Source organism: Hyla sarda, chromosome 5 (assembly GCF_029499605.1).
Source record: "Hyla sarda isolate aHylSar1 chromosome 5, aHylSar1.hap1, whole genome shotgun sequence".
Taxonomy (NCBI): Eukaryota; Metazoa; Chordata; class Amphibia; order Anura; family Hylidae; genus Hyla; species Hyla sarda.
Genome location: NC_079193.1, coordinates 148,970,013 through 149,042,101, shown reverse-complemented (window position 1 = coordinate 149,042,101; position 72,089 = coordinate 148,970,013). Strand labels below are relative to the sequence as shown.

The 72,089-nt window shown below is 45.2% G+C and overlaps 1 protein-coding gene across 5 annotated transcripts; it reads right to left on the bottom strand.

The window, feature by feature from the left end:
• Nucleotides 1-15,134: 15,134 nt before the first annotated feature.
• On the bottom strand, nt 15,135-67,772 carry HERPUD2 (HERPUD family member 2). 5 transcript variants are annotated; one of them, XM_056520490.1, is made up of 10 exons: nt 67,579-67,769; nt 57,513-57,599; nt 56,826-57,199; nt 55,810-55,887; nt 38,065-38,178; nt 29,903-30,063; nt 29,687-29,806; nt 28,008-28,319; nt 27,138-27,249; nt 15,149-17,021 (listed from the first exon to the last, which is right to left on the bottom strand). In XM_056520490.1, exons 3-10 carry the CDS (start codon nt 56,970-56,972, stop codon nt 16,860-16,862), a joined length of 1,206 nt encoding a protein of 401 aa, XP_056376465.1. In that variant the 5' UTR covers nt 56,973-57,199; nt 57,513-57,599; nt 67,579-67,769; the 3' UTR covers nt 15,149-16,859. The 5 variants fall into 5 exon arrangements, with proteins under 5 accessions (XP_056376468.1, XP_056376467.1, XP_056376466.1 ...); XM_056520489.1 differs by lacking the exon at nt 57,513-57,599; XM_056520492.1 differs by lacking the exons at nt 38,065-38,178; nt 57,513-57,599 and having other exon boundaries at nt 15,147-17,021; nt 67,579-67,772.
• Nucleotides 67,773-72,089: the final 4,317 nt, after the last annotated feature.

Sequence of the window (72,089 nt, the reverse complement as noted above, 5' to 3'; positions counted from 1 at the left end):
GTTGGTGCAAGCTGGGAGTTGTAGTTACACAACAGCTGAAGGTACACTTTTCCATAGAAAAAATGTGCCTCCAGCTGTTGCAAAACTACAAGTCCCAGCATGCCCATAAGGGCATGCTGGGAGTTGTGGTGGTCTGCCTCCTGCTGTTGCATAACTACAGCTCCCAGCATGCCCTTTTTGCATGCTGGGAGCTGTTGCTAAGCAACAGCAGGAGGCTGTCACTCACCTCCAACGATCCTCGCCGCACAGGTCAGTCCCTCATCGTCTGCGCCGCGGCCGTCGCTCCTGGGGCCCCGATCCCAACATTGACGCCGGGGATCGGGGTCCCCAGCACCCGGGGTGCACGTCCCGCACCCGCTCACGTCCTCCGGAAGAGGGGCGGAGCGGGTTGCGGGAGTGACACCCGCAGCAGGCGCCCTGATTGGTCGGCCGGTAATCCGGCCGACGAATCAGGGCGATCGTGAGGTGGCACCAGTGCCACCTCACCCCTGCAGGCTCTGGCTGTTCGGGGCCGTCTCCGACGGCCCCGAACAGCCTGTAATTCCAGGTCACCGGGTCACTGGAGACCCGATTGACCCGGAATCTGCCGCAGATCGCTGGACTGAATTGTCCAGCGATCTGCGGCCATCGCCGACATGGGGGGGCATAATGACCCCCCTGGGCGATATGCCCCGATGCCTGCTGAACGATTTCAGCAGGCATCGGGCACCGGCTCCCCTCCGGCTAGCGGCGGGGGGCCGGGATTTGACAGGACGTACTCAAAAGTCCTGAGTCCTTAAGGACTCGGAAAAGGGGACGTTTGAGTACGTCCTGCGTCCTTAAGGGGTTAAAGATCATTTAACCCCTTCCCTAAAAAAAAAGTAAGAATCACCCCCCTTTTCCCATTTAAAAAAAAAAAACTATGTAAATAAAAATAAACATATGTGGTATCGCCATGTGCGGAAATGTCCGAACTATAAAAATATATCATTAATTAAACCGACGGTCAATGGCGTATGCGCAAAAAAAATTCCAAAGTCCAAAATAGCGTATTTTTGGTAACTTTTTCTATCATGAAAAAATGAATAAAAAGCAATCAAAAAGTCCGATCAATATGAAAATGGTACCAATAAAAACTTCAGATCACGGTGCAAAAAATTAGCCCTCATACTGGCCTGTACACGGAAAGAGAAAAAAAAGTTATAGGGGTCAGAAGATGGCAATTTTAAACGTATACATTTTCCTGCATGTAGTTATGATTTTTTTTAGAAGTAATACAAAATCAAACCTACGGTATATAAGTAGGATATCAGTTTAACTGTATGGACCTACAGAATAAAGATAAGATGTTATTTTTACCAAAAAAATGCACTGCGTAGAAACGGAAGCCCCCAAAAGTAACAAAATGGCATTTTTTCTTAAATTTTGTCGCACAATGAATTTTTTTCCGCTTCTCCGTGGATATTTTGGTAAAATGACTAATGTCACTGCAAAGTAAAATTGGTGGCGCAAAAAAAAATAAGCCATAATATGGAATTTTAGGTGCAAAATTGAAAGCGTTATGATTTTTAGAAGGTGATGAGGAAAAAATGAAAACGGAAAAACCCGGCGTGCTTAAGGGGTTAATGTTGTCTTTAGTCAAGATTTTAAGTTTGTCCTGGGATTCAGAACATGTATGGTTTTACTAGTGATCTGATCCTATGCTGTCAACATGACTATGTTTCTTCCTTTTATTGGCCTTACTCTTATTTTAATACAAATTCAACTTCTATGAAGGAACAAAACCACTTCTGCTTTGTGTGAAAAGCTGTTCCTGAATGTACTGCCCACTGAGGCAATCACTGACAAATGCTGGTCACTGCTGTGGCCATTGACTGGCAGAATGGACAGAAATTGCAGGACACAGGAAATAGATACCATCAAAACAGCAGCTAAAGGTGATTAAGGCAGGTAAAATTTCTGGGGCTTGAATACCCCCTTTAACCCCTTAAGGACCAGGCCAACTCTTATATTTCCATCTACAGACCCATATAAGGGCTTGTTTTTGGCATGACCGATTGAACTTTGTAATGAAACCTCTCATTTTACCATAAAATGTACGGCGAACACCAAAAATTATTTTTTTAGGGAGGAAATTTAAATGAAAACCACAATTTTGCACATTTGGAGGGTTTTATTTTCACACTGTACACTTTATGGTAAAAATGACATGTGTTCTTTATTCTGTGGGTCAATACGATTAAAATGATACCCATGGCTAGATACTTTTATATTTTTGTACCGCTTGAAAAAAAAAATCTAAAACTTTTTGTACAAAATCAGTAATCTAAAATCGCCCGATTTTGACCACCTACAACTTTTTCATTTTTCCGTATATGAGGGCTCATCTTTTGCGCCGTCATCTGTACTTTTTATTGATACCACATTTGCATATATAAAACTTTTATATAATTTTTTAAAAATAAAATGTGACTAGAAAGCAGCATTTTTGGACTTTTTTTTTTTACGTTTACGTCGTTCACCGTATGGCATCATTAACATTATATTTTGATAGTTCGGACATTTACGCACGCGGTGATACCAAATATGTTTATTAAAAAAAATTACGCTTTTTGGGAGTAAAATGGAAAAAACTGACAATTTTCATTTTTATTGGGGGAGGGGATTTTTCACTTTTTTTTTACTTTTACATTTTTCACAAAAATATATATATATTTTTTTTACACTTTTTATGTCCCCATAGGGGACTATGTCTAGCAATCATATAATTTGCTAATACTGTTCAGTGCTATGCATAGCGCATAGCACTGATCAGTGTTATCGGCTATCTTCTGCTATGGTCTGCTCGATCTCAGACCAGAGCAGGAGATGCCGGGAGACGGAGGGAGGCAGGTGAGGGGACCTCCGTCTGCCATTACAGACGATCGGATCTCCGCGGCAGCGCTCTATTTTAACATGCGCACTGCCGCAGATGCAGTGATCTGTACAGATCATGGCATCTGAGGGGTTAATGGCGGACATCCGCGTGATCGCGGATATTGGTCATTGCCAGCGGGTTCCCGGCTGCTGCTACCAGCAGGAACCTGCCGTGTATGATGCTCGCACCACTCCGATGCTCGCGGCATACACAGGACGTAAATGTATGTGTCAGTAACCGGACTAGTATGCGGGTAGTGGATCCTCTGAGTCAGTTAGGCGATGACGTGGGCCGTACCAGGGGAACGGTTCTAAGAAGTTACTGGTTTTCACCAGAGCCCACAGCAAGATGGGATGGACTTGCTGAAGTGGTAACTCCCAGGTCGTATCCCCTGATAGCGACTCAACCTCACTGACAGCTGAGATAGGCGTGGCACACAAGGACAAGGCGAAGGCAAGGTCGGACGTAGCAAGAGGTCAAGGCAGGCGGCAAGGTTCGTAGTCAGGGGCAACGGCAAAGTAGATGTATTGTACGGCTCACCTCCAAATCTTCCGTGCACGGGTCCGCACTTGGCTCAGTGCTGTAATTGTCAACGAAGTGTTTGCAACGGCAAAGTGTCTGGATACACAGGCTAGGGATACACACAAAACGCTTTCTCTGGGCACTAGGGCAACAAGATCTGGCAAGGACAGGAAGGGGAAGTGGGTTTTTATACGTTTTGGACTGATTGGATTGGATTGCACTGGCCCTTTAAATCTCAGCAAGTTGGCGCGCGCCCTAAGGAGCGGGGCTGCGCGCGCCAGGAGGAAGCAGCAGCGGCAGGACAGTGAGTGACATGGGATGCGATCAGTGAGCGGGGAATCCTGTCACGTGGATCGCATCCCTGCCACTGACATCACTCTCGGACAGGAGCAGTGACCGGAGGGCTGTTAGAGGGAGAACGCCGCGAGCGCTCCGGGGAAGCAGCGGGACCCGGAGCACTCGGCGTTACAGTACCCCCCCCCCCTTGGGTCTCCCCCTCTTTTTGGAACCCAGAAATTTATGAATTAGCTCCTTGTCAAGAATATTGGCCTCGGGTTCCCAAGACCTCTCTTCGGGGCCACAATTCTCCCAATCAATAAGATACATTTTTTTTTACCTCGGACGACCTTGGAGGCGAGAATCTCTTTCACGGAGAAGACCTCAGAGGAGCCAGTGACAGGAGCAGGAACGGTGACCTTGGGGGAATAGCGGTTAAGTTTGAGAGGTTTGAGAAGGGAGACATGAAAATAGTTAGGAATACGAAGAGAAGGAGGAAGATGGAGCTTGTAGGAGAAAGAATTGATTTGGTTTTTGATTTAAAATGGCCCGAGGTAAAGAGGACCCAGCTTGTAGCTAGGGACACGAAACCGTATGTATTTGGAAGAGAGCCACACTTTGTCACCAGGGGGCAAAGACAGGAGGAGTTCTTCTCTTTTTATCCGCATGTCACTTCATGCGAGAAGAGGCCCGTAAGAGCGACTTCTGAGTCTCCTTCCAGATAGAGGAGAAGTCCCGAGTTAATTCATCCAAGGCAGGAACTCCAGATGAAGTGGGAATGGGGAGGGGGGCAGCGGGTGACGGCCGTACACCACAAAAAAATGGAGATTTGGAGGAAGACTCAGAATTTTTGAAATTGTACGAGAATTCAGCCCAGGGCAGAAGGTCGACCCAATCATCTTGCCGGGAGGAGACAAAATGTCGCAAGTAGTCACCAAGAATCTGGTTCACTCTTTCCACTTGTCCATTGGATTGAGGGTGATAGGAGGAAGATAAATAAAATTTGATCTTTAATTGATTGCAGAGTGCTCTCCAATATTTTGAAACAAATTGAACACCTCTATCAGAGACGATATGCGTGGGAAGCCCGTGGAGACGAAAAATCTGCAGAAAAAATTGCTTCGCCAACTGTGGCGCAGAAGGAAGGCCAGGAAGCGGGACAAAATGAGCCATTTTGGAAAAACGATCAACGACCACCCAAATGACAGTGTTGCCATGAGATAAAGGAAGGTCAGTGATGAAGTTCATGGCTATGTGGGACCAAGGCTGTTCAGGCACCGGCAGAGGAAGGAGAAGACCTGCAGGCTTCAGGCGTGGAGTCTTGTCACGTGCACACACTGTACAGGCCTGTACGAAATCGGTCACATCTTTTTCCAAGGAAGACCACCAATAGTGTCTGGCAATCAACTGTATAGATTTTTTGATTCCAGCGTGACCAGCCAGATGGGAGGAATGACCCCATTTGAGAGTCCGGAGGCGAAGACGTGGTGGAACATAAGTTTTTCCTTGAGGAATTGGCACCAGAGAAGCAGGAGCAGAAGAGATCAGACACTCAGGAGGTATGATGTGCTGAGGAAGAGTCTCGGCTTCAGAGGCATCGGTGGAACGAGATAGAGCATCAGCCCTGACATTCTTGTCTGCAGGACGAAAATGGATTTGAAAATTGAAGCGGGCAAAAAACAACGACCATCTGACCTGGCGAGGATTTAACCGCTGGGCGGATTGAAGATAGGACAGGTTTTTATGGTCAGTGTAAATGGTGATGGGATCCCTCCAGGAGATGTCTCCATTCCTCAAGTGCCAACTTGATGGCCAACAGTTCACGGTCTCCTATAGAATAGTTTTTTCCAGGAGGAGAAAAAGTTTTGGAGAAAAACCGCAAGTGACGTTTTTTCCCTTAGCGTTTTTTTGTTGAAGGACAGCTCCAGCTCCCACTGAGGAGGCGTCAACCTCAAGGAAGAAATGCTTCAGAGGATCTGGCCTGGACAAGACTGGTGCAGAGGCGAAGGCGACCTTAAGGCAAGTAAAAGTTTCATCCGCTTGAGGAGACCAGGACCTCGGATTCACGTTTTTCTTTGTCAGTGCCACAATAGGAGCAACGATGGTGGAGAAGTGGGGAATAAACTGACAATAGTAGTTGGCAAATCCGAGGAAGTGCTGGATAGCATGGAGTCCAGAGGGGCGAGGCCAATCCAAGACCGCGGAGAGCCTGTCAGGATCCATTTGAAGACCTTGTCCAGAGACCAGGTATCCCAGGAAAGGAAGACAGCTGCGTTCAAAAAGGCATTTTTCAAATTTGACGTAAAGATGATTTACACAAAGGCGCTGGAGCACTTGACGGACATGGAGCCGGTGTTCCTCTAGGTTGGAGGAAAAAATTTGGATGTTCTCTAAATAGACAACAACGCAGGTATACAGTAAGTCCCGAAAAATTTCATTGACAAAATCTTGAAATACTGCAGGGGCATTGCAAAGTCCAAATGGCATGACGAGATACTCGAAGTGGCCATCTCTGGTGTTACAAGCGGTTTTCCACTCATCTACTTCTCGAATTCTGATGAGGTTATAAGCGCCCCTGAGGTCGAGTTTAGTGAAAATTTTTGCTCCACACAGACGGTCAAAGAGTTCCGAGATGAGAGGCAGAGGGTAGCGTTTTCTTACTGTGATTTTATTGAGGCCACGATAGTCTATGCAGGGGCGTAGCGAACCGTCCTTCTTGGCAACGAAGAAGAACCCCGCTTCGGCTGGAGAAGAAGACTTCCTGATGAAACCTCTCTTTAGATTCTCCTGTATGTATTCAGTCATGGCCCTAGTTTCTGGAGCGGAGAGAGGAGAAATTCTGCCACTGGGCGGTGTGGTACCAGGAAGCAAGTCAATAAGACAGTCGTAGGGTCTATGTGGTGGTAAGACCTCCGCCTGCTTTTTAGAGAAGACGTCAGAAAAGTCCTGATAGACCTTTGGAAGGCCAGCCAATGGAGTAGCGATGGAGACTTGGCTGGTTGGTACAGACTTGAGGCAACGTTTGTGGCAGGAAGAGCCCCAGGATTTAATGTCCCCAGTGTTCCAGTCGAGGGTAGGAGTGTGACACTGGAGCCAGGGCAGGCCAAGAAGGATGTCAAAAATTACATTTTTTCTTGATGGAGAACACCAACGGTCATGAGCAAGGGTTCAGTGCGGTAATGCACGGTGCAGTCCAGATTTTCTCCATTTACAGAAGAAATGAAGAAGGGTTTGATGAGACGGGTAACAGGAATGTTGAACATGTTGATAAATGAGACTTCAATAAAGTTTCCTGCAGAACCTGAGTCCAGGAAGGCCACCGCAGAGAAGGAGGAATTAGCGGATGGAGAAATCCGCATCGGAATAGTCAGGCGTGGAGAGGATGAATTGACACCTAGTAACTCCCACGTTAACTAGGGGAGTGCGTTTCCCTGACGCGGAGGGCGAATAGGGCAGTCCTTAAGGAAATGTTCAGTACTAGCACAATACAGGCACAGATTTCCATTTCTGCGGCGAGTCCTCTCTTCTTGGGTCAGACGAGACCGATCCATTTGCATAGCCTACTAGGCGGGAGGCACAGGAGTAGGTTGCAGTGGACTCTGGAGGAGAGGTGCCAAGCGAGGAAACCACCTGGTGCGAACAAGATCCTTTTCTTGGCGGAGCTCCTGGCGTCTTTCCGAGAAACGCATATCTATGCGGGTGGCCAACTGGATGAGTTCAGGCAAGGTAGCAGGAATTTCTTGTGCGGCCAGAACATCTTTGATGTGGCTGGATAAACCTTTCTTGAAGGTCGCGCAGAGGGCCTCATTATTCCAAGCTAGCTCAGAGGCGAGGGTGCGGAACTGGATGGCGTATTCGCCCACTAAAGAGCTCCCTTGGACGAGATTCAGAAGAGCCTTCTCGGCAGAGGAGGCCTGGGCTGGCTCCTGGAAGACACTGCATACTTTGGAGAAGAAGGACTGGATGGAAGCAGTGGCAGGATTGTTGCGGTCCCAAAGCGGTGTGGCCCAGGACAAGGCCTTTCCAGATAGTAAACTGACCACGAAAGCCACCTTAGACCGTTCTGTGGGGAACTGGTCCGACATCATCTCAAGGTGCAGGGAACATTGGGACAGGAATCCCAGGCACATCTTAGAGTCCCCATCCAATTCCTCGGGAAGAGAGAAACGGACTCTAGAGGAAGTAGCGGCAGCTCGGAGTGGAGGAGATGCTGGAGCTGGCGGAGGAGAAGGTAGACGCTGTGGAGGCAGACGCTGCTGGAGCATGGCGGTCAACTGCGACAGCTGTTGTCCTTGTTGGGTGATCTGTTGAGACTGCTGGGCAACCACGGAAGTGAGGTCAGCGAGACTTGGCAGCGGCACCTCAGCGGGATCCATGGAAGGATCTACTGTCAGTAACCGGACTAGTATGTGGGTAGTGGATCCTCTGAGTCAGTGAGGCGATGACGTGGGCCGTACCAGGGGACCGGTTCTAAGAAATTACTGGTTTTCACCAGAGCCCGCCGCAAGGCGGGATGGACTTGCTGCGGCGGTAACTCCCAGGTCGTATCCCCTGATAGCGACTCGACCTCACTGACAGCTGAGATAGACGTGGTACACAAGGACAAGGCGAAGGCAAGGTCGGACGTAGCAAGAGGTCAAGGCAGGCGGCAAGGTTCGCAGTCAGGGGCAACGGCAAAGGGTCTGGATACACAGGCTAGGGATACATACAAAACGCTTTCTCTGGGCACTAGGGCAACAAGATCCGGCAAGGACAGGAAGGGGAAGTGGGTTTTTATAAGTTTCGAACTGATTGTGCCAGGCACCAATTAATGGTGCACTGGCCCTTTAAATCTCAGCAAGTTGGCGCGGGGAGGAAGCAGCAGCGGGAGGACGGTGAGTGACATGGGATGCGATCCATGAGCGGGGACGTCCCGTCAAGCGGATCGCATCCCCGCCGCTGACAGGGGGACAGCGCTCTCGGACAGGAGCAGTGACCGGAGCGCTGTTAGAGGGAGAACGCCGCGAGCGCTCCGGGGAAGCAGCGGGACCCGGAGCGCTCGGCGTTACAGTATGTCCTGGTGCACTAAGTACCGCTGCACCACGACATACATTTACGTCCATGGTCGTTATGGGGTTAAGTACACCATCTCCTGAGAAATTTACTAAGACCAGTCTTTTAATAAAGGAAACCCGTTTCAAAATATTTTTAACCCCTTAAGGACCGGAGGTTTTTCCGTTTTTGCATTTTCGTTTTTTGCTCCTTGCCTTTAAAAAATCATAACTCTTTCAAATTTACACCTAAAAATCCATATGATGGCTTATTTTTTGCGCCACCAATTCTACTTTGTAATGACGTCAGTCATTTTGCCCAAAAATCTATGGTGAAGCGGGAAAAAAAATCATTGTGCGACAAAATTTAAAAAAAAACGCTGTTTTGTAACTTTTGGGGGCTTCCGTTTCTACGTAGTACATTTTTCGGTAAAAATGACACCTGATATGTATTCTGTAGGTCCATACGATTAAAATGATACCCTACTTATATAGGTTTGATTTTGTCGGACTTCTGGAAAAAATCATAACTACATGCAGGAAAATTAATACGTTTAAAATTGTCATCTTCTGACCCCTATAACTTTTTTATTTTTCCGTGTATGGGGCGGTATGAGGGCTCATTTTTTGCGCCGTGATCTGAAGTTTTTAACGGTACCATTTTTGCATTGATAGGACTTATTGATTCATTTTTTCATGATATAAAAAGTGACCAAAAATGCACTATTTTGGACTTTGGAATTTTTTTGCGCGCACGCCATTGACCGTGCGGTTTAATTAACGATATATTTTTATAATTCGGACATTTCCGCACGCGGTGATACCATTTATGTTTATTTTTATTTTTATTTACACTGTGTTTTTTCTTTTATGGGAAAAGGGGGGTGATTCAAACTTTTAATAGGGAAGGGGTTAAATGATGTTTATTCACTTTTTTTTTGCACTTTTTTTTTGCAGTGTTATAGGTCCCATAGGGACCTATAACACTGCACACACTGATCTTTTACATTGATCACTGGTTTCTCATAAGAAACCAGTGATCGATGATTCTGCCGCATGACTGCTCATGCCTGGATCTCAGGCACTGAGCAGTCATTCGGCGATCGGACAGCGAGGAGGCAGGTAGGGGCCCTCCCGCTGTCCTGTCAGCTGTTCGGGATGCCGCGATTTCACCGCGGCTATCCCGAACAGCCCACTGAGCTAGCCGGCATGCTTTCGGTTTCACTTTGAACGCCGCGTCTAAAGGGTTAATAGCGCGCGGCACAGCGATCAATGCCGCGCGCTATTAGCCACGGGTCCCGGCCGTTGTTAGAGGCCGGGCCCGAACCGCTATGACGCGGGGCCACGCCGTGGCCCCGCGTTATAGATCGGGAGTGGACACATGACGTTCCAGTATGTCATGTGTCCTTAAGGGGTTAAATACCTGAATGGTTTTAGGAGATGATTTTTTTTTTTGCAAAAACTCAAAGAAAAAAGCCAAATCTGCCGCTTGGCGTTTTTTCAGTCAAAAAAAGCTGCGGCCAGATGTTAGCTGTAAATCAATGAGAAACTACAAAATTATTTTTCCACTTGGCGTTTTTCAGCTCCTTGGCAATTTTGCCAAATCACAGCATGTTGATCCTATGTCATTTTTTGGGGTCAAAATCTTGGTGTTTTTCTCCCATAGAAGTCTATGGGAGTGAAAAAACGCATTAAAAACACCATGTAGGTTTTGCATTTGGCATTTTTTCACCTGTGAAAAAAAGGGTCTGTTCCCAGGAAAGGCTGGAAAAACTGCCAAGGTGCCAAAAAATGCAATTTCCACACAAATGAAAAAATGCCAGACAAAAACGCCAAACGCAGGAAATTGCACGGGCGCTTTTTCTGCCGGTATTTTTTCACACAAAAAACAAGTGGAAACTGAAGCCTGAGAGTACCCTCCATGGTGCTCAGCTATTTCTCATCTGCTCCACTTTAGTGGATTATGTGTAGGAGAAGTGGAAGTGAGACACTTAGTGGCAAATAATTTTGAGATTTTTATTCCAGGGGTAAGGAATCATTTTTGGTAAATGAAAATATGTAAGAAATTGTATGGGCTATCAAAAGGAAGTTATTTAAAAAAGATAAGTGTAGCTCCAATAATGCAGGATCAACCACTCTGAGTTTAACCCCTTCCCGACCCTTGACATATTGATACATCATGGGTCGGTAGAGGGGAGTATGGCATGGGCCTGCAAGTCGGGACCATGTTATAACTAGCAGAGGCTTGCTGCTACAAGCAGATGACATTTGTCAGCAATGACAAACATCAGAGATTGCACTGATGCGTCATTTAAATGGTTATAGCATTACCGTCATTAGAAACAACTTTTTTTTCCATGTAATACTTCCTTAAAAACTAAAAAAGAGGAAAGGCGCTCCCTGTGTAATAAAGTCAGCACGAGGGTAGAGAGGAGAGTTAATGCAATATCCGTGCTCACCCTACTAAGTTGTGTGAGGACATACACAACTATGCTGAATGCATGTAATTTTTAAGGATCACAATCCTGTGGTCTGCAGCCTTCCTGGAGGATATATGGAATGAAACAAGACTTCAGGGAGAAACCAGGATTTTCGGCGCTGACCAAAGAGAAGGTATCGGAGCCCAGGTAAAGGAAGGAGGTTTATTAGCAATGCGTTTCACCGCGCTTGCGCGGCTTCATCAGGCTTCATAGTTCCTTAAAAACTAAGCATTTTCCTACTATACATCATTTAAAAATTGTATTGCTAAAGATGTGAAATAAATGTTTAAAAACATGGTCACTATGGGTCTCTGTCTTTTGAAATTTTGATAACAAACCCTGGTATATAGGGCTCTTTGGTCCTGACAACGAAGAAAGGGACCGAAATTCTGAAGGGTGTAGGGGTGAGGTTTTCTCTCTCCTCTGCTCACTCAGTACAGTATCAGTGCAGCTTTCAACTATGTGAGGAGAACACCTGTGAGATCTAGACAAGCTACAAGCAGCTTGCAGCCTCTTCAGGAGGAGCATTCCCATGTACAGTGACAACCAATACAAGGTGCTAAACTATTATATAGACCATGCATTTAGACAGAAACCTAAACCTATAAGTGTAAAAATGTTTGTGCAGACCTCATGACAGGGGAGAGGGGAGGAGAGGAGCTGATCATACTGCAGGGGGAAACTCCCCCAGCTTCTGAGAGGAAATCAGAAAGACTCATTACATGAATATATATATTAAAAGGTATTTTACATATTAACACATGCATGTTATGATGCATACAGGTCTTAGGGCACATTACTACAATGATTTTAGCTTTTTTTCTCCTTACTAATGACAGTAACGCTTTGAATGCCACAATTTACCGTATTTATCGGCGTATAACACACACTTTTTAGGCTAAAATTTTTAGCCTAAAGTCTACCTGTGTGTTATACGCCGATAAGCCGCTGCAGTTCAATGATTTAAAGCGGGCGCTTTAAATCAATGAACTGCAGCGGCTTTGCAGGTATAGAGACCTGCCGTCGCTGCCGCCTTCTCTGCCCCTGCCTGTCCTGGGGTCTAGAGCCTATCGATGCCACTGCCCCATTGCCGGCGCCGACAGCCAGGGGGAGAGAAGCGGCGCCAGCAATGGGGCCGCGGCGCCGACAGACAGGGGGAGAGAAGGGGCAGCGGCACCCATTGCCGGCGCCGCTGCCTCCCCCATCCCCGGTTGTATAATTACCTGTTGCCGGGGTCGGGTCTGCGCTGCTTCAGGCCATCGGTGTGCGTCCCATGCGTCGTTGCTATGCACTGCACGGCGCGGCGCAATGACGTCACTCGTCATAGCAACGACGCAGGGGATGCACACCGGAGGCCTGAAGAAGCGCGGACCCGACCCCGGCAACAGGTAATTATACAACCGGGGATGGGGGAGGCAACGGGGCAGCGGCGCCTCCAATGGGTGCCGCTGCCCCTTCTCTCCTACTGGCTATCGGCGCCGCTGCCCCATTGCTGGCGCCGCTTCTCTCCCCCTGGCTATCTGCGCCGGCAATGGGGCGCCGGCACAGATAGTCAGGGGGAGAGAACGGGCAGCGGCGCAGATAGCCAGCAGGAGAGAAGCGGCGGCAGCAGGGCTCTAGACCCCAGGAAAGGCAGGGGGAGAAAAGTGGGCAGCAACGGCCTCTCTCCCCCTGCCTTTCCTGGAGGTGTATCGGGGTATACGCATGCACACACACGCACCCTCATTTTACCAAGGATATTTGGGTAAAAAACTTTTTTTACCCAAATATCCTTGGTAAAATGAGGGTGCGTGTTATAGGCTGGTGCGTGGTATACCCTGATAAATACGGTACTTTAAACATTAATGGACCCATCGGCAACCCGGGTGCCAAAGTGTTGCTGTGGAAGCCCAAAGCCTTACCTCTGCTTCTGGGTCTTCCCTGGCTCTGTGATTGTTAGAGTCTTAGGTAGGCTTCAGCAATCAAGCCCAGATAAGATCTACTGGTCTATAACAGTTTATTATAGGCCCCTAGGGAGGGCAAAATAATATGAGAAAACAAACTAAAAAGCTTTTAAAAATATAACCCCCTCAAAATTTTAACCTTTTCTTATTTTTAAAATATAGCACCGTTCAAAAAAAACAAAGCATCGTGGCATGTGTAATTGTCCAAAGTAATAAATACATTCTTGATCCAGAATGGTCATTTGCATAAACATTAATAAAATTCCAAAACATCAAAATTGTAAATTTTTGGTCACATCATGTCCCAAAACATTTTGAATAAAAAGTGATTAAAAAAGTTATAACCACACAAAAGTGGTACAGTTAAAAACTACAGCTCATGGAGCAAAAAGTAAACTCTAAGGCCGACATTAATCATTGTCATTAGACAGTTTTTTGTGTCTAAAAAAGGCAAAAAAAAAAGCGCAAACAGGGTTTATTTGCGCCTTTTTTGCACCTTTCAGTTTACAAATTTCTGCTGATTTTGAGTTGCAATCCACTGATTTTGGCAATACACATGATATAGAAGGGTTTTATGAACTGCGCCTTTTTGTGAAAAGGCGCAAAGCCACTGAAAAGTCTCTAAAACTACACTAGCCCAGACTTCGATTAGCTTTTTGGTGTATGTGAAGAGAGAAATTTCAGAAAATATGACCTGCATTAAATTTAACAAATGCTCTGTGACCATTTAATAAATTTGGTGTTCCTACACATTACCAGCACACAAAAAAAAAGGTGTAAAAAATGCTTCACTTAGGCCCCTTTCACACTACAGGTATCATCCTGCTTTTTTTACTGCCGGTATTTTACAATAACGGATGAAAAAAAACGGATGCAATAACTGATAATAACGGATAATAACTGATGACCATCATCCGTTATTTTTAATGGGTTTTTTTCTTATCAGGTTTTTAACCATTTTTTTGTTAAGCTGTACTGAGCATACTCAGTACAAAAAGGATGTCAAAAAAATGGACAATAACGGATGATAATGGATGTTTTTTTTTTTAACATCCGTTTCCCATAGACTTCAATGTAAAATTTTAACGGACGTTTTTTCACCATTATTTTTTCCGGACCAAAAATTAGTGCATGCACAGTCTTATGTGCCGTACAAAAATAACGGACATTAGTAAAAACGGACATACCTGATGCAAAAGGATGGTCAAAAAATCCCATTGACATGAATGGGATTTTTTGACATCCGTTTTCAGGACTTTTAGCAGGGAGTAGTAACGGAGGTTTTTACAGGATGATACCTGTAGTGTGAAAGGGGCCTTACACCTACAATGATAAATGCCAGCCTAAGGGTATGTTCACACAGTGGAATTTCCATGCAGAATTCCACAGCAGCAGATTCCCACTGATATCTATGGTATTCTGCTGCACTGTCACACTGTAGAATTTTCGCAGCAGATGTTTCTGCTGCAGAAATCCTGATTCGGGAGTCCACTCGGAAATGCGTTGCCGTGTAAGAGACGCTGCATTTCCAAGCAGTCCTAGCGCCGGTATGTTCTGCGGGTGCTCTGCTGTCGGGGGAATGTCCACACAGAAATTTTTTTTAAATATTGTTCTACATATATATTTCTTTCTGGCTTCGTCATACATTTTATAATATGAAAGTACAACTCACCCTGCAAAAAAATAAGCCCTAATACAACTTTGTCAGTGGAAAAATGAAAGGATTATAGGTCTTAGAAAATGAAGAAGAAGAAAACGTAAACCAGAAATCAAAATTCAAGAAGACATGAAAGGGTTAAATCCCCTGTGGAGGAGATAAGAAGTAGCATTGATACAATGAATGAGAGTGTTCCTATTTCTTAAGACACAGAAGCCTGTGCAACAAAGTTACTATTGAGTATTTTGAAATATACTTCAAGGCAAACAATGAAATAAAAACATGCAGAATGCCTCATTTTGTATCTATATGCACAAAATACAAAACACTTTGTTCATACAATTAGAGTTTATGAAACTGATAATTGTAGAAAAAAAACACAATACTGAATTTTAAGATGCTATTACATATTCTTTGTTAACTATAAAACAGTCAAAATATTGCATTATACTCTGATGTATATTGTTCTTGAGCATATACCAAATAAAAAGGAGTGACAGACTATTTTACATGTCTGGTAAATCCTCATGATCATGAAATATAACATTTAATGTACATACAGTATCTGCTTAAATAATAGACACAGTTCAAGAATTCTTGTGAACCTGCAGTAATGATTAAATTTTAAACAAAACTCCTGCCAAATTATTAATATACAATAGTATTATATATTAATACATATAAATATATATATATATATATATATATATATATATTATATAATATATTAATATAATAATACAATATTATACAATAATATACTTATAAGGCATTGATAATAAGTGGCAAATACGCTGTCTGCATTCAACCCCAGCTGTTATGGAAACATGACTAGATAAATATTGGTGGAAAATTATTAAAAGAAAAAATTGACATTAACCAACCATGTAAACTGTATTGGGCTGAAGGTTCCAGTAACTATAAATTAACACTTTTTTTTAGTAGTAATGGCAGTATTTAGTCCACATAATGCTTTTAATTACTTAGTTTATGAGCTACTGACTCTTTAAAGGGGATGTCCAACTAAACAACTGCTCCTCAAAATGCAAACCACCTAACACTCAGAACACCATAAAAACAGGTCCTGTAATTGTATCTGAACATGCAACAAATGGGCTACTGTGTTATACATGGTCATGTGAATCCTTAAGAGTGGCTACATCACGGCGCTCTCCAACCTGGGTGATAAAGGGGGATACTAAGGAGTGGACTGTCTCTATGAAGTCCATATGCTGCAATAGAAAAATCTGAGGGGTTATCTGATTAAGATAACCTCTTTAATTTTAATACTTTTAATAATACAACACAAGTATGCAGAATTACTAGTTTGAGCAGACTAAAGCTTGTACTGGAAATGATGCAGAGATATTAAAGGGGAACTCCATTATACAAGTACTTTTCCCTATCAACCGAATCCTGTGGATACTGGATAAGTGTCTGATCACGGGAAGATACACAAACGCTGTATTTCTGTCTCTACCACAGAGATACATGGAGGGACATGTCGCCCACTGCTTCATGAGTGGAGGTCACTCTGTGCATGGAGAGAGCTAGGGGGCAGGTCAGGATTCACAGGATTCTGTGGATAGGGAATAAGTATTCGTGTACTAGAGTTCCCCTTTAAAGGCTTAAGAAGCCTCAGCTGCCATAAAAAAAAAAAGGAAATTTTATACATATTGCTGCACCATGATTGCTTTAGGTAAGTATGTCATTTCATATTAGCTGTGTCACAGATGTGTGAACAAGAACAACTAAAAAGCAATACCAGCCTCAAGTGAAAATCAACCCGACTTTAGAAAAAAATTTTGGGATTTAATAAAAATGGAAAAAAAAGGAAGACGTGGTTATTTTCTCTTCATGAAAATGATTATTTATATATAAAAAAAAAAGTGATTGTGCTTAAAATACCACAAATAGCTATTCATAATGGTTCAGAGAAACAGACATCTTTGAGATAAAAAAAAAAAACTGAAATACAGTTTTTGAGACGGCAAAATTGTTTAAAACAGTTTCCCCTTTCCTGCATATATGTCTGGATGGCATTTAGTACAAGATCTAGTTAACAACTTGAGGGGGTCCCTCAGGTATGAGGGAGGTGAAGAATGTGGTTATGAATGACCAAGCTGATGCCACAAGTCCAAGGGGTGCAACTGCTGGGACATCATCCCCCCTCTCTTCTGCTCCATCATCTTGAATGCCTTCGTCCATGCGACGTTCCTTTAGTAGAAAATAAACATATGTTACAATACATTTAGATTAACGTAGTAGTTCTGTACAAGCAAAATACTGCTTTCCAAACAGTTAAACTCCTCGCAATAAAGAATGATGTTCATCCTACAATTTATTATTAATAGCTTAAACAAACAGTCTTCATGGGCCATCAGCAGCTGTTAAAATAAACTGTCAATATGGTCAATATCCCCATGGAACATTGGCATCATCATCACAATATAAAGAGACATACAGTGGGGGGGAAAGTATTTAGTCAGCCACCAATTGTGCAAGTTTTCCCACTTGAAAAAAATGAGAGGCCTGTAATTTTCATCATAGGTATACCTCAACTATGAGAGAAGGTATAGGGGGAAAGAATACATTAAATCACATTGTAGGATTTCTAATGAATTAATTAGAAAATTCCTCGGTAAAATAAGTATTTGGTCACCTACAAACAAGCAATATTTCTGGCTCTCACAGACCTGTAAATTCTTCTTTAAGAGTCTCTTCTGTCCTCCACTCATTACCTGTATTAATGGCACCTGTTTGAACTTGTTACCAAACTCCACTATGGCCAAGACCAAAGTGCTGTCAGATGCAATAGGCAAGAAGCTTGGTGTGAAGAAATCAACTGTGGGAGCAATTATTAGAAAATGGAAGACACACAAGGCCACTGAATCTCCCTCGATCTGAGGCTCCACGCAAGATCTCACCCTGTGGTATCAAAATGATCACAAGAATGGTGAGCAAAAATCCCTGAACCACACGGGGGGACCTAGAGAATGACCTGCAGAGGAGGGGGCATGGCGAGGCGCCGTGGAAGATGGCTGCTTAGTGCTAGAGCTCCGGCGCAACAAGGCCCTCTGCCAGCCTAAATAAGCCTTGACCGCTTGCTGCCCTATGGAGAAAACCTATTGCAAGTCCTCCAGGAGACGCCCCGCTGCCCAGAACCCCTCTCCGATACCATGCGACATCCAGCTCCCAGAGCCGCCGGCCTGCCCGCGATCACTGGCCACGCTTCCGGGCTGCGCTCCCGTACGGGGACTCCCACGGCTCACCGGGTGCTCCCTGCAACTGTGATACCGCTGGCACACCCTCCATTAACCCCCGGAGCTACTCACATCCTCACTCCGAGTGTACCGGCGGCTTCCTGTGAGACCTGCGTACCGGAGTCGCGGCTGCCTGCGCAGTCAGTGGGCCTGGCGGAAGTGTAGAGGATCCCGAAGCCAGCGCGGATACCTTCACAGCTCCAGAACGGAGACCTCCCGTCCACATAGCCCCCAGACCCTGCGACAGCTGATTCTGCAGGTGCAGCTCTTTTGTCTCCACATCTGCCTCCTTCTCCACTGTGCCCTCCCTATAAAGGGCCCGCAGAAGCCCTGCAGGCCTCCTGGGCTTCTATAGTGAGGGGAACCCCCTCTTTGCCCCCCCCCCCCACACACACACACACACACACATCGGGACTGCCTGCTGCAATGGACTGGGCCTCTCCCCTACCTCTTCTCCCCCCCCCCCCCTGCCCCTGGGGATACCCCGGACTCTCCACCTGTCCATTTCTCCCCTGCTCCTGCTCCCAAATCTCCCAGGAGCATGTCTGCTACCACACCACCTGCGGGGGCTCTTGGCTTGATGCCCTTGAGGGCCTCTGTGATGTCAGCAATGGTCTCTGGGACCCCCCCTCCGGAAGGTAGGGGGTCATCATCCTGGGACAGTCTCCCTGACATGGAGCTGGAGTGCTCGGGAATCCCAGCTACCACACCAATGCCCTTTGACCTGTGTCAGCTCTCCTTCTAAGGAGGACTTTCGCTCTTTAATTTCTGAAGTCAAAGATGCCTGCCATGCTGAAATCTCCTCACTTCCCCAAGACTTGCAGCATGTTGCAGACAGAGTTGAGAGTCTGGAAGAGGCCCATGATTCCACCAGGGCATATATCGCTCAGCTTCAGTCCACCGTTGCCTCACAATCGGAGTTCCTCTGCTATCTGCATAACCATAAGGAGGATCTGGATAATAGGGGGTGCCGGAACAATATCCGAGTGCGGGGTCTCCCCGAAGCCACCCTGGATGAAGACCTGCATGCAACCCTGGAAGCTATTTTTAACCTTCTCCTGGGTGAACCCCCATCCCATAGGATCAAGTTGGATAGGGCGCACCGAGCCCTTTGATCTAAATCCTCTTGTGGCCCCCTAGAGACATCATCTGTTGTGTGAATGACTTTCAACTCAAGGAGGCTATCAAGACTAAGGCCCGATCCCAGCGGAAGTTCGACTTTGATGGTGCTCCTATTCAGCTATATCAAGACCTCTTGTGGATCACCCTCAGGAAGAGGCACCTGCTCTAACCTCTTTCGGCTGTCCTCCGGAATCACCATGTCCCTTACCGCTGGAACTTTCTCTTTGCCCTACAAGCCCGTAAAGATGGACTCTCCACTGTTTTGCGTTCACACTCAGATCTCCTGTCTTTTTGCTCCACCCTGGACATTCCTACTCCTCAACTGATGGACTGGGGCCTCTACCCTCCACCCCTCCCTCCCGTGTGGCAACCGGTCCATAATGGGTGGTCTGGAGGGAACAGGAAAGCAGTCCCCCCTGGCTGACCCCCCCCCCCCCACTTGAGATGGGGCCTAGTGTTCCTCTGGTGCCTGTGGGACTTCGCTTCTCCTTGATTCTTTGTTATTATTGTTTTGCACTTATTGAGCCGTTGTTGTTGTTAATACATCCTATGTCCTTATTGGCGGTCATCTATACCTGCTGCTTTTGGCATGGCCTCGTGGGGTAAGCCTTTCTGGGCTGGTTCCGTCTTTTCACAACGATGTTCTGTCATCTCCCCACAGAAGCCTTCCCAAACGAAAAGATATTTTGGAGGTGCCTATTAGGGATCGACCGATATCGTTTTTTTAGGGCCGATACCGATAATCGGTGCAGGTTAGGGCCGATAGCCGATAACTTATACCGATATTCCGGTATAAGTTATCGGCTATTTAACCCCCTGCGACACTGTTGCAGATCATTGATTTAAAGCGGGCGCTTTAAATCAATGATCTGCAGTGGCTTTTGCGGGGCCATAGGCCGCCGCCACCACCCGCTTCTCTCCCCTTACCTGTCAGGGTGGTCCAGGCCATCCATCCATCGTTCCTGTAGTGTCCGGGGGCGTTCCGGGTGGAGGGTGGTCCGGTCCGGGCTTTCCTTCTTCTCCGGCGGTCATCTTCTCCACTCCGGGCAGGCTCCGGCCTAGTACGCTGCATAGACGCCGCTGCGCAGTGACGCCCATGCGCAGCGATGCACCTGACGTCACGGCGTAGTGGCGTCTATGCAGCGTACTAGGCTGGAGCCTGCCCGGAGTGGAGAAGATGACCGCCGGAGAAGAAGGACAGCCCGGACCGGACCACCCTCCACCCGGAACGCCCCCGGACGCTACAGGAACGATGGATGGATGGCCCGGACCACCCCCATTACGGGTAAGTTTAATTTTTTTATTGACTGGGAGGGTGGGGGAGGGGCCCGACCGGTATAGCGGTATGGGAAAAAATCCATACCGGTATACCGCCTAGAATCACGGTGGGGGGTGCGACGCGGTGCGGTGGGTTGGCGGTGCGGTGCGGCGGGTCGAGGTTGTGGCGGTCGCGGTGCGGTGGGGGCGGTGCGGGGCATTATCGGCTTATCGGCAAGATAATTGCCGATACCGATAATGCCCAAAATCGTGATTATCGGACGATAATATCGGCCATACCGATAATCGGTCGATCCCTAGTGCCTATGCACCTCAATTTTGCTGCTGTTTTGTGCCTAATCTTTGACCCAGTGGTCAATTGTTTATTCCTTGATTCGTTGTTTTCTATGTTCTTCTTCTTATGTCTCTGTTTTTATTGTCTTGTCCTTTGTGGTATGTCTTGTCTCTCCCTTTCCCTATGTTTCCTTCCCCTCCTCCCTCTTTTCTTCTAGGCTTCCAGAGGCGGTCAGGTCTCCCCTTGACTCCTACATCCCTCGATAGTGCTCATGGCTGTGGGAATCCTTTTCTCGTACCTGGGTGAGTGCATTCTCAGCTTCCTCCTCCCCCCTTTTTCTCGACCATGGCTAAGTGCGTTTCCTTGAATGTTAAGGGCCTCAACTTCCCCCCCTAAGCAGCGCCTCTTGCAATGGGAGTTGGTCTCGCAGAGGGCCAATTTTTCTTGTTCTAGTTTTTCTTCAGGGAAACACACTTCAACTGCTCTGGTTCTTTCCAATTTCTACACCATCTTTACCCGCTTGCTTTTTTGGCCACTCTGGATCCACACTCTGGCCACACCTGATCTCTCGGTCCTGCCTCATCCAGGTTTCTTCCTCATATACTGACCCCCAGGGACGGTGCGTGATAGTGGAGGGCTCCCTTGGAGGTAAACCTATGCTTCTATGCAATATCTATGCAAATAATACCTATCAGATCCTTTTTTTGTATCGGGTCCTCACTCGGTTAAGTAAATATCCCCCATCGGCTTGGCTTTTTGACGAAAATATTTACCTTCCCACCCCCCCCCCCCCACTATGGACAGTCACTCAGCCCTTGGTAGCCCTACCCCTTCTGCCGCCCAACTGCGTTTAGCTTCTTTGCTCCGTCGACTGCTACGCTCCTCCTGCTTATATGACCTATGGAGGATTAATCCTCTGCTTCCCTCAACCCTATTTCTTGGTCAGACCATGGGCCAGTTCTCCTGTCTTTCTCTTCTGTCGCCTCCTTTCCCAGAAGCTGCCACTGGCGTCTTAACGACTCTTTACTCAAATTCTTGCCCTCCCAGGAATCGATCCAGGCCTCTATAGTTGAAAATTTTACTCTCTACCAGGGATCAGTCTCTTCTCCAGCTGTTCTCTGGGAGACCCATAAATTGGTAGTTAGGGGGCATTGTATTGCTCTGGGCTCCCGTCTGAAGCGTGATGCCCTGGCTCGTACCCTGGAGTTGCAAACGCAAGTTCGTAACCTTGAGGCTGCCTTGCTTTCCGATCCTTCCCTTCCGGTGCTGAGGCGTCCGGTCGCGGCCCGTGCCCAACTGGGTGAGCTTGCACTCCGTAAAGTGGAGCGACAGCTTCTCTATGCTAAACAACGGTTTTCCGAGAAGGGTAACAAGGCCCACTCGATGCTGGCTAGAGGTTTGAGAGACCATGCTGTGGCCCAGATGCCCTATGCTCTGAAAGACCCCTCTGGCCTCTTCACTATCACCTTGACGCTATCTCTCGTCTCTTTAGGGACTACTACTCTAAGCTTTACTCTCTTCCCTCCCAATTGCCTTCTGACCCTGGGGACTGTGACGCATTGTTGGATTCCTTTCTTTCGGAGTGCCACTTGCCATCTCTCTCGCCACCTGATCAAGCTACTTTAAATGCTTTGATCACGCTTGAGGAAGTAACAGAATTTCTTGCCTTCAGGACGCTCCCCTGGCCCAGACGGTTTCTCCTATTTATATTACAAGACCTTTTCTGCTCTTTTTCTCCCTCACCTTGTTCCTCTGTTTAACTAATTCATGGGGGGAGAGGGGATCCCGCAGTCCTTTTTTTGACTCTTTAGTTATCCTTATCCCCAAACCGGGTAAGGACCCACATGACTGCTCCAGCTATAGGCCCATAGCCTTGCTCAATAACAATCTGAAGCTGTTCTCTAAGATTCTAGCAGCCCGTCTCGGTTGTCTCCTCCCCTCCCTCATCCATAAAGATCAGGTGGGCTTCATACCTTGCCGTCAGGGAGGTGATTACACAAGGCGGGTGATTAAACTAATAGATCAGGTTAACCGACGGTCTGAGCAGTCTGTTGTCCTTAGTCTAGATGCTGAAAAGGCCTTTGATAAGCTGTGTTGGCCTTTCCTTTTTGCCACCCTTCGGAAATTTGTGATTACGGATAATTTCCTTACTGCACTGCGGGGTCTCTAATCTTCTCCTACGGCCTCTCTTAAGCTTCCTCATGCCTCTTTCTCACTTTTTCCTCTATCCAATGGAAGCAGACAGGGGTGTCCGTTGCCTCCCCTGATTTTTGCTTTATGTACTGAACCCCTAGCTGCCATGATCCGGTGGGATGCGGACATCTCTGGAATGTTTAAAATCTGCCACTTTACTGATGATGTTCTTCTCACCCTCACGAGACCTTTGACTTCTCTCCCTTACCTCTATAGTGTTCTACGTTCTTACGGTGTGGTTTCTGGCTACAAAATTTCTCTCTCTAAAACTGAGGTCCTGCCCTTGAACCTTCTGCCTTCTCTTTCCGTTTAACTGCGAGCTACCTATTCTTTCCGGTGGTCCCCTTCTGCCATTACCAATCTTGGTGTCCACCTCACTTCAAGCTACTCCTCTCTTTACACTGCTAACTACTGTCCTCTGTTCTGACATCTTCGATCTCTAATGGATAAGTTGCGGTCACAATATATCTCCTTTTTCGGGTGCATAGTGGCGGTTAAAATGACCATACTTCCAAAATTTCTTTATCTTTTCAAAACCATGCCTGTCCGAGTACCGTTGTCTGCCCTGTGAACATTCCAATCAGCCATTTTTCATTTTATTTGGGACGGTAAGAGGCATCGCCTCCCGATGTCATTTATGTTGGCGGGTAGGCCTATGGGGGGCCTGTTGGTAGCAGATGTCACTAAGTATTATTGGGCCGCTCATCTAAACCCTCTAGCTGCCTGGACCGCATATCACGCTTATAGCTGCTGGATGGAACTTGAGAAATTGTGGTTGGCACCGATCCACCTAAATACATTCCTCTGGAATCCCTCCCCCACTACAGTTCTCCTAGGCCCCTTACTAGGACCCATGTCCTTCTCCAGATATGTAGGGGGGTATTGCTCCGGGAAATTCTGTCATTTTTCCCATGTCTCCCCCTGCAATCTTTCCTTTACCATCCCGCTTTCCCCCAAGCCTCACTTCCAGTATAGTTAATGAATGGGGCTGTAAGGGGCTCTTCTGTTGGGCTGATATAGTGGACCCCCTATCCTGCACACTGCCATCCTTTGAGAACTTAGTCTCTCGACATGGTCTTCCCTTCTACAAACGACTTCATTATCTCCAGCTCAGGCACTTTATGTCGTCCGTGCTGGGAACTCTTGTGGTTACCCTACCTACGGCATTCGAGCGGTTGTGTTTCTCTGGGCCACAGACGAAGGGTCTTCTCTCAGACATTTACTCCATTATTAATGCTCCTCCTGATGGGAGTGCTCCATCTCATCGTTACATGAGTCGTTGGGAAGAGGTGTTGAACACCACTATCACACTGCCCCAATGGCGAATTATTTGGCAGCGGGCCTCCAAGGCCTCCATTTGTACAGCCTATAAAGAAATGCAATTTAAGATGTTAATGGGCTGGTATCATACCCCTGCACTGCTTAATAAATTGAACCCAAATATCCCTCCTCAATGTTGGTGCTGTGGTGTGGGGCTAGGCACAGTCTTTCACATATTCTATTCCTGCCCTATGATTGTTACTTATTGTGAAATGGTGAAAAGACTGGTGGCAGAAATACTTGGGGCTCAGATCCCCTTGGACCCCCTGGTCTACCTGTTGTACCTCTCCACTAAGACTTTAAGTTGTTCATGCACATGGTCTTAGCAACTAAAACTCTAATCGCAAAATGCTGGAAGCAACCCCTCCCCCCAACTGAGATGGATGTAGTAGCGAGAATCAGGGAAATACATTCTCTCGAATCCCTTACTGCCTCCCTTAATAATTCCTTACCTCTCTTCCTGTCTGTTTGGGAGCCCTGGGATAGGTTCTCAGATAGGCAACCTCCTTAATTCTCTTATTTTTTTCGTGTGCTGTCCTCCTCTACCCCTCACTCCCCCCCCCCTTCCTAGTCCTTTCCCTCCCTTTCTCCCTGCCTTCCTTGTCTTACTTGTGATGTCCTGTTTTCGTCTCTGTTTGTCTTGTCTTGTAAAGAATTGTTCTCTTCTATTTTGGAAGGGCTTGACAACGGGCCTTCCTGGGGCCTACCCAGGAGATTTTATTAAATTATAAGCACTGTTTGACAACTGAGCATTGTATGAGAGGATCCTGCGAAATTACTTGCTCAGTCGTCCTGTTTACTGCCTGGTATTCTCCTGGTGCCTATTTCTAACTCGTGCTTTGTATTATAATATATTCTTCGCTGATTTATTTCTGTACTGGAAAACCTTAATAAAAACTTACAGATGAAAAAAAAAATGACCCGCAGAGAGCTGGGGCCAAAGTAACAAAGGCTACCATCAGTAACACACTACGCTGCCAGGGACTCAAATCATGCAGTGCCAGATGTGTGTCCCTGCTTAAGCCAGTACATGTCTGGGCCAGTCTGAAGATTGCTAGTTTGAGAGCATTTGGATGATCCAGAAGAGGACTGGGAGAATGTCATATGGTCAGATGAAACCAAAGTAGAACTTTTTGGTAAAAACTCAACTCGTAGTGTTTGGAGGAGAAAGAATGCAGAGTTGAATCCAGAAAAACACCATACCTACTGTGAAAACCTTGTGAAGGCTTACAACAAAGGGTATATAACAAAGTATTGAGCTGAACTTTTGTTAGGCTGGATTCACATCACGTTTTCTCCCATATGGGAGTGCATACGGCAGGGGGGAGCTAAAACCTCGTGCTCCTGTATGCTTTCGTATGCGCTCCCATGTGTAATTAATTTCAATGAGCCGGCCTGAGTGAAACGTTTGGTCAGGTCGGCTCATTTTTGGGCTGTATGCGCTTTTTCACCGGACCTAAAACTGTGGTCAACCAAGGTTTTAGGTCTGGTTGTAAAAGTGCATAAGGCGCAAAAATGAGCCGACCGGACCGAACGTTTCACTCCGGCCGGCTCATTGAAATGCATTACATACGGGAGCGCATACGAAAGCATACAGGAGCGCGAGGTTTTAGCTACTCCCAGCCATAGGTGCTGCCGTATGGGAGAAAACCTCATGTGAACCAGCCCTTATTGACCTAATACTTATTTTCCACCATTATTTGGAAATAAATTCTTTAAAAATCAGACAATGTGATTTTATGGATTTTTTTTTCTCATTATGTCTCTCATAGTTGAGGTATACCTATGATGAAAATTACAGGCCCCTCTCGTCTTTGTAAGTGGGAGAACTTGCACAATTGGTGGCTGACTAAATCCTTTTTTTTCCCCACTGTAGATGCTAGTTATTTGTTTATGCATTACCTAAACATAGCAAATCAAAAACAACTATGTAGTTATGTAGAAACAACAACTTATATTAACAGAAGTTACTTGTGTAACACTTACAGGATTTAAATGTCTTTCCTACCCTCTACTTCCTTGGCTTTTTCTAATGACAATGCTAAGGCTAGTGCCAACATTGAAGAGGACCCATGGCCTCTCCTGGCCTGCCAATTTTTTGTATATACATGTATTCCCCATGAAATAATCTTGGAGCATATTTTCTTATAGCTCTGTGTTGCCATGCCCTTCCCATAGACATGAATAGAGGGGCGTGGCATCGCTAAGGGGCATGGCCTTGACATCACGTCCCCGTCTCGGAGGCAGCGCCTGGCACAGAATGCCGGGGGCTGCACCAAGATCGCAGGGGTCACCAGCTGCGGGACCCCTGCGATCATACATCGTATCCCCTTTGGATAGGGGATAGGATGTATAAAACTGGAATACCCCTTTAAAGAGCACCTGTGGTCTCTCTTGACATGCCTGTTTTAGTAAATACTTGTATTTCCCAGAAATTGAATTCTAAATAGTCAACTGGCTGTTACCAACTGGTAACACCCAGAAATTTAGTCATACATTTCTAATCAGAAAGACAGAGAAATGGCATAACACAGAGCAATAAGAAAATATGCTCCAGAATAGTTTTTCATTGGTTCATAGTGAATACAAGTATATACTAAAATAAACTGGTTAGGAAGTTCTCTTTAAGGGCAGTAGTCTTAGTCTGCATCATGCAACTGTTTTAAATATATTGCACACACACCCTATATACGAGTCATTTGGGGGAATCCCTAATAGTTTTCCCCGCCGGCCTTAACTGATAGATCTCTCGCTATACCCAAACAGGAAGACATCTATGATATGTGGTTCAGGTACCATGAAAGTGATAAAAGCTTCCCTTTAACTATACAGACATCATCTTTTGCAGTAAGGATAAAACAAATAAGCAGAGTAGCTACATACCATCTCTAGAAGATCATTGTTATTTACTTGATCATTATTGACATCTCCTAAATCTTCTCTAGCTTGCAGCTGACCATCCTCTTGCCTGAAGGGAAACCAGCCAGCCTGGTGCCTGTGCATTAAAAAAGGAGGGTGTAAATATCATACTTCGCACAGAAAATACCTATCTAAAACATGGTAAAATGATACTACATCACTCCATGCATTACTTTCCGAATGAAAAAAAATTAAATAAAAAAAATCAGCCCTACTTCTGTTGTCTCTTCCTGTCTCTAGGGGTCAGTGTTTGTCATCAATATTTAGATGGGATATATCTACACAGTCTCACACATGCATGCTGCATGCATGATTTACAAAAAAGGGTTACACTGTGAGTTCACTGTGGCATGTAATGGGTTAAACTGCAAGTAACTGAGGTTTCTTGGTCCTGGCATTTATTGCAAGGTCTCAACTGTAAGAATTCATGCACGCTACGCTCCAGCCCTAAAAAGGTGGTGGCCTTTGTAAAAACATGTATTGGAGGTCACTAAGGAGTAAAAGGGGAACTCTGATACATACCACTGGGAGCCCCCGCGCAATCTCTTGCTCGGCGCCCCAGCTCTCCTCATCATGGAGCGCTCTCCCATTGAGATGCTTGGAGGGGGTGTGTTGACCACGGCCACTCCCAGCAAGAGAAGAGTCAGTGTGCTGAACACAAATGTGCAGAACACTGGGGACACAATGCAGAAGATTGCGGGGGTCCCAGCGGTCGGACACTTATCCCCTATCCTGAGGAAAAGGAATAAGATGTTAGGTACCAGAGTTCACTGAAGTACAGAAATATTATTAGGATAATAAACATCTACCTATATAGAGTGGGTTAATACTTACATGTACACAAGTATCATTGCCCCCATAACCATGACAAAGCGGCTAAAGGATGAATAGAAGTACACTATACTTAGAAGTATAGCTGCTCGGGATACTGTGTACATCCAGTCAAGCCAATCACGGTTAATATCTTCTTCATTCATTACAGGGCCTCCTTGAGCATTCATTTGGACATTCTGATTCACCTCAGGTGCAATGTTTGGAGCTGCTCTTGGAGGGTTGGGTGGAGGTCGATCAGAATTTATGGTCGGAGTGGCTGGTGGTTGTGCTACTGCATTACCAAAAGTCCCTTGGCTGGAAGCAGCTGCTTGACTGTACAATCAATAAAGAAAAAACATGTTATCCCAATGAAATTAGAGAAAAACAATGTTCTAGTAAATACAAAATACTAAAACACATGTAGCTTTCTATTTGAGGATACAATAATAATCCAGCACACTGAAGTACAGCAACCTCAAATTGCCAGTGCTAGGGCTCCTCTTATACAGCAGTTCCCTGACATACGACTGATTAAACTTATGGGGGGAGATTTATCAAAACCTGTGCAGAGGTAAACTTGCCCAGTTTCCCATAGCAACCAACCAGCTTGCTGCTTTCATTTTTATGAAGGCCTGTGAAAAAGGAAAGAAGCAATCTGATTGGTTGCTATGGGCAACTGGGCAAGTTTTCCTCTGCACAGGTTTTGATAAATCTCCCCCATGGTCTCTCACAGCCCGTTTTAAGTTGAATACAGAGTGTAGGGGAGCACTGTTGATTGAAAGTGGGGAGAGGGAAGATCAATTAACCCTTTAATGACAAAGTGCATAAATGTACTCCCTCTGACCGTGGCCATTGTAGGACCATAAATGGTGGGTCCCAGTTGCTATTAACAGCCAGGATCCACAGCTAATACCAGACATCACTGATCGGGCTGATGTTCAGCATTAACCCTTTAGAGGCTGTGATAAAAGTTTACTGTGGCATCTGGAAACTGGAAAAATTTATTGTTGTTAGCTCATTTTTATTGAAAAGTTCACGGTGTAGAAACGGAAGCCCGCAAAAGTGGAAAAAATTAGTGGTGTTTTTGCAATTTTGCCCCACAATTTTTTTTTTCACTGTAGATTTATAATAAAATGAGCTATGTCCTCATACTGGTCTGTACATGAAAAGCATTTTGGCTATTAGAAGGTGAGGAGGAAAAACTAAAATGCAAAAATAAAAAATCCCTGTGTCCTTAAGGGGTTAAGCAATCAGAATGGAGCAATGTAGCAGCAGTCATGTGTGCACACTGCTACTCCATTCAATTTCTTTGGCAGCTGCCAGAAAAAGATGAGTACAGCACTCAGCTATAGCAGCTATCATACAGAATGAATGAAGCATCAGTACCACATGCAAAGAGCCACACAGCAGGTCCACGTTCTTGAGATCATAGGAGTTCCCTTCAGTGGGACCCTTACCGATCAATTTTACCTAGGGGATATGTTCAAATGGTGGGACCACCCCTTTAAAATTTCTTTCCCTAATAACTATATATTCTTAAAAAGAAAAACAAAAAAAAACAGCAACAACAGTGTCAAGTGAATAGAAATAAATTCAGTGGCCGGGCAAACTATCAAACTCAAACTCTTCATAATACCTCTTCATAAACAAACATATTGTTATTATGCACGCCAATATAAAAATATTAAGAATAAACTTACTACTGCATGTAGTACTGCCGTGCATATATTTGTTGCCACCACATCATCTGCAATGGGGTGAAGACTGAATAAACAGGAAATCCAGCTGGTACTGCTTGTGCAGGAAGATTCCCTACAGATCTAAGGAGAAAAGAACTCTTAGTTTGACATTTAAGTAAAAAAAAAACTTCACACAAGTATGCAAACAAAAAAGCATACATCTTATATCTGACTTACGGTTGTCTGTTGTATGGAAATGAATGACTGTGCATGGCATCTGAATATGTATGAGGATTGTGGCGATGTCTCAAGTTTTCCTCTGTTCTAGGGTTTGATGATGTGGATGGCATATCCTGGGTTGTAGATACTGGGAGAGATGATCCTGAGTGTTCTGAACTCTGAAAAAAAGAAACCGTGCATTTCTAAACTACTAGGTTGTTAGGTATTTGTTAAAAAATAGTCTAAATCTTACATAAACAAAATACAATATATACAGTGAGGCAAAAAAGTATTTAGTCAGTTACCAATTCTGCAAGTTATCCCACTTAAAAAAAGATGAGAGGCCTGTAATTTTGATCATAGGCATACCTAAACTATAAGAGACATAATGAGAAAAAGAAATCCATGAAATCACATGATTTTTAAACAATTTATTTGTAAATTATGGTGGAAAATAAGTATTTGGTCACCTACAAACAAGCAAGATTTCAGGCTCTCACAGAGCTGTAACTTCTTCTTTAAGAGTCTCCTCTGTCCTCCACTCGTTACCTGTATTAATGGCACCTGTTTGAACTCGTCATCAGTATAAATGACACCTGTCCACAACCTCATTCACACTCCATACTCCACTATGGCCAAGACCAAAGAGCTTTTGAAGGACACCAGAAACAAAATTATAGATCTGCACCAGGCTGGGAAGATGGATCTGCAATAGGCAAGCAGCCTGGTGTAAACTGTGTGAGCAATTATTAGAAAATGGAAGAAATACAAGACCACTGATAATCTCCCTCGATCTGGGGCTCCACCCAAGATCTCACACCGTGGTGTCAAAATGATCACAAGAACGGTGAGCAAAAATCCCAGAACCACAAGGGAGGACCTAGTGAATGACCTGCAGAGAGCTGGGACCAAAGTAACAAAGGCTACCATCAGTAACACACTATGCCGCCAGGGACTCAAATCATACAGTGCCAGACGTGTCTCCCTGCTTAAGCCATTACATGTCCGGGCCAGTCTGAAGTTTGCTAGAGAGCATTTGGATCCAGAAGAAAATTGGGAGAATGTCATATGGTCAGAAACCAAAGTAGAACTTTTTGGTAAAAAGAAAAGAATGGAGCCATGTCTAGTGAGATTTTGAGTGAAAACCTCATTCTATCAGCAAGGGCATTGAAGATGAAACGTGGCTGGGTCTTTCAGCATGATAATGATACCAAACACACTGCCAGGCAATGGAGTGGCTTTGTAAGAAGCATTTCAAGGTCCTGGAGTGGCCTAGCCAGTCTCCAGATCTCAACCCATAGAAAACCTTTGGAGGGAGTTGAAAGTCCGTGTTGCCCAGTGCCAGCCCCAAAACATCACTGCTCTAGAGGACATCTGCATGAAAGAATGGGCCAAACTACAAGCAACAGTGTGTGAAAACATTCTGAAGACTTACAGAAAACGTTTGACCTCTGTCATTGCCAACAAAGGGTATATAACAAAGTATCAAAGCGCAACTGTCATGAAATCTGGGTGCAATAACCTGTATGTCAGCACTGGGACCGCTGTTTGATTGACACACGGGTCCCAGCGCATGCGCCCTTCAGCTAATCTAACGTGCACACTGCTGAGTGTCATCCAGCTAGCACTGTGGAGGAAGACGGCAGTGGAAGCGAGCAAAAGCATTTTTTGTGGTCATGAAAGTCTGCAAATATTAGGTAAAAACATTGCTATACCCACCATCTGCACATAGTACAAAGACTGTGTGCAGGTTATTGCACCCAGATTTCATGACAGTTGCTCGTGAAGATGAACTTTTGTTATTGACCAAATACTTATTTTCCACCATAATGTGCAAATAAATTCTTTAAAAATCAGACAGAGATTTTATGGATTTTTTTTTCTCATTTTGTCTCTCATAGTTGAGGTATACCTACGATGAAAATTACAGGCCTCTCATCTTTTTAAGTGGAAGAACTTGCACAATTGGTAGTTGACTAAATGCTTTTTTGCTCCACTATATATATATATATATATATATATATATATATATATATGTATATATATATATATATATATATATATATATATATATATATATATAGTGATCCCCTGACCTACGATGGCCCCGACATATGATCAAATCGACATACGATGGCCTCTCAGAGGCCATTGCATGTCGATGTCAGCATCGACATACGATGCTTTTTTATGTCGGGCCATCGCATTAAGTGCTATCTGGCAGCGCAAAATGCTTAAGCTGCTGGCGGATAGCAGCTTAATGTTCCCCGTGTGGTGCGGTAAGTATTACTTACCCCTCCACGATGCTCCGGGGTGCCCTCTGGGTCCAGCGCTGGTCTTCCGGTGTTTTCTCGGCCCTCTCCGATGACGTCAATACGCTGCTGCGCACGTCATCCAATAGGAATGGCGTACGCAGCGGTGTAATGACGTCGATACGCAGGCCCAGTAAGGCCTTGCGGAAGACAGCAGAGGACCGGAGAAGACAGCGGAGGACCGGAGAAGACCAGGAGAGCCCAGCGGAGGCCCGGGGTCACCATCGGGAGCAGCGGGGACACCATCGCGAGCGGTGGGGACAGGTGAGTACAGCTTCCTATACTTTACATTGCATGAATCCCTCAATATACGATGGATTCGACAAACGATGGCTCGTTTGGAACGAATTACCATTGTATGTTGAGGGACCATTGTGTATATATATATATATATATATATATATATATAAATATTCAAAAAAAATTCAAAAAAATGCAGCACTACTATACCACAGTAGACGGGTGCCAGCTCCTCAGGCTCGATCACAGCCAATTGATAACTTCAAAAAAATGGTGCGGCACTCCAAATATCCAAAAAAATAACTTATTTATTCCACATGTCAAACAGTGCGACGTTTCAGCCCCTCAATGGAGCTTTTTTCAAGCATAGTGATACCACACACAGGCTGGGGTTATATACCCAGCTCAGTAATAAACAATGATTACATAATTAATCAATACAGTGATAAAAATACATAAAATGACCGTGCAATTTACAAAAAATAAAGTGCTTAAGAGTACCATAGGTACATATATAATGTGTACAGTGTCACAGTGAGAGTTTTAAAAGCAATATAGCTTGAATATACAAAACTCCATCATAATAATAGTTAATAATACACCACTGATGCATATAAACATTAATTAGATATACATATACAGAAAACGCCTACCCGCTCTGTTGCCATGCCGTTCGCCACGTTTGGCTTGTATACAAACAGTATGCGCCTGCGTCAGAAGATCTCCTAATCTATTAACTTCCTGTTTCCGGGATGCCTGGCCAGTCACGTGGGGCGCCATGCGATCACATGACCACAGGAGCTAGCACGTGACCATCAACCGAAAGTCTCCATGGCAACGGCGGCGCTGACAGCACCGCCGTCTCCATGGAGACCATCCACTGAGAATGCTTCTAACATGGATGCCCAGTACCCGTGTCCAGCCCACTGGCAAACAAACGCAGCAGCCGTGGACAAGGAAAACTAAATAAGTTAAAAAAATCCATTGTGCAATGAATGAATACATGTAGTGTGTCTGTGTCTGTATGGCTAAATATAACTAGCAATGTGTGGGAAAGTGAAAAATGAAATTAATAAAATAGAAAAGAATTAATTAAGATAAAAAATTTTTTTAAAAAAAAACATTTTTTATATATAAAGAAATAATAAAATAGTAATAATAATGAAAATAAAACATAAAATGAAAATAATAAAAAAACACAAAATAAACATAAAATTACATTATATTATATTATTTTGTTTATTTTGTGTTTTTTTATTACCGTATATACTCGAGTATAAGCCGAGTTTTTCAGCACGATTTTTCGTGCTGAAAACACCCCCCTCGGCTTATACTCGAGTGAACTCCCCCACCCGCAGTGGTCTTCAACCTGCGGACTTCCAGAGGTTTCAAAACTACATCTCCCAGCAAGCCCGGGCAGCCATCGGCTGTCCGGGCTTGCTGGGAGTTGTAGTTTTGAAACCTCCGGAGGTCCGCAGGTTGAAGACCACTGCGGCCTTCAACATCATCCAGCCCCCTCTCACCCCCTTTAGTTCTGTACAGTACTCACCTCCGCTCGGCGCTGGTCCGGTCCTGCAGGGCTGTCCGGAGAGGAGGTGGTCCGGTGGCATAGTGGTTCCGGGCTGCTATCTTCACCGGGGAGGCCTCTTCTAAGCGCTTCGGGCCCGGCCTCAGAATAGTCACGTTGCCGTGACAACGACGCAGAGGTGCGTTCATTGCCAACGTACTTCTGCGTCATTGTCAAGGCAACGCCTCTATTCCGGGCCGGAAGCGCGGAGAAGAGGCGCCCCCGGTGAAGATAGCAGCCCGGACCACCTCCTCACCGGACCACCTCCTCTCCGGACAGCCCTGCAGGACCGGACCAGCGCCGAGCGGAGGTGAGTAGTCAGAACTAAAGGGGGTGAGAGGGGGCTGGATGATGTTGAAGGCCGCAGTGGTCTTCAACCTGCGGACCTCCGGAGGTTTCAAAACTACAACTCCCAGCAAGCCCGGACAGCCGATGGCTGCCCGGGCTTGCTGGGAGTTGTAGTTTTGAAACCTCTGGAGGTCCGCAGGTTGAAGACCACTGAGGGCGAATGATGAGAAGAGGATGATGAAGGGGGGGGGTGTGGGGATGATGAAGGGGGGTGGGGATGATGAAGGGGGGGGGTGTGGGATGATTACAAGGGGATGATGAAGGGGGGATGTGTGGGATGATAAGGGGATGATGAAGGGGGGATGTGTGGGATGATTACAAGGGGATGATGAAGGGGGGATGTGCGGGATGATAAGGGGATGATGAAGGGGGGATGTGTGGGATGATGACAAGGGGATGATGAAGGGGGGATGTGTGGGATGATAAGGGGATGATGAAGGGGGGATGTGTGGGATGATAAGGGGATGATGAAGGGGGGATGTGTGGGATGATTACAAGGGGATGATGAAGGGGGGATGTGCGGGATGATAAGGGGATGATGAAGGGGGGATGTGTGGGATGATGACAAGGGGATGATGAAGGGGGGATGTGTGGGATGATAAGGGGATGATGAAGGGGGGATGTGTGGGATGATGACAAGGGGATGATGATGAGGATGTTAATGACGGGTCTGGATGATGACAGGGGGGGATGAGGTATTTCCCACCCTAGGCTTATACTCGAGTCAATAACTTTTCCTGGGATTTTGGGTTGAAATTAGGGGTCTCGGCTTATACTCGGGTCGGCTTATACTCGAGTATATACGGTATTTTCATTTTATGTTTTATTTTCATTATTATTACTATTTTATTATTTCTTTATATATAAAAAATGTTTTTTTTTTAAAAATTTTTTTATCTTAATTAATTCTTTTCTATTTTATTAATTTCATTTTTCACTTTCCCACACATTGCTAGTTATATTTAGCCATACAGACACAGACACACTACATGTATTCATTCATTGCACAATGGATTTTTTTAACTTATTTAGTTTTCCTTGTCCACGGCTGCTGCGTTTGTTTGCCAGTGGGCTGGACACGGGTACTGGGCATCCATGTTAGAAGCGTTCTCAGTGGATGGTCTCCATGGAGACGGCGGTGCTGTCAGCGCCGCCGTTGCCATGGAGACTTTCGGTTGATGGTCACGTGCTAGCTCCTGTGGTCATGTGATCGCATGGCGCCCCACGTGACTGGCCAGGCATCCCGGAAACAGGAAGTTAATAGATTAGGAGATCTTCTGACGCAGGCGCATACTGTTTGTATACAAGCCAAACGTGGCGAACGGCATGGCAACAGAGCGGGTAGGCGTTTTCTGTATATGTATATCTAATTAATGTTTATATGCATCAGTGGTGTATTATTAACTATTATTATGATGGAGTTTTGTATATTCAAGCTATATTGCTTTTAAAACTCTCACTGTGACACTGTACACATTATATATGTACCTATGGTACTCTTAAGCACTTTATTTTTTGTAAATTGCACGGTCATTTTATGTATTTTTATCACTGTATTGATTAATTATGTAATCATTGTTTATTACTGAGCTGGGTATATAACCCCAGCCTGTGTGTGGTATCACTATGCTTGAAAAAAGCTCCATTGAGGGGCTGAAACGTCGCACTGTTTGACATGTGGAATAAATAAGTTATTTTTTTGGATATTTGGAGTGCCGCACCATTTTTTTGAAGTTATATATATATATATATATATATACACATATATATATATATATATATATATATATATATATATAGAGGACAATCGCTTTGTTCAAGTTATTACCCTACATTGATCCAAAGTGGGGAAAAAAATTGAAAGATGAATAACCAGTAGTCAATATGTTAAAGGGGTACACCGGTGGGAAACTATTTTTTTAAATTTTATTCTATTTAAAAATCTTAATCCTTCCAGTACTTATCAGCTGCTGTATGCTCCAGAGGAAGTTCTTTTATTTTTGAATTTCTTTCTGTCTGACCACAGTGCTCTCTGCTGACAGCCCCATAGCAAACCTATCCTGCTCTGGACAGTTCCTGACACGGACAGAGGTGTCAGCAGAGAACACTGTGGTCAGACTGAAAATAACTATACAACAGCTGATAAGTACTGGAAGGATTAAGATTTTTTTTAAAGATTTTTAGTAGAAGTAATTTACAAATCTGTAACTTTCTGGCACCAGCTGATTAAAAAAAAAAAAAAGTTTTCCACCAGAGTACCCCTTTAAGGGGTTTTTCAAGGACTATCTTAAAGATAAGCCATATAAGCCATCAGTACCTGACCTATGGGTGTCCAACATCTGGCACCATCACAGACTAGCTGCACTGGAGCTGCAGAACCAGCACACACACAGAACATAACCACACAGCACCAAACAATCATGATGTGGTTGTGCTGGTTTACTGCAGCTCAGCTCCTAATTATGGATCGCGCAAACAGATGTTCAGTTAATAGGCCATCAATAAGTTACTGGATCAATGGCTCATGTCCAGATATGTATTAAACTATACATTGAAATAATATTAGACATTCAAACCCCTGGTTCTTAAATAACCTTATCCTTTATCAGATTAGCTGCACGTCTACACTTGGGAGTCTTCATACACATTAACTCCTTCGCTCATAGAATATTGCTGGCTCTGTTACATCATAACATACAATAGGTATTTGTCATCAAACACATATATAAATAGCAAAGCAGTACTGTAAAGATGATGGATGATGTCAGCTAAAATTACGTAGGGATATACCTATGTAATTCACTGTAAGCTGCTTATCTCCCTTCACTAATCTTCTGAATATTTCTTATTAACTGAGCAATATCTTGGTAACATCTTATTTCTTATGTAGCAGCACTTTATGTATCAATCACAGCAGATGTATATATATATATATATAAAAAAAAAGCTTCAACAGAACATAAGAACATACATAATACAACTGTAGGCCATTATCAGGACTGCTCCTTAGGGTACATTCAAACGTGCGTATTTTTGCTGCGTATTTTTGCTGCGTATTTGCTTCTGCATATTTTGCTGTTCATTGACTTCAATGGGTAGCAAAATCTGCTACAGAAAATATGACGCAGATCCTGTACAGGTGAATGTACCCTTATAGAGCAGGACCAGAGGGAATATCAGGCTTTTATAGGGGTACTCCAGTGAAAAACTTTTTTATTTATTTTTTAAATCAACTGGTGCCAGAAAGTTAAACAGATTTGTAAATTACTTCTATTAAAAAATCTTAATCCTTTCAGTACTTATTAGCTGCTGAATACTACAGTGGAAATTATTTTCCATTTGAAACACAGAGCTGGCTGCTGACAACATGAGCACAGTGCTCTCTGCTGACATCTCTGTCCATTTTAGGAACTGTCTAGAGTAGGAGAAAATCCCCATAGCAAACACATGCTGCTCTGGACAGTTCCTAAAATGGAAAGAGATGTCAGCAGAGAGCACTGTGCTCATGATGTCAGCAGACAGCTCTGTGTTTCAAAAAGAAAAGAATTTCTGCTGTAGTATTCGGCAGCTAATAAGTACTGGAAGGATTAAGATTTTTTTTAATAGAAGTAATTTACAAATCTGTTTAACTTTCTGGCACCAGTTCATTAATAAAAAAAAAAAAAAAAAAGGTTTCCACCGGAGTACCCCATTAAGCCTATCCATTAACTTACTGATCTACTGCTGGTATTTTCGGTTGCAGTGCTCCCTCTGCTAGTGCTTGGTTTTGGGGAATTTGGTGTGCTCCTGGAGGCACATACTAAATGAACCATGTGACATTCATCTTGCTGAAAAAATAAGAACAGACAAGAAAAGACAACTGTGCATCTGAAGTAATAACAAACAAGCATTTCACACTGGTCACTGATGTATCTCTAACATAGGTTGAATAGCTCTGTTCTTAGGTCCTGCTGTAACAGCCTCTTGTTAGAAGACCTCTGCACACAACATTCAGCGCTGTCTGCAGGACAATACAATAACTGTACAATAATTAATAGATTACTATAGCTGCAGGTTGCTAAAGAAAACAAGTGAATTTCACAAACTTATGATATCAAGTCATACTTACTGAGGACATTAATCTTGGGGTAGGTTCACACGTACACAAACTGCTGCAGATTCTGTTGCTACTCATTGACTTCAATGGGTCTGCATTAAAGGCTTGTCAATCAGCCTTCTCTGTCTTTATATAGTGAAATGCTGTCCTGATATTAAACAGTCTATATAGTAGAATGGTATTGGTTATGTGTCCATAAAGGTTATTGCAATGATATTTGGATATTACCCGTTCCTGGTTTTGATCTCGTGCTGTGATGATAGTGTCCGTATAATACTCTCCGGAACGATAAGCGCTGGCAGGCGCTGAGTGTGGCTGGTCCGGACTGCGCTGGATCACAGTAGCAATCCTCGTGGCGGCGTCTGACGTCAGCCAGGGAGGTCATCGTAGTTGGTGAATCACAGGAGATGGATCGCAGGATCACTGTTGGAAGCGGAGAGACCGGACAGCACACAAGATCTCACGGCAAGTGGATCTCCAAGTGGATGGATCACAGGAACGGTAGATGTTGCTGATATTAGATAGATATACAGATTCCGGGCTCACAGTAGCTGGCACACACTATAAGCTTGCAGTACGTTCTGAATGGTAGTGGGCTAAATGCGTTTCAGGGTGCTCAGGCACATCATTCTCCACTCTTTCCTCAGTAGCTGTATCAATAAATGAAGATTCCATCTTATATATAGCTGCACGGTCTTGATTCACAGGTGGTATTTGTGTCGTAATTAGGAGATATCCAAGGGTGTTGTGGATGAATAGAGACAGGCTAGTCTCATATCGGTCTCTGTACACATTAGGCAACAGAAACCGCAAGCGAGAAATAAATACATTGTATATGGTCAAATATATTTCTAATTCAGAAAGCAACGTACAAAGACATAATTATCTGTCTATGTATTTAAAACAGATAAATTACACAACAGATAGGCAAGTTCATATATTTAGAAAGATACTCACAAAGTATGAAAAATGGAGGCATATTTGCCTAAATTTTTCGTACTTTGTTTATATCTTTCTAAATATATGAACCTGCCTATCTGTTGTGTACAGAGACTGATATGAGACTAACCTGTCTCTATTCATCCACAACACCCTTGGATATCTCCTAATTACGACACAAATACCACCTGTGAATCAAGACCGTGCAGCTATATATAAGATGGAATCTTCATTTATTGATACAGCTACTGAGGAAAGAGTGGAGAATGATTTGCCTGAGCACCCTGAAACGCATTTAGCCCACTACCATTCAGAACGCACTGTAAGCCTACAGTGTGTGCCAGCTACTGTGAGCCCGGAATCTGTATATCTATCTAATATCAGCAACATCTACCATTCCTTTGATCCATCCACTTGCCGTGAGATCTTCCGTGCTGTCCGGTCTCTCTGCTTCCAACAGTGATCCTGCGATCCATCTCCTGTGATTCACCAACTACGATTACCTCCCTGGCTGACGTCGGACGCCGCCGCCACGAGGATTGCTACTGTTACTTTTTTTTTTAGTCCCCACAGGGGGCAATATCATGCAATATTTTGATTGCATACACTGATCAATGCTATGCCATATCACTGCATTGATCAGTTTTATCAGCGCTCTGCTTTTCCAGCCAGCCGGGAGAGTTTCACTTTCACTTTAGACGTCGCAATCAACTTTAATCGCGGCGACTAAAGGCTTAATGCCGGGCATCGGCGCGATCAACAGTGCTGGCATTAACCCTGGGTCCTGGCTGCTGATAGCAGTCTGGACCCATCGTGTTTAAAGCATTCTCCGCTCGGGAGAGTGCTTTAAAGCCCGGTAACGGGACTCAGGATTTACTGGTAGTCCCTGAGTCCTTAAAAAGGGGTACTACAGTGCTGACAACTTATCCCCTATCTAAAGGATAGGAAATAAGTTGCCTGATCGCGCGGGGTCCCGCCGCTGGGGACCCACGCGATCATCAGGCCCCGGAGCGAACATCGCTCCAGGTCTGATGACTGCCGATCACGGGGCCAGAGTATTGTGATTTCACAGATCCACCCCATGTGACATCACGCTCCACCCCACAAAGCAAGTCTATGGCAGGGGGCGAGCCAGCTGTCTCGTCCCATGCCATAGACTTGCATTGAGGGGCAGAGCGTGAGGTCACACGGGGGCGGAGTTGTGACATCACCAGCCCCGTCATTAGACCCGGAGCGGATGTTCGCTCCGGGGCCTGATGAGAGCGGGGTGCTGCGTGCGAGATCGCGAGGGTCCCCAGAGGCGGGAACCCGCGCGATCAGGCAACTTATCCCCTATCCTTTAGATAGGGGATAAGTTGTCAGCACGGTAGTACCCCTTTAAAAGGGCACTCCGGTCGAAAAACATTTTTTTTTAAACCAACTGTTGCCAGAAAGTTAAACAGATTTGTAAATAGCTTATATTACAAAATCTTTACCCTTCCAGTACTTTTTAGGAATTATGGACAGAGTTGTCAGCAGAGAGCACTGTGGTCAGACAGAAAGGAAATTCAAAAAGAAAAGAACTTCCTGTGGATCATACAGCAGCTGATAAATACTGGAAGGATTAAGATTTTTTAATAGAAGTAATTTACAAATGTTTTTAACTTTCTGGCACCAGTTGATGTTTTCCTGTGGAGTACCTCTTTAGGGTGTTAAAGACTTTAAATTGCAGTGCATTGTCTACAATCATTAGATTTTTCTTTCCACATCCCAAAAAGTGTATGTTTATTTAGCAACCTGTGCTTCTAAATCAGGAGATGACCAAAAAGTAGTCACTAGGGAGGAGATTTTCCTCTGCACAGGTTTTGATAAAATTCCCCCATGATGGCCCAAATTACTACATTTGGGCCATTATACTAAATGGACCAGCTGACCTGCAGTATGTCACAGTATATACTTTGGCATCCCATTTGTGACAGGATGCCACTGTATGGCTACAATGCACTCTTTAACACAGTGTGAAATGAGCCAAACAGAAAACAGGATATGCAATGTATAGAAAGCTAGTAATAGTTATACCAGCGCTTCATACGGGGGGGGGGGGGGGGGAATAGCTGCCAGGTAGTTTATTATGGAACCCTGTAAACCATAAAGTAGAGTGTAACTTTAATAAATAAAATACAAGCACTATATGGTTAATCAATATGTTTTATTTAAGAAAACAGGAGTAGCAACAAGAAGGGTTGATGTAGGGTTCACTTGGCCAGTGATACTCCAGATGGTTGCAAAGATGTAGTTATAAGAAATAAAAATAATAGGGAATGTTGATAGCCCATGCGTTGTCATGACAGACTTATTGACGTGTTCCCCATACACTTTGCATATACTATCCCTTTTTACATGTCCTTCCCATCGATCACTGAACTGCCTACACAGTTGCCGTGGGGGAGAGAAGCTGCCCTGCTCAGCGAGGTAAGTCCTGTCATTGTCTCACTGATCCTACCTGTATCCCTGTATCCCACTCTCTCTTACTCACTTCTCCCCATCCCTGTCCTTTGTCCTTTTCTTCCTTTGATGGGGATCCCCCTGTTCGTGTCTATCCCTTCCCTTCCTACCCTACTACTGTTCCGATTTCTTCTTTCCTGATAGAGTTAAGCGGATGTCCTTTCACCACATCACCTGGATATGCTTAGGTTAATTACTTATGACCTTGTGCCACTACCTGTGCACCCTCCAATATTTACTATATCCCGTTGATTGGACGGTAACGGACGCTAGGTCATGATACATACCCGAAACACCGTCCCTCCTGTTAACCATTAGGGTGTACCATGTTCCCGCAATAATATCATAAGTGCCTTACTCTGTGGTGCAATTTTCTTATGTTAATATATTCTATTGATAAAATCAATAAAGACTGAACTTGTAAAAAAAAAAAATAATAGGGAATATATAAGTATGCAGTATTTTAAGAGGTCTGTATAGCGCTGTATAACAATAAGGGTATGTTTACATACCTAGTGGGATGATGAGCTTGTGTGACTGCTGGTGTCCCTATCAAGGAAGCTGCTTACAGGAGGAAGGTGCAAAAAAGTGCAAACCTGAATAAAAAATAAATAGATATAAATATGCACTGTTCTCCTGATTATATAACAAAAAGGCTGAAAAATTGTAAAATGCAAATCCCAATCTTACAATCCGTACCTATTGCTGTCACAGGGAGATAGGACAACAACAGACACGGTATTTATCCAGTATTGGCAGTTGCGATGTTCTGCAGTGGATTTTAGTTTTATAAATATACATTGTGAAAAAAAAGGGGAGAGTGTTCTAATCAAGACCACGTACTATAAGTGCAATAATTGTCCTACTCATCCGATGTTTCTTAGCAGTAAGTGGATAGCTTTCCGGGTTATGTTCCGTTCAATAAGGTGCAGTATGCTGTTGATTGTGCCTTTAAAAAATACAAGGTAAAAAAATGGCAAATAGAGTTTACAGTTATTTGGTGATGTCTTTGCTTAATACAAGCAGTTTTACACTGTGAGTGCAATAGTCTGCCGTGATGGTATTTTTCGCAGTGAGCACGCCGCTCCGCTGGTTGCTATGGATGCGTGTGGCTCACTGCTATGGCTCCCAGTTAATCGATATATATGCGTGCGGCTCACTCTTAATCTTCATATTAGCACAAAGGTACCTGATGTTTGTTATGTCCCAGAATATCCCCTGCGCAGATTATATTCCGGTTGTCACGATGCCGGCTGGCAGGTAGTGGATCCTCTGTGCCAGAGAGGGATTGGCGTGGACCGTGCTAGTGGACCGGTTCTAAGCCACTACTGGTTTTCACCAGAGCCCGCCGCAAAGCGGGATGGTCTTGCTGCGGCGGTAGTGACCAGGTCGTATCCACTAGCAACGGCTCACCTCTCTGGCTGCTGAAGATAGGCGCGGTACAAGGGAGTAGGCAAAAGCAAGGTCGGACGTAGCAGAAGGTCGGGGCAGGCAGCAAGGATCGTAGTCAGGGGCAACGGCAGAAGGTCTGGAAACACAGGCAAGGAACACACAAGGAACGCTTTCACTGGCACTAAGGCAACAAGATCCGGCAAGGGAGTGCAGGGGAAGTGAGGTGATATAGGGAAGTGCACAGGTGAACACACTAATTGGAACCACTGCGCCAATCAGCGGCGCAGTGGCCCTTTAAATCGCAGAGACCCGGCGCGCGCGCGCCCTAGGGAGCGGGGCCGCGCGCGCCGGGACAGAACAGACGGGGAGCGAGTCAGGTAGGGGAGCCGGGGTGCGCATCGCGAGCGGGCGCTACCCGCATCGCGAATCGCATCCCGGCTGGCAGCGGAATCGCAGCGCCCCGGGTCAGAGGACGTGACCGGAGCGCTGCCGCGGGGAGAGAGAAGCGAGCGCTCCGGGGAGGAGCGGGGACCCGGAGCGCTCGGCGTAACAGTACCCCCCCCCTTGGGTCTCCCCCTCTTCTTAGAGCCTGAGAACCTGAGGAGCAGACTTTTGTCTAGGATGTTGTCCTCAGGTTCCCAGGATCTCTCTTCAGGACCACAACCCTCCCAGTCCACTAAAAAAAAATTTTTCCCTCTGACCTTTTTGGCAGCTAAAATTTCTTTGACCGAGAAGATGTCCGAGGAGCCGGAAACAGGAGTGGGAGGAACAGATTTGGGAGAAAAACGGTTGAGGATGAGTGGTTTGAGAAGAGAGACGTGAAAGGCATTAGGGATACGAAGAGAGGGAGGAAGAAGAAGTTTATAAGAGACAGGATGAATTTGACACAAAATTTTGAAAGGACCAAGATAGCGTGGTCCCAACTTGTAGCTAGGGACACGGAAGCGGACATATTTAGCGGAGAGCCATACCTTGTCTCCAGGGGAAAAAACGGGGGGAGCTCTTCTTTTCTTATCCGCGAACTTCTTCATGCGTGATGAAGCCTGTAAGAGAGAATTTTGGGTCTCTCTCCATATGATGGAAAGGTCACGAGAAATTTCATCCACAGCGGGCAGACCAGAGGGCAAGGGAGTAGGGAGGGGGGGAAGAGGGTGACGGCCGTACACCACGAAAAATGGGGATTTGGAGGAAGACTCAGAGACCCTGAAGTTATACGAGAATTCGGCCCATGGGAGGAGATCTGCCCAGTCATCCTGGCGGGAGGAAACAAAATGTCGCAAATAATCACCCAAGATCTGGTTAATCCTTTCACTTGTCCATTGGACTGGGGATGATATGCAGAAGAAAAATTTAATTTAATCTTGAGTTGTTTACAGAGAGCCCTCCAGAATTTAGACACGAATTGGACGCCTCTATCCGAGACAATCTGCGTAGGCAACCCGTGAAGACGAAAAATGTGTACAAAAAATTGTTTAGCCAACTGAGGCGCTGAAGGAAGACCAGGAAGAGGGATGAAATGTGCCATTTTGGAGAATCGATCAACGACCACCCAAATAACAGTGTTGCCACGGGAAGGGGGTAAATCAGTAATAAAATCCATACCAATCAGAGACCAAGGCTGTTCGGGGACAGGCAGAGGATGAAGAAAACCAGCGGGCTTCTGGCGAGGAGTCTTATCCCGGGCACAGATAGTGCAGGCTCGCACAAAGTCCACAACATCCGTCTCCAGAGTCGGCCACCAATAGAAGCGGGAGATGAGTTGCACAGATTTCTTGATACCCGCATGACCTGCGAGATGGGAGGAGTGACCCCATTTGAGGATTCCGAGGCGTTGGCGAGGAGACACAAAGGTCTTTCCTGGAGGAGTCTGCCTGATGGAGGCAGGAGAAGTGGAGATCAGGCAGTCAGGTGGAATGATGTGTTGCGGAGAGAGTTCAACTTCTGAGGCATCCGAGGAACGAGAGAGAGCATCGGCCCTAATGTTCTTATCGGCAGGACGAAAGTGAATCTCAAAATTAAATCGGGCAAAGAACAGAGACCACCGGGCCTGGCGAGGATTCAGCCGTTGGGCAGACTGGAGGTAGGAGAGGTTCTTGTGGTCGGTGTAGATAATAACAGGAGAACTTGATCCCTCCAGCAGATGCCTCCATTCCTCAAGTGCTAATTTAATGGCTAGAAGCTCTCGATCCCCGATGGAGTAGTTCCTCTCCGCTGGAGAGAAGGTCCTAGAGAAAAAACCACAAGTGACAGCATGCCCGGAAGAGTTTTTTTGTAGAAGAACAGCTCCAGCTCCCACTGAGGAGGCATCAACCTCCAATAGGAAGGGTTTGGAAGGGTCAGGTCTGGAGAGGACGGGAGCCGAAGAAAAGGCAGACTTGAGTCGTTTAAAGGCGTCTTCTGCTTGAGGAGGCCAGGACTTGGGATCAGCATTTTTTTTGGTTAAAGCCACGATAGGAGCCACAATGGTAGAAAAATGTGGAATAAATTGCCTGTAATAATTGGCGAACCCCAAAAAGCGTTGGATAGCACGGAGTCCGGAGGGGCGTGGCCAATCTAAGACGGCAGAGAGTTTGTCTGGATCCATCTGTAGTCCCTGGCCAGAGACCAAATATCCTAGAAAAGGAAGAGATTGGCATTCAAACAGACATTTCTCAATTTTGGCATAGAGTTGGTTGTCACGAAGTCTCTGAAGAACCATACGGACATGCTGGCGGTGTTCTTCTAGATTGGCAGAAAAAATTAGGATATCGTCCAGATATACAACAACACAGGAGTATAACAGATCACGAAAAATTTCATTGACAAAGTCTTGGAAGACGGCAGGGGCGTTGCACAGTCCAAAGGGCATGACCAGATACTCAAAGTGTCCATCTCTGGTGTTAAATGCCGTTTTCCACTCGTCCCCCTCTCTGATGCGGATGAGGTTATAGGCGCCTCTTAAGTCCAATTTAGTGAAGATGTGGGCACCTTGGAGGCGATCAAAGAGTTCAGAGATGAGGGGTAAGGGGTAGCGGTTCTTAACCGTGATTTTATTAAGACCGCGGTAGTCAATGCAAGGACGTAGGGAGCCATCTTTTTTGGACACAAAGAAAAATCCGGCTCCGGCAGGAGAGGAGGATTTACGGATAAAGCCCTTTTTTAGATTCTCCTGGACGTATTCGGACATGGCAAGAGTCTCTGGGGCAGAGAGAGGATAAATTCTGCCCCGGGGTGGAGTAGTACCCGGGAGGAGGTCGATAGGGCAATCATAAGGCCTGTGAGGAGGTAGAGTCTCAGCTTGTTTTTTGCAGAAAACATCCGCGAAGTCCATATAGGCCTTAGGGAGACCGGTTACTGGAGGAACCACAGAGTTACGGCAAGGGTTACTGGGAACCGGTTTTAGACAGTTCTTGGAACAAGAGGACCCCCAACTCTTGATCTCCCCAGTGGACCAATCCAGGGTAGGGGAATGAAGTTGAAGCCAGGGAAGTCCAAGGAGAATTTCCGAGGTGCAATTGGGGAGGACCAAAAGTTCAATCCTCTCATGATGAGATCCGATGCTCATAAGAAGGGGCTCCGTGCGGAAACGTATGGTACAGTCCAATCTTTCATTATTTACACAATTGATGTAGAGGGGTCTGGCGAGACTGGTCACCGGGATGTTGAACTTGTTGACGAGAGAGGCCAAAATAAAATTTCCTGCAGATCCAGAGTCCAAGAAGGCCACTGTAGAGAAGGAGAAGGCAGAGGCAGACATCCGCACAGGCACAGTAAGACGTGGAGAAGCAGAGTAGACATCAAGGACTGTCTCACCTTTGTGCGGAGTCAGCGTACGTCTTTCCAGGCGGGGAGGACGGATAGGACAATCTCTCAGGAAGTGTTCGGTACTAGCACAGTACAGGCAGAGGTTCTCCATACGGCGTCGTGTCCTCTCTTGAGGTGTCAGGCGAGACCGGTCGACCTGCATAGCCTCCACGGCGGGAGGCACAGGAACAGATTGCAGGGGACCAGAGGAGAGAGGAGCCGAGGAGAAGAAACGCCTCGTGCGAACAGAGTCCATATCTTGGCGGAGTTCCTGACGCCTTTCGGAAAAACGCATGTCAATGCGAGTGGCTAGGTGAATAAGTTCATGTAGATTAGCAGGAATTTCTCGTGCGGCCAGAACATCTTTAATGTTGCTGGATAGGCCTTTTTTGAAGGTCGCGCAGAGGGCCTCATTATTCCAGGACAATTCTGAAGCAAGAGTACGGAACTGTACGGCATACTCGCCAACGGAAGAATTACCCTGGACCAGGTTCAACAGAGCAGTCTCAGCAGAAGAGGCTCGGGCAGGTTCCTCAAAGACACTTCGGATTTCCGAGAAGAAGGAGTGTACAGAGGCAGTGACGGGGTCATTGCGGTCCCAGAGCGGTGTGGCCCATGACAGGGCTTTTCCGGACAGAAGGCTGACTACGAAAGCCACCTTAGACCTTTCAGTGGGAAACAGGTCCGACATCATCTCCAGATGCAGGGAACATTGGGAAAGAAAGCCACGGCAAAACTTAGAGTCCCCATCAAATTTATCCGGCAAGGATAAGCGTATCCCAGGAGCGGCCACTCGCTGCGGAGGAGGTGCAGGAGCTGGCGGAGGAGATGACTGCTGAAGCTGTGGTAGTAACTGTTGTAGCATAACGGTCAGTTGAGACAGCTGTTGGCCTTGTTGCGCTATCTGTTGTGACTGCTGGGCGACCACCGTGGTGAGGTCAGCGACAACTGGCAGAGGAACTTCAGCGGGATCCATGGCCGGATCTACTGTCACGATGCCGGCTGGCAGGTAGTGGATCCTCTGTGCCAGAGAGGGATTGGCGTGGACCGTGCTAGTGGACCGGTTCTAAGCCACTACTGGTTTTCACCAGAGCCCGCCGCAAAGCGGGATGGTCTTGCTGCGGCGGTAGTGACCAGGTCGTATCCACTAGCAACGGCTCACCTCTCTGGCTGCTGAAGATAGGCGCGGTACAAGGGAGTAGGCAAAAGCAAGGTCGGACGTAGCAGAAGGTCGGGGCAGGCAGCAAGGATCGTAGTCAGGGGCAACGGCAGAAGGTCTGGAAACACAGGCAAGGAACACACAAGGAACGCTTTCACTGGCACTAAGGCAACAAGATCCGGCAAGGGAGTGCAGGGGAAGTGAGGTGATATAGGGAAGTGCACAGGTGAACACACTAATTGGAACCACTGCGCCAATCAGCGGCGCAGTGGCCCTTTAAATCACAGAGACCCGGCGCGCGCGCGCCCTAGGGAGCGGGGCCGCGCGCGCCGGGACAGAACAGACGGGGAGCGAGTCAGGTAGGGGAGCCGGGGTGCGCATCGCGAGCGGGCGCTACCCGCATCGCGAATCGCATCCCGGCTGGCAGCGGAATCGCAGCGCCCCGGGTCAGAGGACGTGACCGGAGCGCTGCCGCGGGGAGAGAGAAGCGAGCGCTCCGGGGAGGAGCGGGGACCCGGAGCGCTCGGCGTAACACCGGTACATAAGAACAAACATCAGGTACCTTTGTGCTAATATGAAGATTAAGAGTGAGCCGCACGCATATATATCGATTAACTGTGAGCCATAGCAGTGAGCCGCATGCGTCCATAGCAACCAGCGGAGCGGCGTGCTCACTGCGAAAAATACCATCACGGCAGACTATTGCACTCACAGTGTAAAACTGCTTGTATTAAGCAAAGACATCACCAAATAACTGTAAACTCTATTTGCCATTTTTTTACCTTGTATTTTTTAAAGGCACAATCAACAGCATATTGCACCTTATTGAACGGAACATAACCCGGAAAGCTATCCACTTACTGCTAAGAAACAATGGATGAGCAGAACAATTATTACACTTATAGTACGTGGTCTTGATTAGAAAACTCTCCCCTTTTTTTGCCAATGTATATTTATAAAACTAAAATCCAACGTTATTTATAGATAGATCCACTGCAGAACATCACAACTGCCAATACTGAAGAAATACCGTGTCTGTTGTTGTCCTATCTCCCTGTGACAGCAATAGGATAGTGTAAGGTTGGGATTAGCATTTTACAATTTTTCAACCTTTTTGTCTATATAATCAGGAGAACAGTACATATTTATATTATTTAATTTTTATTCAGGTTTGCACTTTTTTGCACCTTCCTCCAGTAAGCAGCTTCCTTTATAGGGACACCAGCAGTTACACAAGCTCATCGTCCCATTAGGTATGTAAACATACCCTTATTGTTATACAGCACTATACACACCTCTGAAAATACTTTGCAACCATCTGGAGTATCACTGGCCAAGTGAGCCCTACATCAACCCTTCTTGTTGCTACTCCTGTTTCCTTAAATAAAACATATTAATTAACCATATAGCGCTGGTATTTTATTTATTTATGTATAGAAAGCATTTTATATGTTTAGTAATAATAGATGTTACAGGTCCAAAGTCTGATACCTTTGTGGTTTCATGAGAATACTTGTAAAAGGGAAATCTGTCAGTAGTATCACCCGCACTAAACCTGTCACACAACCATTCCGCCGCAATTTTCTTTTTTCTTTTTATGCAAATGAGGGCTTTGGTGCATGGGCGGAGCTCTGAACCGAGCTAGAAGCACCCTGACGTCACCTTCGCCGGGCAGGCGCTCTGCCCGTCTCATCAATATTCATAACCCCCCCTCCCTGCTCTTGTGACCCGTGGTAGTGTACAGCGAATGCGCCGCCTCCGGGAGTAAACAGGAAGCGTTGCATGCGTCGTACACTAACAGGGTGCACAAGAGTACAGAGAGGGGTTATGAATATTGATGAGCCGGGCGGAGCTCCGCCCATGCCCCAAGGCCCCCATTTTCATAAAAAGAAAAAGGCAAATTGCGGCGGAACGGCTGGGCGAATCTGGATGTCGTGAGTATCGTTTTGATCAGCATTACCAGCACTACTAGCCTGTGTGGTTTAGTGCGGGTGATACTGCTGACAGACTTCCTTTATTTGGTTGGTTGGACACTGACAATTTTTGCACAATTTATGCACAGCTGCTACAAGTTTCAGATTTGTATCAAGCACTCACAGCTAACCACATATGTAAGCTATTAACCTTTTAAGCACAAATTTTTTTTGTTCTTACTTACGGAAAATGTTATTGATGTAGCTGTATGAGCACACTTACTCCAAAATATTAGGACATTTTGAGCCCTACATGTATATGCCCTGGAAAGCCAAAAAAGGCACCCGTTTTTAATGCACGTTTACATAATTTCAGACCCTTTCTGCAGCCCAATTTGTGTGACTGTCCCTTAAACCCTTCATGACCCAGCAATTTTTTTTTTTGGCTCATGTTTTTTGCTCCTTACATTCTTTTTTTTTTTTTTTTGTAAATAGTGTTTATTAACCGTTTTCAAGTGACATATGCAGTGTTTTGTACATTATAAGAAAAATATGAACTTGGGCAGAGCCCTGCATAATCCTTTAACAAGGACAACAGTGTCCAAACTAAAGTAAAAAAAACAAGAGAAAACACGGCAATACCATGATGTACATAAAGCGAAGAAACGATCGTCATTGGTATACTTAATGCAGGTAATGCCTCTCAGATATACACATATGAACTACCTGAGTGCAGTTGCAAGAATGTTCTGAGAAAGAACCGTCATAACTAGGGTAATATCACTAGCGAATGGGATCCTCTCAGAAAATGTGAAGACGTCCATGAGAGGAATCGAGGTCCGTGTGTTAACTGCTATCTGTACAATGCGAAGATAGGGACCATTGTCTCCATCTTGTGGCAAATGAGGACAGTCTACCAGCTCCTCTAGCTATAATCTGTTCATTAGCAAAGGTTGTGTGTATTTTTTGTAATAGTGTTTCTAAAGTGGGAAGATCCTTCGTTTTCCAGTTACTCACTTATAACAATCTTAGCTAGTATACATATGATGCAGAATAAATCTTAGAAATCCCTTGGTAAGCTACTCAGATTGAGAAAAAGTAAAACTGATTGTAGAGACCAGGGAATGTGCCTATCAAAGAGGTCTTGTAAAAGCTGTTCGCAAGAAGACCAGAATGGCCCTAATGATGGGCAAAACCATAAAAAGTGGGCTAAGGTGCCTTTGGAACCACAATTCCGCCAGCAGCGGTCCAAGACATCCAGATACATCAAACATAGACGGTCTGGCGTATAGTACTACCTCAAAATAGTTTTATAGGCAGATTATAGGTATGATGAACGCTAAAAGGCTGTAGTCACTAGTATGAATGCTTTCTGCCATTCTTTCAAAGTACTGGTGCATCCCAATTCTCGTTCCCAAACTCTTACTCTTTCGTTCTCAAACTCTTAAAGGGTAGGACTTAGAAAAGGTATCTTCCTGAAGCAATCTAAGATCAAACCTTTAAGGGGTGACGCTATTAATTTAAGAGCTAATGCGTCCAGAGGGGTCGTCGAACCTGTCAGCCCATGAAGGAAGTGGGAATTTGTAGGTATTTGAAAAATCCTGTTTGGCTATTTGGAAGGTAATGGTGAGAGAGAGAAAGGGAACTAGAGAAGTATCATCATAAAGATGGCGTACATGTGTTATACCTCTCGCAATCCATCCAGCCAAGTCAATGTCCAGGATACAACCCTCTATAAATGTGAGCGGTAAATCTTTACAAGTCATCTTACTTGACGGTGGGGACCGCAAGGTGTATTGAACCCATGCTGCGTAAGAGGCTTTAACCAAATGATTAGGCATAGAAGGAGTAGGCACATTCCAAAAGATCTCTAATCCGAAAGGAAAGTATTGATTGGCTTTCCATATCCCACGGAGAATCCGCAGGATCTTGCCACCAATGCCGCAATGCTGACACCAAAGTGGCTAATTAATAGTAATGTAAGTTAAGAGAGCCCAGGCCTCCCAACTGTTTAGATCTATCTGAGATATGTAAGAGGTAAGTATTTTCCATATGCCCATATGTAAGAGGTAAGTATTTTCTGAGCGTGAGTAAAAAAGGATAGAGGAAGAGCAATAGGGAGAGTGCGAAACAAGTAAAGACATTTAAGGAGAAGAAACATTTTAAAGGCTGCCACCCTACCCACCCAGGAGACTTCAGTCTGTGAGAGCGATTCCGCCTAGGCCTTGATACGTGTTAATAGCGGGGCCTAGTTCTCAGAGTATAAAGTCTTGTTTGGAAAGGAAAGTTGTATACCTAGGCAGTTAATGGAAGATTGTTTCCAGTCAAATGCATACTTAGCTTTAAAGGGTACCCGTCAGATCCAACAAAATATTTTTTTTTTATATATCACTCAGTACCTAATCCTGACCATGTACATCAAATTTTTATGCGTCTAGCACCTTTATTTTATTACACTTTTAATTTAGCTCACTAGTCTGAATTCCTCTCAAAGGGAGGGGGTGTGGCCTCACTGTGCAGGTCTCCGCCGCCTCCCTCAGTATGCTGTCTGCTCACATCTCCCCTAGCATTAGCAAAACTACAACTCCCAGATTGTCCTCACTTGACAGTAGCGGGACACAAGCTGACAGTGGGAGGATTTTTCCTCCAGCTGTGACCCCTGCGCTCACAGCTGTCAATCAAGGAAGTGTGTCCATGATATAGGTGATGATGCATGGACACTGCAGGACTAGTTTGTGTCCAAGCAGGCAGGGGGGGCAGTTGCTTGACTGGCTTTTTCAGTATGAAATACTGAAAATTTTTGAATGAAAGTAATTGCAAAACTTATTGGTTTTGCATGTTTTACAACATATCAAAAGTTTTTGTATCTGACAGTGCCCATTTAAGGGTCATTATGAGCGTCTGAGACAGGTTAATGGCGAGCGCCTGGGTTTTGGTAGCATTGAGGAGGTAGTAGGAAATGTCACCAAACAAAGATATCGTATCCATGACCGCAGGTATAGAGACACTAGGATTAGTGAGGGACAGGATAACATCGTCTGCACAGAAAGAGATGACGTGCTCTCTGCCTCTGACCGTTATCCCCGAAAAAGCCGAGTTCTGACGCATGGCTTGTGACAGCGGCTCCATGGATAATATATATATAAGTGGCGAGAGCGGACACCCTCGGGATCCGTTTGTTATGTGGAAAACATGACAAAGTGCGATTGGCCAGTACTCTGGTGGAGGGGCGGGAATAGAGGGATGTAAGGGCCGACATTATCGGGCCAGCAAACCCCATATGTGCAAGGGCCGAGAAGGCCTACAGGAGGACATTGTGGTAAGGAGCTGGCAGGCTGTTGTTGCGCCTCACTGTTTCCATAAGTCTCTCTCGGAACAGAGTCGTCTAAATGCTTCGGGCGTTGGATTCTGTGCACTCTATCCACTATCAGTTCTTGCGGACTGCAGCTGGGTAAAACATTTTTCAATTGTTTCAGGTACGCCGTGCAATTTAATATTTTTGCGGCAGCTGCGATCCTCCAGATCCGCCACTTTAGCTTTCAACATCATTATGTCATCTTCCACCTCATGATGCACATCAATAAAGGGAGTTGTGAGAGTCGACAAACTCCCCAAACTTGTTTTCTAGGTGGTCCACTCTACCCCCAGGCCTCGCACATCTGTTTGTAGAGGGTACACCAATTTGTGTATGTCCTGAAGAAAGGTAGTGCGCAACAGAAGTAGCATGTCCCTCATGGCAGTATCGGTGAGAGATTGATTGAGTACACGGATCTCAGCTAAGAGGTCTGTGGGTTCATTTATCCCATCTGCCCAGGATCTCCCTCTCCTTACCTCTGCTGTGTCGAGCAGAGAGGGTAGCTGTAGGCTTTGTTTCACCGGGCTCTGCTGGGGGGAGAGCATAGGAGAGCTGACCTGCAGTCCCGGTGACGATCCGCAGCTGCGTGAGCCTGAGCGCCGGTCAGTCTCTGGAACGATAGCGGAGGTAAGTCCCGAGGTCTGCGCAGGTGATGGCGGCATGGCGGAGGAGGCATGTAGCGCTGTGTCTGGGGAGGATCTGAGCCGCAATGGCGACAGTGCAGTAGTGGAGCGGCGCCCATGCTGTGACTGTGCCGGGGAGCAGGACCGTTAGCGTGTTCCAACTGCACCATCTTGGCCCGAGGTCTTTTGGGGGAACTAAGATAAATTTCGCAAGAGAGCAATGGCGGAAAGGCTTCTTCCTCCTCACTGGCATTGCTGAGGAGTTGCGAGGTAGAATGAGGTAACTTTGAGCAGTTTTTGGTGATGAGAAGTAGTGAAATAAGTCGCTTTAGCAGGCTCATGAACAGAGCTCAGCTAGTGCGCGATCATACACCACAGCAGCCAGGCAACGCCCCTCATTAGCTCCTTGCTCTTTACATTCTAAAACCCATAACTTTATTTTACCACTGACAAAGTCGTATTAGGGCTTCTTATTTGCGGGACAAGTTGTACTTTTCATTGACGTACTTTATTTTATCATATAATGTATTATGGAGCCATAATATATATATTTATATATATATATATATATATATATATATATATAGATGTCCAAAAAAATGCAGCACTACTATACCACAGTAGACGGGTGCCAGCTCCTCAGGCTCGATCACAGCCAATTGATAACTTCAAAAAATGGTGCGGCACTCCAAATATCCCAAAAATAACTTATTTATTCCACATGTCAAACAGTGCGACATTTTCAGCATGCTTGAAAAAAAGCTCCATTGAGGGGCTGAAACGTCGCACTGTTTGACATGTGGAATAAATAAGTTATTTTTTGGATATTTGGAGTGCCGCAACATTTTTTGAAGTTATATATATATATATATATATATATATATATATATATATATGGAAGACAAAATTGAAAAAAATATGGAATTGCACAATTTTGTAGGTCAATAATTATTTCAGGGTTCACAGTACGGTAAATCTGACATGCTACCTTTATTCTATTGATGAGTAAGATTTCAATTATACCAAACATGGGTAATTTTTTTTTCGTTTTAAGGTGAATAATACAATTGTAAATGGTTTGTTTAATGCCATGTTTTGACCCCTATAACTTTTATATTTTTCCACCTACGGAGCTATGTTAGGGTTTATTTTTTGCGCCATAATCAGTAGTTTTTAAACGGTACCACTTATGAATATATATATATATATATATATATATATATATATATATATATATTTGATAACTTTGTATTATGTTTATTTTGGGGCATGATGTGACCAAAAATTAGAAGTGTTGGCGTTTGGAATTTTTTTGCGTTTACACCATTTACCGTGCAGCATCAGGAACCCATCTGCAGCCCGCAATTACATTGCATAGCTGCAGATGGGTCTCCTAGACCTGAGGGATTACCAGCATTTAATGTTTAAATGCCGTGATTGCTATTGATCATGGCATTTAACCATTTCAATGACGGACATCGGAGCCAGCTCCGATATCCGTCATTACCGGCAGATGTCAGCTGCTGATAGCAGCGGGGATCTGCTGATCACGACGCAGACCCAACCTGCAGGGCCCACGTCATGTTCCCCACACCCGACCCATGACGTACTGGTACTTCAATAGGTCGGGAAGGGGTTAACGCTACAAAGATCTACACAAATTATTTATAGGAAGAAGACTGTAGCAAAATGGAGCCATATTCTGAATACTTACTTTCCTGAGAATATCTTTCAAACGCAAGTGATCAAGGAGGAGTTTGCCAGAATATACAAGCCTTTGATCCTTGGTTAGCTATAGGGAGAATGATAAATCCAACAATTCAGACAGCACGTACTAATATACCTAGGACTGATTCTATGGCAACAAATAATGCACGCTATTATTCATTGATAATATAAAAATTTCACAACTCACAATTGCATTCAATTAAGAAAGGATGCTGTTCAGCATGGTATGAGAGCGGACATCAGTGATCAAATGATACCTGTGTCTTGGTTTATGGCCTTTTGCAAGCTTATAAAAATGTGTTTTCTTCCAAGTTCAAGTGCCCAGGATGGCAAGCAGAGAGGGGTGGGGGATTGAGTTGGCTGTAAAGCATGGAACTATAACTACTTGCAGTTTTAAAAAACTGTCCTATCAATACCTTAAGTTGTCATCAATGGAATACAAGCTTCTAACAGACATATGTCCTAACATTTTATTGACATTATCTGCTTGTAAAAGAATGCCACAATAATATTTTGTCCATCCAATTTGTTAATTGTTTTCCTCATTGTACAACCCCTTTTCTCTATGCACATGGCATGAAGAGATGGCGTAATGCTAGGATACGTCATTACTCTTATAGTGAAGGTCCGATATCTGGGACTCCCACCGATCCTAATAATGAAGGGACAGCAAAACTGATTCAATGGCAGAGGTGGCTGCCAATGTTCAGGGAAACTGCAGCACGATTCAGGTGAATGGGACCAGCTGTAAATCAGCACACAGCAAAGTTACCAGGAGCACTGATGTGCAGAAAAAAACAGGAAATAGGTTACAGTGCTAAGTCAGTGCTCCAGCTCTTTTTCTCAGGTCCCAGAGATAGCCACTGATCATAAAGCAATGGCATGTTCTAGTGATGAAAATACCCAATTATTGGAAGAGGATGGGCACTAAAAGATACTTGCCTACAGTTTGCAATTGCCCATTGGCTTGCAAGGTGCTGTTTTAGATTTTACAGTACTCACCGGTTTGCTGGGGTAAACCTTAGAGAGATGAGTTTTTAGTTTTTCCACTGTCCAGTCTAGGAAGCAGTTAATAGTCTGGTCATCATACTTCTGGTTGGGAGCTTTAATCACCAAAGTCACAGGGATATCCATTACAGCCTGTTCCATGGCAACTTATAGCAAACTTTCCAGGCCAGCCCTTTAATAATATCCCAGTATTTTAGCAAGCTAGCAACATTGTAAAATCATGCTGTGTTCTTTTACGTCACTGTGGCTTCAAAGAGACAGCACAAGTTATGGCAAAAAATGGTGAACACGCTGACCAATGAAGCGGCTGCTAGGCAATATAATACTTCCCATCAAGAGACATTCAGAGGTTGGTATTCCTCGGAGACCTACAACAAAGAGGAAAATAATCATTCAAGTTATCTTAAAATTTGGTTTAGAATGAAATTCTGTTGTGTCACTGGCTAAAAACTCAACAGCATATGACAAAACAGAAGACGGGGCAAGCGGCAGATCATTGTCACCACCATCATTTACTACTATCATGTACAAATGATTCTAATTTTCCTCCTGGGCCAGTTATATATAAGATACACTATGGCATTGGCATTAATAGGCCCTGTTTGGTGATGCATAGCAGTGTTCGCATACTACTCTTGGTGAAAATGCACATACAGATATGGACAAATTTGGTACACTTACGTTAAGAAGATTGTATCCCAGAAAGAATGAAGCACACTACACATTTGCAGCCAGCACTCCACTCATTCGCTACCGGGCTTCCAAACACTGCATGTAAACATAAAGTTTGTAATATATTAGCTCACTGAGGGATCAGGTTAAGCTCACCTAAGGGATCAGATTACAAATGCCCAAAGAAGCCTATTTGTTATGCTTCGTCACAAGAGCAGAACAATGAAATGTACATCAGAGGCAGATCTGTTGAACGCCAAACACCAGCAGCACCTATAATAGGGCCCAGCATGATGCCTCGCATCGTATTGGATATAAAAGCCCTGCATGCAGTGCTATTTTGTCCAGGAGTTTTTCTGGAATATGTGACAGAAGCTCCTTAAAGAACCTTCAATGTAAGTGTGAATGAGCCATTACACTGCACAGTACTGCTCTATTGTGTCCTCCATGATATTGCTGCTTTTGAGGGCATTCTATAGAGATACAAGGGAGCAGAATCTCCCCTTCTGTATGGGTAAGGGTGTCATCTTAACAGCTAGTCTTCATCCTCTAGGACAACTGAAATTTTGAGAATTAGCCTGCAGAGAGGAACACTGCTAAAAATGTTACATACAAGTTATATAGTGGCCAGAAATAACCCTTCTGCTCATGTACACACACCAGCTTATTCTTGAAGGGTATCTGGATTGACAGCAACACTTCAAGAATAACTTAAATTTAAGCATCTTTGTATTCGGCTGCCTTGTGAATACAACTCTGGTAAGCTTTTCTTTACATAGCATGGTAAACCCTTCTTACATAGTTACATAGTGCGGTTGAAAACAGACATACGTCCATCAAGTTCAACCAGAGAATTGAAGGGTAGGGGTGTGGCGCGATATTGGGGAAGGGATGGGATTTTATATTTCTTCATAAGCATTAAAGGGTACCTCTCATCAAATAAACTTTTGATATATTTTAGATTAATGAATGTTGAATAACTTTCCAATAGCATGTTAATGAAAAATATGCTTCTTCCCGATCAGTCCTGTCAGCAAGCATTTCTGACTCATGATGGAGTCCTAAACACTCAGAGCTGCCAGCCTGCTTTGTTCACAGCCAAACAGGCTGTGAACAAAGCAGGCTGGCAGCTCTGAGTGTTCTCCTTTGTGAACAAAGCAGCTCGTAGTGTTTAGGACTCCAGCATGAGTCTGAAATGCTTGCTGCCAGGACTGGTAGGGAGACCCCTAGTGGTCATTTCTTCAAATTGGAAAATTAAATAGAAAGAAGCATATTTTTTAATAACATGCAGTTGGAAAGTTATTCTGCATACATTAATCTATAACATATAAAAAGTTTTTTTGATGAGAGGTACCCTTTAATGTTATTTTACTTCTATTATTACAAAAGGATATATTCTTAAGTACTGTCAAGTTATTATTTGTTATCAAGATTTTCATTAATACCTTCCTGTCAACCTTTTGATGTTGTAAACTTCAGAGGTATTATAACTAAACTTCCAGTATTAGAAGAACTAAATGGGGATTCTGCTTCCAGCATATAGGTCTAAATGAAACCTGCCCCATATGTGCTCAAACACGTTTCATATATTGAAAGTAGAATAATTCAGAGCTTAGAAATGTCAGATGAGTCTAAGCATGAAAAAGTATCATATCAGCACCGCAGTCCTATACAAAATTACTAGAGACATTATCCACTTAGGGCCCGCTCACACTATCAAAATTCCAAGCAGATTCCACTTGCAGTAGACTCCTACCAATTTCAATGGGGTTCTGCTGCTCAGTTCACACTTGGATGCCACTGGAATCCACTGATAAAGTCCAGGCACTGGACACATGCCAGAATTTCAATGGGATTCTGCTGAGCTGTGCACATAGCAGAATTTTTGCGCAAAAAAAAATCTGGTGTGGAAGTCTAAACTCCATTTTCCGCATAAAAAAAAATAGACATGTTCATTTTTTTCTGTAGACTCCACATGGAATCCATTGCCATCTATGGCGCCCACAATCTGCAGAATGTCCGCATGGAGATTTTCCGCATGGACATTCTAAAGTGTGAACATAGCTTTACTGTTCTTGGCAGATTTCTGGACAGTATGAGGGAGATTTATCAAAACCTGTCCAGAGGAAAAGTTGCCAAGTTGACCATAGCAACCAATCAGATTGCTTCTTTCATTTTCCAGAGGCCTTTTCAAAAATGTAAGAAGTGATCTGATTGGTTGTTATGGGCAACTCAGCAACTTTTCCTCTGGACAGGTTTTGATAAATCTCCCCAATTATGTGCCAATTCTGGAGGAGGCTGAAGTAAGTGGAATACGCCAGAAATTCAGATCAGTACTCATCTGAAGAAGGGGGAGGCTCCCCCGAAACACATAATCCTCCTGTTTTATTGTTTTATGGTTTATCCAATAAACCGTCCAGTGTTTTGTATTACCTACATCTCTGGCTACAGTTTGTTATCCGTACCATTGGAACCAGCAGCGCCATTTAAAGGTTTCTTTTCACTTTGCTATTGATTGTTCTTCTCAGGAGGCGGTTCTACCACTCCTGCAACCTAAGGCTTATCAGCGGTTCCGGATTCTTCCCTAAACCCTGCTGTGGGTTGATATGCAAGTTTTTACTTGCTGCAAGGTGAGCAGCCACTACCCAGGGGTCTAAAGAGGCCCCAGTTTTCTTGCTCTCTCTCCTACTACTATTACGGTATCACACGAGGCGCCCCCTCTGGTCTCCTTATTTTTTCACCTTAAGAACCCGGACAATTTTAATTTCTGCACTATTGTTTTTTCCTTCTCTCCTTCTAAAAATTATATTGCTTTCAATTTTGAACCTACATTTACGCTGGAGGCTTGGAGCAGCAGATCGCCAAACGGACAACGAAGAGGCCGGTGAGCTGCCGGGATAGTTTCCCTTTCATTTTAGGTTCCGCAATCAACTTTGATCATGGCGTCTAAAGGGTTAATGCCGGGCATTGGCCCGATTGGTGGTGCCCGGCACTAGCTGTGGGCCCTGGCTGCCCGTAGCAACCGGGACCCACCAAGTTTAATCCGTTTTCCGCTGTTGAGAACGGTTTAAACCCCGTAAATGGGACAAGGGCATACATGTACGCCTTGGTCCGTGTACTCCCGTGGAAAACTTTTTTTATTTTTATAAATCAACTGCTGCCAGAAAGTTAAACAGATTTGTAAATTACTTCTATTAACCCCTTAACGACCAAGGACGTATATTTACGTACTTGGCCGGCTCCCGCGATATGACGCGGGGTCATATCGGGTCGGTCCCGGCATGTATCTGATGCCGGGACCGGGGGCTAATAGTGCGCGGCAGCGATCGCGGTGCCGCGCACTATTAACCCTTTAGACGAGGCGTTCAAAGTTGAATGCCGCGTCTAAACCGAAAGTGAAAGCTGCCCGGCTGCTCAGCGGGGCTGATCGGGACTACCGCAGTGAAAATGCGGTGTCCTGATCAGCTGGGACATGAGCTGAGGTCCACTTACCTGCCTTCGGCGTGTCCCCTCGGCGATTGATTGCTCCAAGCCTGAGATTCATGGCTATGGCCTGAGATTCAAAGCTATGGCTTTCCAGTGAACAGTGCTGGCAATCAGTTTGTGCAGTGTTATAGGTCCCTATGGGAGCGATAACACTGAAAAAAAAAAAAAGGGTCAAAAAAAAAGTTAATAAATGTGATTTAACCCTTTCCTTAATAAAAGTTAGCATCACCCCTCTTTCCCATAAAAAAACACCATGTAAATAAAAAATATAAACATATGTGGTATCGCCGCGTGAGTAAATGTCCGAACTATAAAAATATTTCATAAATTAAACCGCACGGTCAATGGCGTACGCGCAACAAAATTCCAAAGTCCAAAATAACGTATTTTTGGTTGCTTTTTATCATGAAAAAATGAATAAAAAGCGATCAAAAAGTCCGATCAATACGAAAATGGTACCACTAAAAACTTCCGATCACGGCGCAAAAAATGAGCCCTTATACCGCCCCATATGTGGAAAAATAAAAAAGTTATAGGGGTCAGAAGTTGACTATTTTAAACGTATACATTTTCCTCCATGTAGTTATGATTTTTTACAGAGGTACAACAAAATCAAACCTATATAAGTAGGATATCATTTTAACCGAAAAATGTACTGCATAGAAACTGAAGCCCCCAAAAGTTACAAAATGGCGTCTTTTCTTCAATTTCCTCGCACAATGATTTTTTTTTTCTGTTTCGCTGTAGATTTTTGGGTAAAATGACTGATGTCACTGCAAAGTAGAATTGGTGGCGCAAAAAATAAGCCATCATATGGATTTTTAGGTGCAAAATTGAAAGGGTTATGATTTTTAAAAGGTGAGGAGGAAAAAACGAAAGTGCAAAAACAGAAAAACCTGTGGTCCTTAAGGGGTTAAAAAATCTTAATCCTTCCAGTACTTATTTTCTTCTGAATACTACAGAGGAAATTGTTTTCTTTTTGGAACACAGAGCTCTCTGCTGACATCATGACCACAGTGCTCTCTGTCCATTTTAAGAACTGTCCAGAGTAGGAGAAAATCCCCATAGCAAACATATGCTGCTCTGGAGATTTTTATCAGAGAGCACTGTGGTCATGATGTATGCAGAGAGCAATGTGTTCCAAAAAGAAAATAATTTCCTCTGTAGTATTCAGCAGCTAATAAGTACTGGAAGGATTAAGATTTTTAAATAGAAGTAATTTACAAATCTGTTTAACTTTCTGGCACCAGTTGATTTAAAAAAAAAAAAAAAAAAAGTTTTCCACAGTGCTCTCTGCTGACATCTCTGTCCATTTTGGGTCATGATGTCAGCAGAGAGCACTGTGTTCCAATGATGTGTCACCTCGGCCAGATAGGCTAAGTGGCAATGTGATGTATTGAGCGCAGCACTGTTTTTCCTAGTGACAGGGCTCAATATGTGACACTGTCGCTCAGCCTATTTCTGGCCGAGGTGGGACATCACTGCAGCCGGCGATTAGCTGATCAACAATGTAGGCATTACCAGAGGACTGGAGCCATGATACCAGGGCACAGCAGGTAAGTTCAGATTGTTTTATATTCCAGAAGCCTGGTGATGGTGGGTAAGGTTCTAAGTCGGACAACCCCTTTAAGTGCTGCAGTGTGCTTGTCTCCTCAGTCCCCCTCTTCTTCCTGGTTGACTGACCTATTAGAAACTGAGCCCTGTCTCTAAAACCTGTGCCTCCTTGACATTTGAGCCCAGGAAGAAAACAAGCATTATCAAAGTTGCATCAAACCCATGAACACTAGGAACGGGTATGCTTCATGTCATCATCCTGTCACTAGGAAAGGTATGCTTCATGTCATCGTCCTGTCACTAGGAAAGGTATGCTTGATGTCATCCTCCTGTCACTAGGAAAGGTATACTTCATGTCATCCTCCTGTCACTAGGAAAGGTATGCTTCATGTCATCGTCCTGTCACTAGGAAAGGTATGCTTCATGTCATCGTCCTGTCACTAGGAAAGGTATGCTTCATGTCATCGTCCTGTCACTAGGAAAGGTATGCTTCATGTCATCGTCCTGTCACTAGGAAAGGTATGCTTCATGTCATCATCCTGTCACTAGGAAAGGTATGCTTCATGTCATCCTCCTGTCACTAGGAAAGGTATGCTTCATGTCATCGTCCTGTCACTAGGAAAGGTATGCTTCATGTCATCATCCTGTCACTAGGAAAGGTATGCTTCATGTCATCGTCCTGTCACTAGGAAAGGTATGCTTCATGTCATCCTCCTGTCACTAGGAAAGGTATGCTTCATGTCATCGTTCTGTCACTAGGAAAGGTATGCTTCATGTCATCGTCCTGTCACTAGGAAAGGTATGCTTCATGTCATCGTCCTGTCACTAGGAAAGGTATGCTTCATGTCATCATCCTGTCACTAGGAAAGGTATGCTTCATATCATCCTCCTGTCACTAGAAAAGGTATACTTCATGTCATCCTCCTGTCACTAGGAAAGGTATGCTTCATGTCATCCTCCTGTCACTAGGAAAGGTATAATTCATGTCATCCTCCTGTCACTAGGAAAGGTATGCTTCATGTCATCGTCCTGTCACTAGGAAAGGTATACTTCATGTCATCGTCCTGTCACTGGGAAAGGTATGCTTCATGTCATCGTCCTGTCACTAGGAAAGGTATGCTTCATGTCATGGTCCTGTCACTAGGAAAGGTATGCTTCATGTCATTGTCCTGTCACTAGGAAAGGTATGCTTCATGTCATCGTCCTGTCACTAGGAAAGGTATGCTTCATGTCATCATCCTGTCACTAGGAAAGGTATGCTTCATGTCATCGTCCTGTCACTAGGAAAGGTATGCTTCATGTCATGGTCCTGTCACTAGGAAAGGTATGCTTGATGTCATCCTCCTGTCACTAGGAAAGGTATACTTCATGTCATCCTCCTGTCACTAGGAAAGGTATACTTCATGTCATCGTCCTGTCACTAGGAAAGGTATGCTTCATGTCATCATCCTGTCACTAGGAAAGGTATGCTTCATGTCATTGTCCTGTCACTAGGAAAGGTATGCTTCATGTCATGGTCCTGTCACTAGGAAAGGTATGCTTCATGTCATCGTCCTGTCACTAGGAAAGGTATGCTTCATGTCATCGTTCTGTCACTAGGAAAGGTATGCTTCATGTCATCGTTCTGTCACTAGGAAAGGTATGCTTCATGTCATCGTCCTGTCACTAGGAAAGGTATGCTTCATGTCATCATCCTGTCACTAGGAAAGGTATGCTTCATGTCATCGTCCTGTCACTAGGAAAGGTATGCTTCATGTCATCATCCTGTCACTGGGAAAGGTATGCTTCATGTCATCGTCCTGTCACTAGGAAAGGTATGCTTGATGTCATCCTCCTGTCACTAGGAAAGGTATGCTTCATGTCATCATCCTGTCACTAGGAAAGGTATGCTTCATGTCATCGTCCTGTCACTAGGAAAGGTATGCTTCATGTCATCGTCCTGTCACTAGGAAAGGTATGCTTCATGTCATCGTCCTGTCACTAGGAAAGGTATGCTTCATGTCATCGTCCTGTCACTAGGAAAGGTATGCTTCATGTCATCGTCCTGTCACTAGGAAAGGTATGCTTCATGTCATCGTCCTGTCACTAGGAAAGGTATGCTTCATGTCATCGTCCTGTCATTAGGAAAGGTATGCTTTATGTCATCCTCCTGTCACTAGGAAAGGTATGCTTCATGTCATCGTTCTGTCACTAGGAAAGGTATGCTTCATGTCATCGTCCTGTCACTGGGAAAGGTATGCTTCATGTCATCGTCCTGTCACTGGGAAAGGTATGCTTCATGTCATCGTTCTGTCACTAGGAAAGGTATGCTTCATGTCATCGTCCTGTCACTAGGAAAGGTATGCTTCATGTCATCATCCTGTCATTAGGAAAGGTATGCTTCATGTCATCGCCCTGTCACTAGGAAAGGTATGCTTCATGTCATCGTCCTGTCACTAGGAAAGGTATGCTTCATGTCATCCTCCTGTCACTAGGAAAGGTATGCTGCATGTCATCGTCCTGTCACTAGGAAAGGTATGCTTCATGTCATCCTCCTGTCACTAGGAAAGGTATGCTTCATGTCATCATCCTGTCACTAGGAAAGGTATACTTCATGTCATGGTCCTGTCACTAGTAAAGGTATGCTTCATGTCATCATCCTGTCACTAGGAAAGGTATGCTTCATGTCATCGTCCTGTCACTAGGAAAGGTATGCTTCATGTCATCATCCTGTCACTAGGAAAGGTATGCTTCATGTCATCGTCCTGTCATTAGGAAAGGTATGCTTCATGTCATCGTCCTGTCACTAGGAAAGGTATGCTTCATGTCATCGTCCTGTCACTAGGAAAGGTATGCTTCATGTCATCGTCCTGTCACTAGGAAAGGTATGCTTCATGTCATCGTCCTGTCACTAGGAAAGGTATACTTCATGTCATCGTCCTGTCACTAGTAAAGGTATGCTTCATGTCATCATCCTGTCACTAGGAAAGGTATGCTTCATGTCATCATCCTGTCACTAGGAAAGGTATGCTTCATGTCATCATCCTGTCACTAGGAAAGGTATGCTTCATGTCATCGTTCTGTCACTAGGAAAGGTATGCTTCATGTCATCGTTCTGTCACTAGGAAAGGTATGCTTCATGTCATCGTTCTGTCACTAGGAAAGGTATGCTTCATGTCATCGTCCTGTCACTAGGAAAGGTATGCTTCATGTCATCGTCCTGTCACTAGGAAAGGTATGCTTCATGTCATCGTCCTGTCACTAGGAAAGGTATACTTCATGTCATCGTCCTGTCACTAGTAAAGGTATGCTTCATGTCATCATCCTGTCACTAGGAAAGGTATGCTTCATGTCATCATCCTGTCACTAGGAAAGGTATGCTTCATGTCATCGTTCTGTCACTAGGAAAGGTATGCTTCATGTCATCCTCCTGTCACTAGGAAAGGTATGCTTCATGTCATCGTCCTGTCACTAGGAAAGGTATGCTTCATGTCATCCTCCTGTCACTAGGAAAGGTATGCTTCATGTCATCATCCTGTCACTAGGAAAGGTATGCTTCATGTCATCGTCCTGTCACTAGGAAAGGTATGCTTCATGTCATCCTCCTGTCACTAGGAAAGGTATGCTTCATGTCATCATCCTGTCACTAGGAAAGGTATACTTCATGTCATGGTCCTGTCACTAGTAAAGGTATGCTTCATGTCATCGTCCTGTCATTAGGAAAGGTATGCTTCATGTCATCCTCCTGTCACTAGGAAAGGTATGCTTCATGTCATCATCCTGTCACTAGGAAAGGTATGCTTCATGTCATCGTCCTGTCACTAGGAAAGGTATGCTTCATGTCATCATCCTGTCACTAGGAAAGGTATACTTCATGTCATCGTCCTGTCACTAGGAAAGGTATGCTTCATGTCATCGTCCTGTCACTAGGAAAGGTATGCTTCATGTCATCGTCCTGTCATTAGGAAAGGTATGCTTCATGTCATCGTCCTGTCACTAGGAAAGGTATGCTTCATGTCATCGTCCTGTCACTAGGAAAGGTATGCTTCATGTCATCGTCCTGTCACTAGGAAAGGTATGCTTCATGTCATCGTCCTGTCACTAGGAAAGGTATACTTCATGTCATCGTCCTGTCACTAGGAAAGGTATGCTTCATGTCATCATCCTGTCACTAGGAAAGGTATGCTTCATGTCATCATCCTGTCACTAGGAAAGGTATACTTCATGTCATCGTCCTGTCACTAGGAAAGGTATGCTTCATGTCATCATCCTGTCATTAGGAAAGGTATGCTTCATGTCATCATCCTGTCACTAGGAAAGGTATGCTTCATGTCATCGTTCTGTCACTAGGAAAGGTATGCTTCATGTCATCGTCCTGTCACTAGGAAAGGTATGCTTCATGTCATCGTCCTGTCACTAGGAAAGGTATGCTTCATGTCATCGTCCTGTCACTAGGAAAGGTATGCTTCATGTCATCGTCCTGTCACTAGGAAAGGTATACTTCATGTCATCCTCCTGTCACTAGGAAAGGTATGCTTCATGTCATCCTCCTGTCACTAGGAAAGGTATGCTTCATGTCATCATCCTGTCACTAGGAAAGGTATGCTTCATGTCATCGACCTGTCACTAGGAAAGGTATGCTTCATGTCATCATCCTGTCACTAGGAAAGGTATGCTTCATGTCATCATCCTGTCACTAGGAAAGGTATGCTTCATGTCATCGTCCTGTCACTAGGAAAGGTATACTTCATGTCATCGTCCTGTCACTAGGAAAGGTATACTTCATGTCATCGTCCTGTCACTAGGAAAGGTATGCTTCATGTCATCCTCCTGTCACCAGAGCGTCTGCAGCTCATACCATAAATCTCTACACTCAGCTGACTCCACCACTTGTACGGGGGTAAAGGGGAACACTTCAATGTCAGCTGTATACACTGGACAGGTTGGCTGCCCCTGGGTACAGAGCTGTGCCATGGGGTACGGACGGGGTGGCTATTGTTCTCCAATGCTGCAGTCTTCTCGGGCACTACACAGACACTGGCGCGCCTACTGTTACCTGGAAGCGCCTCTTGTTGCCTCCTGGCACAGTCTCCCCAGACGCCTCCTCCCGTTCCTTGTGTCAGCTGAGGGTTCCTGCCCCGGACACAGCTGCACAAACAGGGAGGGACTGTGGACGGGCGTCTAACGGAATTACGTCACTAAACTCCACCCGGAACAGGAGCTGAGGAAGACGCAGCGCTTCCTCCTCCTTGACCGCCCGCCCGTCTGCCTCAGGAGGTGTGATAGGCCGCGCTGCGGAGGATCACACACGCTGGGAGCGCCGGCGGACACATGGGGGCAGCAGTGTCTCATTATCTGATCAGAGGAGGACTGGGGGAGTACAATACTCGGGGCACAAGGTGTAGGCACATCACTTTTGCGTGTGGTGTATGACGGCGTTTGGGGCAGGTTATATGAGCTCTGATATATATATATATATATATATATATATATATATATATATATATATATATAAACATTATTAAACATGCAAATGGTAATAAAGGGTTACAATAACTTGTAGTGCTAGAACTAGCTGGGAGAAAAGCACTTAGGGTACATTAACACGAGCGGACCGCTGTATGGTGGCTTTACATGTACCTGCTCGGTACGCCGCTACGAGCAGACACACTGAAGGGAAGTGCGAGTCACCACGCATGCGTGGTGTACTCTCTGCATGCAGGCTGGGACTCGCAGTTGCAGTGTGTCTGCTCTTAGCAGCTATTGCCGATCGGAACAGGCACATGTAAAGCCACCATGCAGCGGTCCTTCAGCGGCAGATCCGCAACTTAAGATACGCTATGGGACCACTCGTGTGAACGTACCCTTAGACTTGTTGTACATGGGTGAAAAATGTGCGGTATGTCACAATGACAAAATTCCAACTCCCAGCATGCCCGGACAGTCTTAAAAAACACGGATTGTATCGGTCAGCTGCACTTTTCTTGTCCTAACAATTGGCCATGGTCCGAACACTCAGACCCTGAATGATCAAAACATGTCAAAAGTTTTTTAAATTGACAGGTACACTTTAACTCCTTAAAGGTGTACTCCGGCACTAAGACATCTTATCCAAAGGATAGAGGATAGGATGCCTGATCACGGTGGTCCCCCAGCTGTCACGCCCCCTCCCATAGGCTTGCATTGATGGGGCGGAGCGTGATGTCACACAGGGGCAGAGCCGTGATGTCACAATACTCCGGCCCCGTGATCGCCAGTCATCAGACCCGGAGCGAACATGCTCCGGGGGCTGATGGTAACAGGGTGCTGCGTGACTAACACGGGGGTCCCCAGCAGCGGGACCCCTGCAATCAGGCATCTTATCCCCTATCCTTTGGATAGGGGATAAGATGTCTTAGCGCTGGAGTACCACTTTAAGGACCAAGGGCGTACAGGTACACCCTGACGGCTAGGTACTTAAGGACCAAGGGCATAGGTATGCCCGTAGGAATTCCGATCCCCGCCGCTCACTAGGCTGGGACTGGACCAGGATGCCTGCTGAAATCATTCGGCAGGTGCCATGTGACCCCCTCCCCCCCCCCATGTCGCCACAAATCGCCAATCAATTCAGATCTGCGATTTGCAGTGATTCCGGGTCACCAGTCACCCGGAAAAAAGTGTGGTTGGTGTAGTCCGAGTCGGCACCAATCACTTTTGCCCAGCAGGATTGAGGTGGCACCAGTGCCACCTCACGATTGGCGTGATTAGTTGGCCGGACCGGCTGACCAATCACCCATCCTGTTGGGCGACATCGATTGTGGAGGAAGGGGGTGATCAGCAGTGTGGGGAGGCTCACTCGGGGTCCGGTGTGGCGGCGGCCCCGAGCGGCGGTGGTGGTCTCCTGAGGCAGCGGTCTGTGGTGGAGGGATCCAATCGCAGGAGGTAAGCGCTGTTTACCTCCTGCTGTTGCTTAGCAACAACTCCCAGCATGCAGAGCCAAAGAGCATGCTGGGAGTTGTAGTTTTGAAACAGCTGGAGACACAACTGCAACTCCCAGCATGCCCTTTGGCTGTCTGGGCATGCTGGGAGTTGCAGTTATGTAGTTATAAAAACGTGTGCCTCCAACTGTTGCATAACTACAACTCCCACCATGCACGGACAGCCAAAGGGCATACTGGGTGTTGTAGTAGTGTGCCTCCAGCTGTTGCATAACTACAAGTCCCAGGATACCCTTCAGCTGTCACTGCATGCTGAGAGTTGTAGTTTTTACAACAGTTGAAGGCACACTGGTTGCGAAACACTGAGTTTGTTACCTAACTCAGTGTTTCACAACCAGTGTGCCTCCAGCTGTTGCAAACTACTGTAGATTGGTGGTCAATTATTTGTATTCTGAAACGCCCTCCCACAACAGGGAGAAGCCCCTTACACTCCTCCCAGGGCACTTGTATAGTCTGTGTCCCCTGCACTATCCCACAAGCTGGCCCACCAATATGATAGTTATAATAAACAGTACATATTAGAACCCCAGACTTAAAACATTAAACACATCTCAAGAGATAATAATAATAAATACAAACTGAAGGTAGCAATCCAATATATGCATATATATCAATGAGACACTGGGAGATGGAAAAGCCTCAGGAATGGTTCCCCTGAGGAAGTCACCCACAGGTGACAGAACACATGGGGTTCCAGGAGGGCACATGTTTGAATATACTACTATTCCGTACTATCTCTGGCTCTTCCACCCAAGTTACCAAGTCGTCCTCAGATGGGGGAAGGGTCTGCTACCAATGCTTGGCCACTAGGACCATATGCATGAATAATTTAAACAGCTTTTTAGCCAACGGCCTATAGGAGAGATGTAAGAGATAGGTCATGGGTTCAAGGGGCACCGAAACACCCAGAACCGAACTAAGGAGATGCTGCACCATCTTCCAATAACACCCTATGAGAGGACTCGACCAGAAGATGTGAAATATGGTGCCCAAACCCACTCCACAATGCCAGCATTGGGGAGGAATGTCCGGGTGTAACACTCTCGTTTCTGAAGACTGGAACTCCGGTGTATGTGGATCCGCTGGACCTGTGTGGCAGATGACTCGGACCGTGTCAGGGAACGGAGTCTAAGGTGCCGCTGGTCTTCACCAGAGCCCGCAGCAAAGCAGGTTGGGCTTGCTGCTGCAGGCAACACCCAGGTCGTAACCTCCGACAATGGCTCGACCACACAGGCAGCTGAGGAGATGCGAAGCACAGAAGGGATGAGACAACTCGTAGTCAGGATGGCTGTAGGTCAGGGCAGGCAGCACAGTAGCGTAGTCAGGACTTAGCAGAAATTCAGTAGGCGGCGGCAGAGAAGCAAGGTCACAAGAGCAGGAGATCTGGTACATGGCAAGGCAATAGAAAGGAACGCTTTCTCTAGGGCACAAGGCAACAAAGATCCGGCAGAGAACTGAGGAGGGTGGAGGAATTTATCAACAAGACACAGGTGGTTACACTAATGAGCGTACTGGCCCTTTAAATCTTAAAGCTCCAGCGTGCGCATGCCCTAAGGGATGGGGACACGTGCGCTGGAGCAGAGAGGTGGAAGCAGAGGCTGGGGAAACACCCGGAGAGTGACTGATTGGGGCTCGCAGTGCGAGTCCCAGCCCCGTCGGCAACATAAGGTAAGGGGACCATGCGCTCACGGCCAGCGTGTGAGGCCGGAGCGCATAGCGTAACAGTACCCCCCCCCCCCCCTTTGGTCTCCCCCTCCTTTTAAGAGAGAGGAAACTCCTGAGAAGGTCACGGTCCAGGATATTCTCCTCAGGATCCCAAGATCTCTCCTCAGGACCGTAACCCTCCCAGTCGATTAAAAAATATTGTTTACCTCTCACAGTTTTTGCAGAAAGGATCTGCTTAACTTTGTAGACATCTGATGAGCCGGAGACAGGTGTTGGGGGAGGATTTTCCTGAGAAAACCGGTTTACAACCAGAGGCTTGAAGAGAGAGACGTGGAAGGAATTGGGAATACGTAACGTAGCAGGTAGACGGAGTTTGTAGGAAACAGGATTGATCTTTTGTAGAATCTGGAAGGGACCAAGGTAGCAGGGACCGAGCTTGTAACAGGGGATCTTGAAGCGGATGTATTTAGATGAAAGCCACACCATGTCACCAGGAGAGAAGGATGGAGGAGGTCTTCTACCTTTATCCGCTTGCGCCTTCATATGTGAAGAAGCCTGGGACAATGACTGTCGGGTCTGCTGCCAGATGGTGGAGAAGTCACGGACCAGCTCATCAACAGCAGGCACACCGGAGGAGACTGGGAGAGGAAGAGGAGGACGGAGTTGGAGTCCGTAGACAACAAAAAAGGGAGACGACCTCGTGGACTCGGAATCCTTAAGATTATATGAGAATTCAGCCCAGGGGAGAAGGTCGACCCAATCATCTTGGCGAGCTGAAACAAAATGCCGAAGATAAGTCTCAAGGATTTGATTGACCCTTTCCACCTGACCGTTGGACTGAGGGTGGTAGGCCGAGGAGAAGCCCAGATTGATGTCCAGACGGTTATAATGGGCTAGCCAGAACTTAGAGACAAACTGCACACCT

Coding starts and splice junctions, on each gene's coding strand:
- HERPUD2 (XM_056520490.1), bottom strand. CDS start 56,972: ATGGAACAGGCTGTAATGGATATCCCTGTGACTTTGGTGATTAAAGCT. Junction 38,179..55,809: donor TGAAAGATATTCTCAGGAAA/GTAAGTATTCAG, acceptor TTATTTTTTCAG/CAAGATGAATGTCACATGGT. Junction 29,807..29,902: donor TTTCCATACAACAGACAACC/GTAAGTCAGATA, acceptor TTTTCTCCTTAG/ATCTGTAGGGAATCTTCCTG.